Raw genomic sequence first — 66,485 nt, forward strand, 5'->3', positions numbered from 1 at the left:
ATGCAGGTTGGGGCGTCGGTGGCTTAGTGGTAGAGCAGGCGCCCCATGTACAAGGCTGTTGCTGCAGCGGCCCGGGTTTACTCCAGCCTGTGGTCCTTTGCTGCATGTCGCTCCTTCTCTCCCCCCTTCATGCTCATGTGTCCTATCAATTAAAGGCTTAAAAATGCCCCAAAAAATATCTTTAAAAGACATGCAGGTTAATTGGTGACTCTAAATTGTCCGTAGGTGTGAATGTGAGTGTGAATGGTTGTCTGTCTCTATGTGTCAGCCCGTGATAGTCTGGTGACCTGTCCAGGATGTACCCTGCCTCTCGCCCAGTGTCAACTGGGATAGGCTCCAGCCCCCCTGCGACCCCTAGCAGGGTAAGAGTTATGGAAAATGAATTTTTACCTCTTTGTGAACTGACGACTACACATTAAATGGTCAGTTTAGTACCTGGCAAAGGAAAACTAGTAAAACAAACTTCAACGTGTCATTATAAGTTAAACATGTACAGCAGGTTGTAATCAAGTTGCTCTCTCTCCCCTTGTCGGTCTCAGTGTCAGTCCAATATAGTCCGTCCATTCCTTTGGTGTAATGCATGATGGGATATACTGCTTGGTGAGTGACCATCTGTTGTACGCTACTTTTCATGGTGCATTGTCGGATACTTTGAGTTCACTATATGGGGTATATAGACGCAGCCAGTGTTTCTTGTCACACGTCAGATGTCTGAGTTGTCGGCAGTTCCACCAGAGAGACATTTCCCCTCTAAATGTCTCACACAGTTTCATTTATCTTACTGTGTGAGGCCTACAGATGTAAAGTTATCCATCATTCCACAAAATAAGATTAAAGAAAAGACTGAAAAATAAATACAGATTTGAATAGCAGAAAGAATGTCTTTGTTTTTTTCTTCTTCTTTCATAGACCATAAATCATCTCATCGCCCACTCCCCCCCAATTCATCTTGTGACACTATGAGTTATCCTGTGTTTTTATTTTCGTTATGTGCTGTTTTTATTGTCACTATATGTATTAATTATGTCTGTGGCGTACCACTGTACTGTCATGTCACGTTTGACAATGCAATGCTTCAAGTTAATTGCAGATGGGTGCAGCGCTACTGGCAAAGCAAAATTCCCGTCCAGGGACAATAAAGTATGTCTTATCTTTATCTTATCTTCAAGAGGAGCTTCTGAACTACACTAGAGTGTGTTATAGTGTTACCAATTTCTCTGCAGAATGAGTGCTTTTTCTTTTGATACTTTAAAGTATATTTTGTTGATAATCTCTCTGTACTTAGTTAGATTTTGAATACAGGACGTGTACTCGTTATGTAGCACTTTTATATGTGTTGCACTCGGGTCTTGTTTTGCTGTTGTGTCTCCAACACGACCTTTTAACACAAGGTTTCCAGACATCTTCATTTAACACTCAAATTTACAGTGGGTGTGTGCCAGTGGGAAGCACTTTGGTGGTGTCTGAGTTTCCACTGATCCCTGTGTTTGTGTTAGGTGGTGTGGTCTTATATCACAGTGATTTTGAACATTGCAGGTTTCTCGTGTTTATTCTTTGTGGTTCCGAGTCAGATAATGAAGGACTTAGCCTGTAATCTGCGAAACTGTATTCTAGACATTCTTGCCTCCAAGTTGCTGAGCTAATGAGTTTCACTACACACCAGATAAAAATCTCATCATTAGTTCTCAGAAACTTTTACTGTTGTTATTTGGCACTCAGCACAATTGCTCCTTTGTTTGCTACCTTGACAAACAGGGCAGTGAGAGGGGTAATGATAAACTGATTACTTTCTGTACCAACGGGAGTGCCTGACTTTTGCCAGCTTAAATAAATTTTGCTTTGCCTCAGCAAAGAATCCGCAGCACACAGTTAGGCTTTCAGATACAATTTTCCAGCTGTTTTTATTCCTAGGGTGTCATAAACCGGCACTTTGTCACACTCTTTGTGAGTGATATCAACGCCAATGGCACCCTTTAGCATATTTATGAGACCGCTTTCAACTAACTTCATTGTAAAGCCATCCATGGCAATACTTGAAGCAGAGAGCAACTGATGCAGCATAAAGAGCGAGAAAGTCTGCAACGGGCAGGAGGGAAGGGAGGTGGATGGGTGAAACAAAAGCTGACTTTATTATCCATGTATTAATAAAGGACTTTTAACTACAGTCAGGGGGCCTCAGATGCATTTTTGGATTACCTGCCTGCACTACGGACTTTTACACTGAGTGAGCAGGCCAGTTGTTTTTTATCTTTATGTAAATATTTGCCCCATCCTCAAGGAGCACTTGATTTTTTTTACAACTAACTACACAGAGCCTTAACCCGGTGCAGCACTCCCTGTTTTCTCCTCAAAACCAGGCTTTAAAACAGCAGACCACAGTGCGTGTAACATGTTAAACCAAAAGTCAGTGTTGTTCTGACGTTGTCAAATTCATGTACGGTTGTTTTGCACTAACATCACTCACATGACTTATTTATGTCACACCATATTATCCTTCTGAAACAAACTAATTTTAACCCAAAACACGATCCATTTTCTAAACCCTAACTGCGACAGTTTCACAACATTTTCCACATGCTACAGTGTGTCTCAGTTGTGCGCTGTGTGTCACTTTGAGACGCAGATGGGGGTGACAAAGCATCTGTATTTGTCAACCTGAGAATAACATCAGGTTGTAGCCATATTCATATAAGTCTTGCAATATTTTCATCTCATACTGTTACTAAATCACTAATTGGGTGAATAAAAATAAAGGTGTAATCATGCAAAGGCTGACTTGCCTAGACGTGGCAGGGACTTCACCAACAGTGCATTCTGGTGAGGCGAGACGCCAATGATCTACAGTTACAGAACAAGACTCATCTTGGCCTCAAAGAAACTTTGATCTTTAACCAACCTTGTCTTTAACTAGAATTTGATGTCAGACTGTTTCCATAATGATTTTACTTCTTTTATGGGTGTAGACCCAGATTATGGCTTCCTCAATGCCTATGTGCAGCTTCACATAGATTGGCCACGTCAGTGAGTAGAAAAACGTGGGACAGACAGAATGACACACTGACAGTTTCCATGATTATGTACAGCATACCATACCATGACGTAGTCATACCAAAAATTAGAAAAAATCCAACATTTGGCCACAGGGGGAGCCACAGCAATCGGTTGCATTTTAGCCATTTTTAAGCATTTTTCTGTTGTTATAGCGCCACCCAGTTGCCAATTAGAGTTAAATTTCTCCAGTCAACTTGAGGCGTCCTGTTCTACATATCTGCCAAGTTTAGTAAAAATCGATATGGCGGTTAGGCCTAGATAAGAAATTAGCTCTCTAGCGCCCCCATTTTGTTTGATGGGGTCAATAATGGAGGGGTCCCCTCAGATTATGTGTGGTCATATGCCTACAAAGTTGCGTGGTGATCGGTGAAACCCTTGAGATGTTATACACGTTTATGTGATGAGCCACGCCCTCCGCAATATTCATTGCCTTATAGAAGCTCAGTTTTAGTAAGTTTTCCAACTTTTGCCAAGAGGGAACTTTAGATATTGGTCCCTAGATTATGTTCACAGTGTTTCATGCAGATCGCTCAAACTTCCTAGGACGAGATTGATTTTAAGTGTTTTTCAAAAAATTAAAAATGGCGGAAAATCTATATAACCCAAAGTTATGGGTTCTTGAGACAAATTTGTTCCTCATGAGGAGAGGCATCTCTGTGCAGAGTTTCATGTCTCTACGACATATGGGACACGAGATATGCCCATTCAAAGTTTGCAATTTCAATGGGTTGCTATAGCGCCCCCCTTTGGCCAATTGATGTAATATTCCTTCATTCGCATCCTCCCATGACCCTCTGCCACTGTGCCAAATTTCACATGGATTGACCAAGTCAGTGAGGAGAAAAACGTGGAACAGACACACAGACAGAGTTTTCGTCATTATATAGTAAGATAAGATATACCAAACAGCTGGTTTGCATACTGGTGTTAGTAGTCCTACAGTACTCCATACCATATAAAAGTTGAATAATCCAGAGTTTTCCTCCAACACTGAGGCACAAAATACAATGCCAAGTGATACTTTCCCAATTTACAACAAGCTTTGTGTAATAATTACGTGGGTAGTATAAGTAAACTTCCCTCCATCTTAGAGGGTCGCCACTCTCTGTCTCTCCAACTCAAACTAAGCACATATCAAATGGTAAAACTAGGCATTGCTGATCAAATGTGAATCAAGATTCTGTGACTGTGACTGTGACTATTCCTTGTCGAAAATGTTTTCAGAAACAAATTTTATCTTACCATTTGACTGTAATTCAAGATTGTTAGTTGCCTCTTTGTTATCAGCTGGCTGCCATATTGTTACCTGTGTGGACACACTCAAGCTCGCATGATGTCACCCACCGGTGTTTAGTGGTCTCGTGCAGTGCATTCTGTTTACTTGTAGGTTTTTTACCTCTGAAGAAAAAGCATACGCCGAAGCCATTTTCTTCTGTTTCCTCTGGTCAAAGCACCAGTTTTAAAAATTATGTGGGGGCTAAATAAAACACTGTGAATTATTTGAGTTACGGTAGGCCTACAAATGTCAAATAGATTGACATTTTCCACATTAAATGACACTCCACTCTGCTAAATCAAATAGTAATGGCAGAATTTATGATTGTTTGTATGAGACAATATTTTCTAAAATGCAGTACATGTCAGTCAGGTGAGGTCAGATATTTTACTATAACATTAATCTTGAAAAGCTGAAATATATGGCTGCATCAGAGTAATGACTGTATGTGTCTTTCCAATTTTTATTTTGATGTCTGTCTGCGCCAGCATCTCCCTAGAATGTGTAGGTGTGTGTTTTATAGGTTACATAAAACAGGATTAAAACCACACAAGCTCTGTTGCCCCATCCACACTGCAAGATCTTTCTTTAACCAACCAGACCTGCAGATGATACAATCTCTTCCTCCATTATAACCTCTCTTATTTTGTGTTTGTGTATTTGTATGTATAACTTCACAGAAGACCTGTATAGCACAAAGGCCATCATACTGTAGTTGTGACAACTCAAATTAAGGCTATTAAACCTGCTGTCAACATCTCCTCTGCTGTGGGGGGTAGAAGTTGTGAATTTATATGATTCAGTATTCCAGGAAGGAGAGCTTGTGGGGAAGAGACATGCATGAGAGGATGGCGCCTGCATGTATTTTAAGTGTCTTTGAAGAGGTAAATGTAAAGTCATGTTGCGACAGGCTTTGATCCCCAGGGGAGTGAACATCAGGAGGATATTTCTCTCTTTGGGATTTATTTTTAACACAGTCACGTTTCACTGAGGGAAAATTTGCTCAACCACTGTGGTAAATTATGTTCACTGTATGTTGTAATTATGATGTACTGTAGTCTATGTAGTATGTAAGATACATATACAGATCTTGCACTGTACATGCTGGCTCCAGTGATTCCTTTAATCTTATTTCATAGTACAGGGGTGTTCATGGGCATGACATTTATATACTTAGATCTCTTACCATTCCAACACTAACAAAAGTTTCTATGTTATGTTGTTTTGATTGAGATAGCTGCCCTGTCCTTTGCCCTTAGGGGCTCAGCAGGTGTCAGTCATTGGGCCTTTACTGTTTTCAGTTTCCATGTTTGTATATTATTCATAAACATAATTAACAAACAAATTCATTTTTACTGTCATGCTAAAAATGCTCACTATTTTATAGTAAAATACTGATGACAACATTCTTGCACCTAGCCTATTTATATTAAGTGATATGGTCCTGATGAAGTTCATCGGTATTTCCAGGCCCATTATTAACAACCTCACAGATCCCTCATAAGGAAACAACTATTATTTTATACCGGATTTCTTCGCAGGCATCATGAACTAAAAAATATCACAAGATGTCAAAACTCCACAGGGAAGTAAATCAACAGCAATGAAACTAAAATTCATATGATCCTTTTTGATTAAGATAGCTGCCTTGCCCTTTGCCCCAAGAGATTCCAGAAGGCTCGATCATAGGACCTTTACTGATTTCAGTTTCAATGTTTGTACATTATTCATAAACATAATAAACAAACACTTTCATTTTTACTGCTATGCTAAAAATACTCACGATTTTACAGTGAAATCCAGCCGACAACATTCTAGTAATATAGTTGTGATAAAGGTTGTTGGTGTTTACAGGCTTATTATAAACTACTCATAGATACCGCACAAGGGAACAGCTTTTATTTCATACTGAACTTCCTCCCAGACATCATGACCTAAAAAATATGACTAGAGGTTAAAAACTCCACAAAGAAGTAAAACAACAACATCAAAACTAAATTCACATGAGCATTTTCTTTCATGATGCCGATGTTTGGGCAACATATCTTAAGAATATAATTCTGTTGGGCAGTCAGTGCCCATACTTCACATTCAAAAGCCTATTACCTGCACATTGACATGATATATTTACTTGGGATATGCTTAATGTAAAGGACGTATTATCTCTAGCAAGTTTTTGCAAGTTTAATTTTGTTTGATACAGTTAAATGAATGTAAATCAATAGTTGCCTTGAAGGTGTGAAAAGATTCACAGCACTTGACAATGCATAATGTTGGGGGGAAATGAAGGGTAACAAGTGGATGATTATCAGTGGACTACAACTGTGTACAGCTGACTGATTCAGAGACAGTAAGCTCAGTAAGCCAGTAGCTGACTGACTACTATTATTAAATTAATAAATAATTTTGTTTTGTTTTTAAAGAAAAATGCCAAAATAGGGCTGTGGGAAATTGTGATGGGTACTTTTTGCTTCCCCCCCCCTTTTTAAAGAAACTATAGACCAAATAATTAAATGATTACTTTGTAAAATAATCAGTACTGAAAAAAATAGTAAATTGCAGCCATACAGCTGTTTTATCACATCACCACATACATGTAACACCAATGAAATTCTGAAACTCTTTCAATAATCACAGACAAAAACTAAAGTTGCTTGAAAACTTAGACTTTAATTCTTAAGGAAAATGACAGTTCAGGAAAAGTTCAAATTAGTTACAAACACAAATGAAGCACGTTTGTTTTACACTGTGGAAATGCAGCATTACAAAGTACTCGATTAACTCAATAACAGTGAAAATCTATGAGGACTATAAAGTAAAGCAGAAAGATTCTTCAGAAACATGTTTCACTCTACGCAGATGATCTTGCTGTAATTTAGTTCACTATTGCAACAATATCCTTAATAAAAAGTGGTTATTTTATGGTCATACACATGTTGCAGAAACAGAGTCAGTCATTTAACGTCATTTGTTCCGTTGCAGATTTCTGAATATCAAGGAAGTTGGAATAGTTTTGCCTCCTTGTCGTGCTTCTCATTCACTTCACACCTTCGCCGGCATCTGCAAGGACAAACAAGAAATATAAGGCAAGTATTAATTTCACACACTCCACACCACAGATTACATTTGCTATATATTCATATTGATAGTCATTTTTAATATGTATGTAAATCTGCAGTATGAATCTTATTAAACCTCAATACATTTAAAGTATGCAAACTGACTGAAGTACCTGGCTTGTCTGTGCAGGCTGGTCCTGCAGAGGCTGCAGGGGATCCTGGGATGGGAGAGGACTGGCATCAAATGTGGGAATCTGAGAAAAGAAAAACAGATGGAAATGCTCAGAATTTATCACAATGTGAAATATTATTTTTTCTTATTGTTATTATCATTAGTAGTACTAGTAGCAGTAGTAGTAGTCTTCCTCTTACATTTGGCATTTGCTGGGGAATATTTTGAGGAGGATAATCAAATGGGAGCACCTGTGGAAAAAAAAGAGAAGTGGTGAGTATAATATGATTTATGAAACAGTAAGAACCAGTAAAATGCAATCAATCTTGTCTTACATTTGTCATATGAGGGGCGTTTGTCATGGGAGGAATGTTTGTTAAGATCTGGAACAAAAACACATACCCTTATTTAGTACTGCAACATGAAATATGATATACTGTAGAAATAATTCCCTATTTACATCATGCATCATGTATTATCTCAAAGTTTAAAATCTTTACCCTTTGCTGGGAGAAGTCATAGGGGTAGTACTGCAAATGTAAAAACAAAAGAGCACAAACATATCGATAAATCTTGTTCCAAGAAGTTGTTCATCCTATCAAACATGCTTCTGCAAGCAATAATTGAAGTGTTTTCAGTCTCAATGGTGCCTATTTATCTGAACTGGGGATAAAACAACAGCACTTACGACTTCCACACTGGATCTGCCTGGTGGCTGAGGAATGGAGATTTTCATGAAACCAAATGGCTGCAGAAAGAGAGAAAAGGGAAAAAAAATCAGTGGAAAGTAGCGAGCAGTGAGGTGGTGTTTTTAACACTTTTTTTTTTTTTTGAAGATGTTTCTTTAAAATGTGTGTGCTTACCTGTGCACCTGCACCACCAGCAAATCTGTGTGGATAAATCTTAGGGAGGAAAAAAGCAGAAGTAAACATAAGTGGACTGCAAGCATTTGTCTTCATTGCAACAGGGGCATAAAAAATGTCAGTGAAATGAAAGTGTGCAAATGTAAGTGTGCAAATGTGATAAGACAGAGTCAGACATACCAGTTCCACACTGTAAGCACCAGGATGTCCAGGTGGTGTTAGAGACTGGGCAGCTGGGAAGGGATTTCTCACCTGAATGGATGCAAAATTGTCAGTAGAGGGTAAACTCCACATAGAAATATTTCTGCTGTGCTTTATATCTGTATCAAAAGGAGCTTTTGCTCAGTAGGTAACTGCATATTATTCATTTTTGCACAGTAACAACCAAACAGATCACCTGTGAGGGTGGTACCTGTGGCCTGGAACCTGCGTAATGAGGCAGGTAATGGAAGATGGACTGAAAATAAAGAAACAGAAATAGTTAACCAAAATGAAACTGCATTGAGAAAATGAAGTAGGGTAACTTTATTTCGTAAAACTCACAGGTGCAGCTGAGGCTGTGCTAGCCAGACAGAGGCAGAGGATGGCAAACTTCATTTTTGCAAATTATCCGAGTCCTACAGACACAAATCATCATGACATTAACAAAAGTCAAAGTCACACTGAATGGTTGGCAGTCTGTTAGGGAAGCATGCATTAACTTATGTGGAAGTTCTTCCAAACTCACCTTCTGCAATAAAAACACCACTGTAGAGGATGATGTGTTTCAAAGCTGGAGATGATGCCAGTTGACCGTATCTTCCACTGAGTAACTTGGTCTTTTATAGGGAGCCAGCTCACCCGAGAGCCAATCACAGCCGACCGGAGTGACGTTACCCAATGAGTAGGTGCAGCACAGGTGTCTAGTCTTCAGCTTTACTAAATGACCAGTGGTCAAATCCACTTTCTGTTTAATAGCAGACTCTGCTTGTTTACACTGTCTAGAGCAGCACACACTGCACCTTCACTCTGCTGGCTCCTCATCCTGCCATCACAACAGTTTTATTACTGCAGCAACTGCAGCAATGTGGCAACAGCATCTGAAACTGCATTATTATTTCTGTTACTTATATAAATGTCATTTTGTATTTTTGTTGCCCGCATGTAAGTTATGTTTCCAAATCATGACAACAACTGAGACAAGTCCCAGACAATGAAATTAAAAAACATGTCTTTTGCTTTATTGAATTTCACATTCAAAGGCTCAGTGTGTAGGATTTAGGAGGATTTATTGGTGCTTGATCAGTGACTTCCGGCATCAGATACCAACATAAAAAGCTGTCCTTTCATGTTGGCATGATACACAGTCGGTCATCGTTTTAGTTAAATGGCACCTGGCAATGTAAGGGGGAAACATGGCGGGGCAAGAACTAAAGTTAAGGTGGCAAAAGTCGGAGTGTGGTGGGTGGCAAGGGTGGTAGATTGGTCCAACAACCACCAACTTTCACCTGCTGATGTTTGCTTTTTTCTGCGTAAACCCAACCACGTGTGTACGTGTGTGTGTTAGCTAAATGTAACCATGTGTGTTTGTTGTTGAAGGGAAAAAAACATTAATTAACAGAGTTGTTCCAACGTAGTGCAAATGTTTTGAAAGAGACTGTGCACATACTGCAAATTTCCTGTGGAAACATTAGTGTATTTTGAAAGAAGACAATGCATGTAACAGGCAGAACTTGACACAGCGTCCCAGAACTTCAACGATCAACGCACCCAGGGTACCTTGCGTGTTGTGTAGAAAGTCTACAACCAAATGTTGATATGTGACAAGGTCGGAATGAGAATCTGTTGTACTGGCAGAAATGGAAAATAATATAACAAAGTACATTTTCTTTAGTTAATAATCACCTGATAGGGAGTGGGTCCTTGTCCGCAGAGTACACCCTGTTGCACCACCACATTTCTATAGCAGCCCAGAACGGACAAATCAAACACTGGGTCCTGATTTGCATTTTTGTGTCAGCAACCATTGTTAGCGCCCATCTGCAATGAGCAGCGTAGGAGAAACACGAATTTGGAACATGAAACTGCTTTATTATGTGTTCCCACCGATTTAAATCACTGGGTCTATTTCTTTTGGAGGGGAAGAGACATCTGCGGATAATTTGGCTCCTGGTAAAACAACACATTCTCACTTTAACCTTGTCACATATCAGTGTTTGGTCATGGACTTTCCATGTCGACATATGACGTGTAAGGTACCCTGCGTGTGTTTGTTGACGTTCTGGGACACCATGTCAACTTCAGCCTGTTACATGCTTAGTGTGATTTTAAAATACACATCCATTTTCACAGGTACAGTTTGCACATCAGTTATTTCAAAATAAGTGCACTACTTCAGTACAGCACAGCAAATTACGTTTTTTTTTTCCCTTCAACAACAAACACACATGGTTATGTGAAGCCAACATACGCACATGGTTAGGTTTAGGCAACAAAAACATGGTGAGGGTGAGGATTAACACGGTTTGACTTTCTTTCACCGGCCCTTCTGGGTCAAAGTCGTTGTTGTTGAGCTGCGTTTCCCCCTGATGCTGCTGGGCACCATTACAGCCACATATTATGCTAAGGTGAAAGAACAGCTTTTTTCATTGGTGTCTGATACTGGCAGCCACTGCCCAAACACCAGTGTTCGACAACTTCGGAATGAGACAGGGTGGGGTAAATACTTCCTGAACGTCTGGATCTTAACTTAACCACGTGTCTCCCACATGCCAAACAGCATCAGAGATACACTGATTTGTAACATAAAACTGCTTTATTGGTTTAAATCCATTTGTTTTGGAGAGGAGGAGACCTCTGTGGATAATGCTGCTCCAGGTAAAAACGAATCAAGGAAACAGTGAATCAAGATGATAAAAAAACACTCATATTTCCTTGCATAGCACCGTATTTTATTACAAGACAGAGCACCTTTTCCACTTTTTATCCACAGAAAAACATCGCACCATCTGCAGAGCACTGTTTTCTTCCTTTGAAACACATAGCACCATTTTATTCTTTCAAAAGCATTGTACCATATTTTTTTCATACTCTGGGAAGTGTTGGCTGGTTTTCTTTCACCGGTGTAGGCTGCTGGTCTTTGTTGCACTGTTCACCTGAAGTGGGAAGGGAGGCAAATACATCTTAACTGCTTTTGTGATGAAGAAACTTTCATGTGTTCAGAGACACTCAGTCACCCAGGACGAGAATATATGATCGTACTTTGTTTCCAGCATTACTGTCTGAACTATGCAGTAGCACAGTAAATATGTGAATGTGTATTTTATGTACCTACCGTCTCACATCCTGCTGACTCTGAATGTTTAGTCATCGTCATCATCATCATCATCTCCTTTGGGTCTGGCAGCCTGAAATGACAGAGGCTTCTGTTGAGCCAATCAGGAGCAAGAATCGTGTGCTGACGAGTCGCTGTTTCTCAACACCTCAGCAGAAATAGCCTGTTAGAATGAAGCTGTTGCCCTCAGAACCACCTCAGTTCAATTCAGTTACCCAACAGTGGCAGAACATGAAGGGGATTGTTTATGCCAAATTCCCACCCTACCTATCTTACATAACTTCTGAAAAGAGAAGTAGCACCAGACAATTTCTGCCTCTTTTTGGGTGTCAGGAGTGAAAATTAAACATCCTCAACATTTGTTGTGTTATAGTTTCAGACAGATGAAGACAGCTGGAGAACAATTAGATACAAAATAGGATGCAGGCTCTACGGGATGATTGTTATGCTTGGCAACTATCATATTTTCACAAAATGAGGTACAGATTTTTAGGCATTATATTATCTTCAATGATGTGGAAAAAATAGTCCATACCCTACGGCTGCCAAAATCTTCAAGGGGGAGCATGCCCAACGGAGCCCCCTAAGTTTGGGCTGAGCCCCAAACGTTAACAACATCTACGCCCCTGTGCTGCAGTCATTCAAAGCTATTATTGTACATTGAAATTAATCAAACCATTTATATGGTTGACTGATGACATCTCCAAGTCTTACTGGTCTTTAATACATTTAAATGGCTCAAAATAAAAATCTGCAGTCATTCTTACAGGGGCAGCAGGAGCAGCAGGAGCAGCTGGAGCTGCAGCTGCAGGAGCAACGGGATCAGCAACAACAACAGGGGCAGCAGGAGCCGGCAGGTCGAAACCAAAGGGGTAAAACTGCCGCGGATCAGGAAGAGAAGAGATCACAAGTTCAATGAAATCTTTTAAAACCTCTGTCAGAGTGATGAAAATCTGCCGACACTTACCACATCCTTAGTGTCAATGCCGTTTGCCTGGAGGACCTCCTGCTTGATGAAGCCACGGACCTTTCAGTGACACATGCAGGCACACACATGCTCTTAAAAACTTGCATAATTCAGCTCCTCTTTGTGATATATATATTGTCTCTGAAACGGCATTCTGTTGGACTGTGTGTACTGTTAATTATCTTTCATTCAGATGGTAATATAAGCTTTCATTGCAGAGATTAAGCATCTGCAAAGTGCCGTATACTAACACACAAATAAAGCTATACTGTCACTCACTGGTCCTCCAACAGGCTGCCTCTGGGCATCAACAGGGAGCAGCTGAGAATAAAAAGAGTCAAGATTATCATACAAAAGAGAGATTATTAAATAAAATTCACTGAAAACTGGTGTAAACAGTATATATTATATCTTACAACTTCTAGAGTCCCAAGTGGGGCTCCGGCAGGAATTGCCTGAGCTGCCTGTGTAAAACAAGATCGTTTCAACTTTTAGATGAGTGTTAGAAAAAAAGTAAAGTAAAGTAAAAGTGCCTCTGGCAGGCTTGGCTAAAGAGACAGTATCATCAGTGGTAAACACATAATAGCAGACCTGTGTGCAAAGCTTCAATGATGTTTGAAAATGTGTCTTTTACTGTGGTTTTTGTGTGTAATTCATGATTTACGCCCGCTGGCCCGAGCTGCGATTTACTGTACCTGAGCCGGAGCATGACGGATGTCAAACTCCATGTACATCTGCGGCTGTGAAGGAGAGAATATCTTGCAGAATCAATGGAATCCAGGTTAGTGTAAAATCAATAATTCTGAAAAACTTTTATTGGTATATGCAGTATTATTCACTGGCAGCATTGTCAATAACCATCATGCACAACAAGTTATTTAACTGCTCAGAAAAAAAAGTTTGAAGATCTACAGCTCCAGGAAATTTAAACGAGTATGTGGAGCTCCAAAACAGCTGCATGGACCTTGGGTTAAGATTGTGTTGTCAAATATTTACAGTGTGCAGTACTGAAAAATATATGAGAGAGAACTAAGAAGGAGAAATATTTTAGGAATAGAGTTTGCTTACTGGAGCACAGACAGCCACCCCAAGGATGCAGGCAGCAAGCAGGAATTTCATGTTGAATGAAGCTGTCAAAGAGATTTTTTTGAATCATTAAATTGGATAATATTAATTTGAAAGAGCATTAAGATAGATTATCATTTTAAAAATCTATGGTATATGATATTAGTTGTCGGTATTACCTTTCCTTTCTGGCCACACACGAGTGCTGGAGGATTGTTGAGGAGGGGTGTGATCACCGCAGAGAGATTTACTCCTATTTATTTGCTGACAAAACAAAGGACGAGCAGACCTATGACAGGTATTGGTGACAAGCCAAGGATTTTCACTTTTATGATGACAAAGTTGGCAGCTTTACCTCTGTGTGAGATCTCGTAACACATCTTTGGCTCCAAATGCACATTAATCACATTTGATCCTTTCACTCAGGTGAACCATTGCAACATCAGCCCAAAAGTGCACCAGGGTCGCACGTGATTCTGAGTTCAATGCATCCACAGGTTGTGAAGTAAGACTTTTCAAACTAACACTTTATTATTATGCTGTAGCTGTAACAGATGTCTTTCATTTAGTTGGTCTTTCTACATTTTCACACATTATGACAGACCTCCATGTGCTAACTGAAAGTGATTTGATGATGAATATTATGATTATATTGCAGTTGTACCATTTCTGAACTCCTTCGTGATAATAACAACATGTTTGAGGCCTATTGAGACTTTTTTTTATTTTGACTCATCTTTTTATGTAAACTGATTTAGTAGTTTTGGTTAGCTTGAAAAATACTGTACTCAGGCAGTCACCTGTACGTCAGCCTTTGGGGACCATAGACTGTATAAATTAATGAACAAAGCCACTATGATGTCAGCCATTAGTTTGTGGACTCAAGTTTTGAAGCCTTGATTTTGGTGGTCGCCATCTTGGATTTTTGGAGACAGAAGTGACCATATTTGGATGAGAGGGTGGCAATAATCCAAAAGCTAGCTGCTAGCTCCATTAGTATGGTGCATTTACAGCTTCAGTTAATTTTTATGATGCAAAATTTTGACAGCAAAAACAAGAGAAATTTTAGCTGCTGCGCAGCGGCTCTGGCCATTTTTAGGCAATTCTGCCATTTTTAGGCAATTCTGAGCAACCTCTGGAACCTAAGACAGTCATCTACTGCTCTGAGCTAACTGCAAATGAGCAACTCAACAGTGGCTTCACAAACTGAGTTAAGGCATTCACTGTTGTGTAGGAAAGCAGCCACCCATGCATGGAAAGGCAGATTCGAAACCGCTGTAAAAAATTCAGTTATTAAGACAAAAATCTGAAAATACACATATTGCATCTAGACAGCATGGGGATGTTGGTAATTTGTTTGTAACAATGATTGATTTGCTCCATAAGTGAAAAACTGATGTTAAAAATTACCATTTTTACATTGACTCCAATTGTTCACATTAGAGCAAAATTCAAAATGCTGTCAAAAATTCAGTTTTTGAGATAAAATACTGAAATTTGCCGCATGAACATTGAAGATTTATTTAGCAAGAACTTGCAAGTATATGTTTACAGTCAAACATTTTGATGCATTTTGATAAATCAAAAATCTGAGAAACGTAGTTTGTGTAGGACAGTCTGAAGATGCTCTGTAGCAAGTTTGGTGTCAATTGAGCAAAAATTGTGGGAGGAGATAGGTTTAAGAAGTTTTACAGTTTTTGAAAAAAAAAACAGAGTGATGAACGTCATAATTTTTAATAGATTTAAATGTACAAAAGTTTCTTCAGTATTGGGGCTACAGTTTGATGAAAGTTGTGAAGTTGTAGCACATATGGTTGATTTGTTATGAATTTTCAAAGTTTTGAACTTTAGACACTTGCTGTAGCGCCACCATCAGGACTATTGGCTTGAGTTTACAGATGAGGATATCTGGCATGAGACTGGACCTTTGTGCAAAGTTTGGTGAGTTTTCACCCATGGGAAGTATGATTTCCTCAGAAGAAGAAAGAAGAAGAATACCTAGGATTACAATAGTGTCCTGGCAGCTTAGCTGCACGGATCCTAAAAACAACAGGCTTGAAACCACGAAAACAAAATGTACTTACCAGAAAAACCAACCCAGTCTCACTCCAAAGCCGTTGAAATCCAGCACTTGGGCAGTGACTTGCAGCATCAGACAGTGATGAATTTTGAAAGAGGACAATCTTAGAACAGGCTGAACTTAACATGGTGTCCCAGAACGACAATAACCAATGCACCCAGGGTACCTCTCACCTCGTCTCTGAATGTGGAGGGTCCATGACCAAACATTGATATGTGATGACGTCGGAGTGAGAATGTGATGGAAAAACTGTACTATTGACTCCTTAAAGGATCAAAAGTACAACCAAAGGCTGAACCAGACTTTTTTAGATGACCCAAATGTTCCTGACTTTCATGAACTGAAAACACACTGAAAAAGCAGCGCCTATACTCTGTGACATGGGGTTACGTCATGGTTATGTAAAATTTCAAACCCCATCCATTTGTCACGAACAGGGAAATTAGCTACAGAGACCAAAACAGTGTTTTGTACCAGGCTGTAAACATGTTTATTTCTGCTGTAACATTGCGCATTTTAACATGTGGTCTGCGGGGACTGGCCAACTCTCGGAGCCAGCCTCAAGTGGCCATTTGTGGAACTGCAGCTTTTGGCACTTGGGCATTGGCTTCTTTTTTCAGCCTTAGAGGTTACCACTTGGTCGGGACACATAAGTGCTGCATTGTGGCCAAAGCCTATGATGGGACAACCTCTTAGATTATGGTGTTACTGAGCACAAAATAAACTCAGTAAGTACCAGTCAAGGCATTTGAGTTCACTTAAACTGTAATTCTTAAACAGGAGACATTACAACAGGTTCAAACAGAGAGTATGTGTGGGATCTACCTCAACTTTACAAAACATGATTAAAATTTAAAGAACAATAAAGGACAATGTGTGTTTTTTTTGACACGTGCCTTGTGGTTATAGGACAGACTGCTGTAGGGCAGTTTTGACTGTGTGACACTGTACGGACATGATCACGGTGTCGCTGAGAAAATCACGTGTAAGAAAGTCACAGTGCCGGTCTGATGGCATGTGCATGGATGGAACTGAATATATTAAAGCTGCTACACTAAATTTTTTTACGTGTCGCTTGGAGCGATGAACCCACAGAAATTAATCCCCCAATTCAACTCTCACTTTCAACTCTAGTGGTGTTTTTGCTCAGTTTCACTGCTGTCATCAGCTTCATTTTCAGCCACAACAGGCAGATGTTTTCAACTTATAATCACGAGGAACTCAGTGCTCACTACCTGTGCAGCAGACAGACACAGTTTGCAACTAGCTGGTGAACGTAGTGGGGAAATTAGCAGCGAAGAGGGGATGTTTCCTCCTTCTTCTCTGCAGGAGACTAAAAACCTTGTAAAGTGAACACTGGGATTTTCATTGATCAGGGGACACAAAGACAACTTAAAATGAATGTTTCTCTGTGTGTGCTGGGTGTGTTCACCAACTTAAAGGGGGATATTATATCAATGTTATGTTTAAAGTTTGTCTTCAAAATCAGTTGGCCACAAAACCTGTTAATACAGGTTTAAGATGAGAATAAATTTACACTAAAATCATAAAAAAGAATTAGAGACAGTTTTTGAAAAGCAGAATCAGCTTTATTTGACAAGATCAAAAAATGGAAACAAAATGTTCACAGTTAGTAAATTGCTATAGTAAAAGAAAATGCATGGGAATCTTCATCTGTTAGTCACATTTCATCAGTAATGTGTTTTTGCTCAGTACGTTCTGAGTCATCTCTGCCGGTGGCTGCAGTCTCAGACATGGTTACCCACTGTGGGTTGGAGCTTGGCTTGAACAGGTGTTTGGGCAGTGACCACCCCCTGTGCTGCTTTCTCCAAACCTACAGGGCCGCTGTTAGTGTTCGCCTGTGGTCCAGAGCTGGCCGGCCCTGGTGTCTGTTGGATTCCAGCTGGGGTCCCCGCAGTTGGCCCGATGCCTTGCTGCTCCGAGTTTGCGAGGCCGGCAGCCTGGTTCACAGGCAGAATGCCTCCTGCCGGTGAGTTTGTGAGCACGTTGGTCAGGTACACTCCCAGCTGACCCATTTTGGCTGCCATCTGAAACAGAGAGGAGATGAGAAGTAGTCTGAGAGAATTGGATCATCAGTGGGATCACTGAGTTCGCTGAGCAGGTTGTTCAAACAAGCTGAGAGACAGATAAAAATCTTGGCTTTGTTACCTGGAGTTCCTCTGAGCTCAGGCTGCCAAGTGCAGAGCCCTGGTAGAGGATGACAGCAAATATCAAATAAAACATAATCAGAAAGAAGATTATGAAACAAGACTGGGATTAATCCCAAGTTTAATTTGTATTCACCTTGGCTTGCTGGAGCAGGTACACAATTTGGGGAGTCTGTGGATTAAAAACAAACAGTCTAACACAGCTTCAACTTTGACTTTTTTTTGTCACATTTTGAAACACAATAAAAACACAACCCCATCGCCAGAAAAATAAAAAATGGCATTGTAAGTTTCTGCAAACTATGGATACCTACATTTGCATGTTATTATGTAGCAGATACACTGAAACTTAATGTTTCAAATATGTTATGGTTAATGTGTGGTTAGGGTTAGGCACAAAAACACTTAGTTATGGCTAAGGGAAGATCTATATTCTATCTTAAATTATGCAGTTTGGAGGGCACAATCTCGATGGGAAAACAATGACTCAGTAAAAAACATCTGCTTTCCGGGACACTATACCAGCAGAAAATGCCGCAATGTCTCAGTGAAAAACAACCACTCATCGTGGCACTATGCCTGGTAGAAAAATAGTGCTGGGTTGCTAAAAAACACCCATGTTTGGCGCTTAAAAAGTTGCTTTTGAAACAGTCACTTGTTGGTCTCAGGTATCTTTCCTCAGTGTCACATCATCCACCATCCCCTCCACCTCCAGATGACAAAGTCAGCTCAAGTATTACATCACTTTAGAAACATAGATATGATATGAAAACATGTGAATGTAATGTGGTTTGCAAAATATACAATGCCAACATTTTCCTCTGGCAACTGGGCTGATGAGCATTACTGTTTGTCTCAAGTGTATACAGGTAGAGACACCTGCTGTTGCTGCACTGGCTGAGGTGCCTCTCCTGGACTGGCTCCAGGTGTTTGTACAGGTAACACGTCATAGTTCTGAGGCTGAGTTGCTGGAGTTTGAGGGAGCGGTGGTTTGGGAATCACTGGAAATCCATATGGGGAGTACTGGAGGAGAGAAAAATGAGATTTACCTTTTCATACTTGTCAAAATCTGCAATTCTAACCCTCTTTTACTCCAAACATCAGACAGTTAGACACAAAGTATTACAGCTATAATATCACTCATGGCAGGAAAACATGCGAAAGGCAAAACAGCATCCAAGTTTCCTTCTCAGGGTCATAAATCAAGTGACAGATTGCGGCAGAGTACAGATGTCATTATTTCCATAACACTGTCTATCATGGCAGTTTCAGGCTTCCCATACAGTGTATGCTGACAGCACAAAACATGTGCTGAAGAAATATGTTATCATCCCCCCAGGTGAAATCTTTCAAGCTGGGAAGTGCTTGGAAAATATTCTTGCATCTACATAGCACAGCACATTAAGTGGTGTTCGCATAGAAAAGATCAGTCTCAAACACAAAACCAAAATTATATCTTACCAGTTGATTGCTATAGGGTGATGAGAAATAGGGGAAGTATCTATAAGAAGGGTAGATCTAAAAAAGAACAAAGTTAAGATAAGTTGCATTCAAATTCAGTATCTTAAGTATTTGTGTTCTTGCTGTAAGTAAAGAAAACAGATAATAAATACATTGTTGAATTTATTGTTTTGTCTCCAGATGTTCTTTCTTTTTATGTCCTACCAGAGGCTGCTGTGGGAGTGCCGGCTGGTTTGCAGGCTGAGCTCCGTAGACGCCCGGTTGCAGAGGGATGATCACTGGACTGCCCCCTAGTGCAGACCAGATGTAGTGTTGTGCTGGAAGCATGAACTGGGGGCCAACCTGGGGACCTGGCTGTGGGGGAACCCAAGGCTGTAGTTGCCCCACATTAGGGGAAAGCGGGGCTGGAGTCTGAGCATCAGGCAGCTGGTTAGTGGCTTCAGCAAGTCCTTGAGCTTCAGCAGTTCCTCCCTGTGGAAGCGGGGTAGCATGGGCATAAGGACAGACCTGAGGAAAAACATCCCAAATTGATCATTGTCACAGCAGATTTCACATAAAATGAGCCAAATGTTTAAATTGAGAAAATAACATTTCAGTAAATGTTTTTAAGATATAATATAAATGACCCCACTCACCGGCACTGCGGACACCATTATGGTAAAACATGATAATAGGATTAAGATAATCATTTCCAAAAATAAAATGGTTCCCACAAGATCAATGTAAGATGTCAAGTAGTGTCCACTTAGAGCACTTAGAGTAAATTCAGTGAAACACTACAAGAGGGGGGCATTAACTTATGCACTGCTCACAGTGTGAAACAACCAATCACATGAGAGAGAAAAAACCAGACAAATTCAGCCTAATCATCTGTGAATGAAGCAATGAGGTGGAGGCCAAAGAAAATCCACTTAATGTCCTAAACTGCCTGTTTTCCTCGACTTATGATGCTGTAATGTCTACAGAAATGAATAAACATACACACAAGCACCCAGGTTTTGAGGTTTTCCTTTTACTCAGAGCACCTGTGGGTGCGGCTGATGTGTCAGTGTCTCACTGATGTAATTATGGTGACAACAAATATGTGTAATGTCCAACAAAACTGAGAGAAAAGATGAATAAGGGAATGGTACAAAGTGGGTTTCGGTTATGGACCATCAGGCGTCAAATTCACATTGTGGGGCAGCATCTTTATTCTAGAGCCACAAGCTGAAACAACCAATCAAAAGGAGCCACTGGCTGTATAAACTGTAAAGATGTTTTTTCATATTGTGAATCTGATGCCTGACAGGGAACCACGCCAGACACATGGTTTCTCTAGTAAACTCAGTGCTGAATGTGCTGGAAAATGTTCTTTTATATGGTTTCACCAGCACACCTGTCTACCAGGTGTGCATTAGACAACTTTCAGTGGGTTTATATAAAATAAATATAAAGTAAATAAATAATTACAGTTATTACAATACTAACGCATTGACTGCAAAAAATGTAAAACCGTGTAAACCCACTGGTTTGTGGACCCATTTTGAAGCCTCGAGTTTGGCATTTCGGCTGTCGCCATATTGTTTTTTTGGAGCAAGTAGTGACCATATTTGGATGAGAGGGTGGAGCTGCAGTGGGGCAAGGGGTGGATCTGACTCACAGACTATAGCGACGCCTGCAGATACCTGTCACTCAAAGCAGCCCGACCTTTAATATTCGTAACTTTAAGCCTTTATAAAATATAAACGGGTGAGTTACATAAAAATCCAGCCTCTGTACAATTTTCATGAGTGTGAACAAAACTGTCAAATATTTTTAATGCGTTGGCTTCACTTTTCAGCCCTTGAGGTTGCTGCTTGTACAAAAGTTGCTAAACCCACAAGTGGCCATTTGAAGAGCACTTAAGGTAGATATTTAGAATACATTACAGTTAAGGCATGAACCTTGATGACAGAATGCAAACACTAATAGACGAATGCAACAATCTGAGATTTTACAAGTTATCGTCAAAGAATTTTCAAATTTTGTCAAATTTTGTGTTGCATACTTATATTTGTATACACTAGTGTACCGACTGAAAAATGCCACTCCTGATATCCAGACAGGCTGCTTGCATGATCCTGGATCCATCCTTTTCATATATGTTCATATTCTACGCATCATTTGTCACATGAATTGTCTAAATTGTCATTTTATTATGCACTATCCTGTAAACACACAACATCTACTGCATGTCTGTCCATCCTGGGGTAGGGATCCCTCCTTAGTTTCTCTTCTTAAAGTTTCTTCCTTTTTTTCCCATTTAAAAGTATTTGGGAGGAGTTTTTCCCTAAGCAAGGGTCAAAAGCAGAGATTGCAGTGCCCCCTGAGGCAAATTTGTGGTTCTTGGCTACAGAGATAAAAGTGTCTTGACTTGACTCACTAAGTGGAGTGTTTAAACATTTACTGAATGTCTTCTCAGCTGGATGCAGTCAGGGACTGCAAGTACACACAAGCACACAAGGGGGCAGACTAAAGCTGGAGGCTTTTTACTGTCAGTAAAGGATCTAAATTTCATCCAAGAATAGCTGTGCATACTGTAACAGCTGGAGGTTCCAGTGTGGTGGGCAGAAACAACTAGAACACCTTAACATGCTTTATATCTAGTGACTACATATGTATCTGGAGTCCATCCCAGCATGCACTGTGAAACAAGGTGACACCCTGGACAGGTACCATTGCATTACATGGTTAATAATAACAGACAGATGCACACTCATTCTAATTCATAGCTATATGAGGCTTGACTCACTATAAAACACGCATTACTATAAGGTCTTCTGCAAGTGTCAGAATTCTGAATTACTGTTATTTGATCATGTACAGTATGTAGAATATCAGGAGTACACTTTACTTATATATTTGGACAGCTTTCCACACAATACTCAAGTCATGTCACATACATGGCCTGAGACATATTGGAATGTAGATCATGATTATAGCTTTTTGAGTGTCATTTACTTATTTTTAAGAGCTTTTTATTAGTTTCCTTTCTCTTTATAATGTCTCTTATACTGCTGTAACACATGAATTTCACCTCTGGGATCGCCAAAATATCAATATACAAAATTTATGCATTAAAATGCTTTAAAAATACCATGAATCTGGACATACTTCTGACAGATTTTGACTTTAACTTATAATAAATGTGTATAAAATATGTACTTTAGCTTCGACGTTGCAGTGTAAAGAAGTCTGGGTTGCAGTATTTATGGTCACCAAATTAACGAATAACTAACTGGTGCCACATTAAAAGTAACTCATGGTCAGCTACACATTTGCCAGATTTGGTAAAAACAAAATGCGACAAAATCCCCCTCTTGTGGATATATGAAACATTTCTATTGCTTTATCAATACCGCTAACTAAAACAGCCAAGGATTCTTTGTAGACGGATAGCAGAAGTAATTTATCGCTGAACATTATACGTGCTGAGTGATGAGATGAGTTGGTTTGGCATGAACACCACCAAACAGAACCGGGGTGGAATTACTCCAGATCATAATTCGTTCTTATGGTGTGTCTTTACAGAAAGTGCTCAACACATTACATTCTTCGTTCACCTTTATTCATTATCCATAAGTCCTGGTACAGAGTTGCAGGGGTGCTGGAGCCTATCCCAGCTGATGTTGGGCAAGAGGCGGGCAACACACTAGACAGGTCACCAGACTATCATAGGGATGACACATAGAGACAGACAACCATTCACGCTCACATTCACGCCAACAGGCAATTTAAGGTCACCAATTAACCTGCATGTCTTTGGACTGTGGGAGGAAGCTGGAGAAAACCCATGCTGACTGAGGAGAACACACAACCTCCACACAGACGGCCAACGACTGGCAGATTTGAACCTGGATGATAGTGCTAGCCACTGCATAAAAATATATTTAAATATCAACAGACCAGCTGACCGACTGACAGATTAAAAATGCCAACTCAAAATGTATCTTCAGATTCAATTTTATTTTTCCAAAGCCCCACCAAATACAAATTATACAACACGAAAAAGGAATTATTCAGTGCTTGATTTAAAAGTTCTGATTTACACCAACCGCTGCCTGTTGTTTGCTGGTTTACATTACTAAACAAAAATTGCAACACAGCATGAATTAACATTAACAAACAAAAACCTGGAATAAGATTACATTCATAACGAGTATCTGTGAAAAACCCACCATTTTGGCACCAAAAAGAACTGATTAAAATGTACATTAACAAACAGGTGCATATTTTGTGAGAATGTTAATGTAGTCGTAGAGTAAAGTGTCTGTGAATACATGAAGCAAAGAGCTAGCAGCGCAGTGTGATGAATGGGCTGAGTCATGATAAAAGTACAGTGTGACAGACTTCACTGATGAAGCAAAGAGTCGGGTATTAAAGGCTTAGCACTCATCCCTTTCTTAAGCTAAGTTGATCCGCGGATGGTGATGTGTGCGCCCACTGAGTGGATATTACAGCGGAGTGTCGTCAGCATCTTCCCACAGGTGTCTCCGCCACCGTCCGAGAAGGACCAAACTCCGACAGAAGTCATCATCACACCCTGACAAACTGCCACATCACAATATATCAAAACATTCTTTAGGTTTTTATGGACTGCAGCATAAAAAGAGCTGAGAAACACTTTATGTGGATTTGAATTATATGAAAGTGCAAAACATGAAAGAAATCAACAGGAAAATATATGAGAATGTGAAAAGGTTGTGAACCAATACTGAGATGTTAAAACATGCCAACAGAAAGAGGTCCAAACAAACTGCGTCAAACTTCAACAGGATAAAACACTACCAACATATATCAGTGCAAAACACACACACTGCAAACCAAATCAACTCCATTTTTCCTGTTCTCAGATCAGTACAGTTTAACTATTGTCTCCTCGTGGGCTCTTGGTGGTGGTAACGACTGTGGTCCCCGGGGCTGGAGTTGTGACTGGTTTTGGGGTTGTGGTCGGTTTTGGGGTTGTTGTCGGTTTTGGGGTTGTAGTCGGTTTTGGGGTTGTTGTCGGTTTTGGGGTTGTAGTCGGTTTTGGGGTTGTTGTCGGTTTTGGGGTTGTAGTCGGTTTTGGGGTTGTGGTCGGTTTTGGGGTTGTCGCTGGTTTTGGGGTTGTAGTCGGTTTTGGGGTTGTGGTTGGTTTTGGGGTTGTCGCTGGTTTTGGGGTTGTAGTTGGTTTTAGGGTTGTGGTCGGTTTTGGGGTTGTGGTTGGTTTTGGGGTTGTAGTTGGTTTTGGGGTTGTGGTCGGTTTTGGGGTTGTGGGCGGTTTTGGGGTTGTGGTCGGTTTTGGGGTTGTAGTTGTGGGTGGTTTTGTGGTTGGTTTCGGTGGTGGTGGTGGAGGTGGAGGTGGAGGTGGAGGTGGACGTGGACGTGGAGGTGGGCATGGACGTGGACGTGGCCACGGAGGTGGATGTGGACGTGGCCACGGAGGTGGACGTGGACGTGGCCACGGAGGTGGACGTGGGGCAGGATGTGGTGGTAGTAGTGGGGGCCGTGGCCACAGACCAGGAAACAGCCAAGACCAGGGACGATGCGGTTGATACCCCGGCCGCAGATTAACGCTGTGCTGCAAGACAAAATAAACACAATAAAACATTTAAAGAGTCAAAGCTGTTTTGCTATAATCTCACTATAGCTGATAAATGATAGCATTTAATTTAACTCTTACCTCATCACTGTCAGACTCGCTGCTAGAGCGATGAGAATACATTCTTACCTCATCACTGTCTGAATCACTGCTGTAATAGCAATTCTGCAAAAAAAAAAAAACCCCATCACATTAAATGCTTTTCTATTGGCTGAAAATCCAAAAGACTGAACAAGAAAAGATTTTCTGGTACTTACAGCTGGAGGAAAATTGATAAAGTAGAAAATTAGCAGAAGGAAAAACTTCATCTTGAACTCCAAACTGTAAATCAGATCCCTCGATGGTTAGAAATGGTTGCGTGCCACGTAACAGTGAAAATGTAAACAGCTACAATCAATAAAATACGAAGCCTTGTGTTCGCTACCGCTACCATACAAGCTGGTGCCTTCAGGAAACTCCTTTAGCTTTTAAACAGCCTTGGTGTGCCCACACTGTTGCTCTCGCACTTTAAAGGTGTGTTACTTCATGTCAGATGTGGTCGGTCTCACGGCAGCCTCCGGAGACAAAACCAAAAAAGGCGTGAACGCGATTTCATTACACGACTAGACACATCCTGTTTATAATCCTCGCAGACTTAAAGTATTTACTAACACATGTTCAGCTGAATCAACCACTAAGCCCAATTTGTACAGCTGATCACGTACACACACACACACACACACACACACACACACACACACACACACACACACTTCACTTCCTTTGGTCTAAAGACAAAAGAAAAGTCTTTGAGTCTGAATCAAACGCAGGATATCAACACGCTCTCGGTTATGTTTAGAAAAGAATTTCAAATAGTTGTCATCAAAGTCTTGTGAAGATCGAAATGTTGTTGAAAGGCTTTGCACTTGCGAAACTGTAATATTTGTTGCCGGGAGCCATTTTTCCACCTGCAAAACAATACTTGCTCAATCCTTATCCAAATACTGTAATCATCTTGTTTACTCATGGTGGACCTCTTTCATTTCCTCTGTAGCTGTCATTAGATTTTACGACCTGTTGCAAGTGTCATCCAGAGATTTTATCTCCAACGATCTAGAGATTTAAAAAACGTTTTATTTTCCCAATAATGGGAAAAAGTGTGAGGACCAACACTGCTATTAAAACTTAACAGACAACTAGCTCCATCATCATGCTTTTTTTTGTAAACTTTTAGTTTAATAATCTCTTCTATCTGCTCTGATGAGGCTACCAGGGGAAATTAGTTTTTCAGAGACCTACAGGCTACAAGCTCATTGTCAACAGTAGTTAGATAATTACACAGATTCAAAGAGGGCTTTGTAACAAATCTTGTAAATTAATTTGATGGCTGTCTCGTTGTTAGTTTGGTCTTTGATCATGATTTGTTTTGGCTGACTACTGCGTCGCCTCAGGTCGCCTGTGTCTCGGACAAAAGGTTGCACTTGAACGCACCACAAAGACTACAGCCAACGGCCAGCTAGCGCTTACATTCTGCTTATTTCCTTTCCTCACTTTAGTTTTTCTTCTCATGGACTGAGCTGAACTGCCAGTCAGAGAAGTATCTTTGACTGACAGCTCCGACATCAACACAACACACTGAATCTGGGAAAAAATTGAAGTGGGTATAGCTGGGGCTGGAATCACCATGTGACCTGCCCACCGGTTATATGACTCTCTCACCATAACTTTACAATTAGCCCCCCTCACTGTTTGGTCTGGAAGTGAAAGCCCTGAAGAAAATGCTAAGTTGGTGTTAAGCAAGCTATTAAATGTTAGGTTAAAAGACAGGCAGTTAAGGTTATGGTTAGGGTTACATCTCGTTACTCAAAAGGTGAGGTGTGTCCTAGTGTATAATCATGAAATAAATGAATAAAGTGGATTATTGCTAACTTTGGCTTCATATTTATTCACTATAATGTCGCATCATAGCGAGGTTCAAATAACTGTCGTGTTGGTGGGTTGGTCTTGCACTGGTGGTGGGTGCAGTTTGTAGGTGTCATGTAGGCTCCATACAGAATGTGGCTGCAGCTCTACATGTCTCAAAAAACAGGTGGCGAGGGCCGTCGAGTGCCAACAGTGTGGGATACACAGCAGGGGCTCTTTACAACAGACGCTCACCAACAGCCCGACATCGAATAACGGCCGCGTGACAGCTTGCTGTGTTAGGGCCCTTATTACGTTAAGGGTGCTTTCACACCTGCCCTGTTTGGTTCGTTTCAATCGAACTCAAGTTCATTTGCCCCCTAAGTGCAGTTCGTTTGTGCAGGGGTGAAAAAAAACAATCACACCTGGGTACCACCAGCAAAACAACCACACCAAGAGCTTCTTCAAGAGGTGGTCTGGCCCTGTTAAAAACAAACTCTGGTGCGGTTCGTTTGTGGTGAGAACGTGTTCCAACCTCGATCTGAACCAACTGCAGTCACATGACACATTGTTTGGGTTAAACATGAGCATGTTACAGTCCTGGAGGATTATTAATGTGCACCTCCTCCTGTACTGCCTTAATATGCACATTCAGCACATCCAATGCATCAAAACATTGTTTTCTAGTTGGAGCCGCGCCTCGTTTTCAAACTGTATGGTTTGACTAAAATGAACAATGACAGCAATATAGTCCATGATGAGCAGCGCTAAAATCAACCTGCATAGTTGTCCCTCCATTGTGACATTAGAAAGTGTCACATTAATCTTGCAAGTGTACTCTTCTTCAGTGTTTTGTTTACTTCCTGGTCTGAAAGCATCTTTAAATAAGCACAAGCTTTGAATGAAAGCACAACCAGTTTTTAACTCACCGCTGTGCAAAAGTTGTTTTTCCATGATGATGTGACGATGGCATTACAACATATCAAAGGCATATGCTTGATAACAGGAGCAAAGACAGTGGTGGCAACATTTCAAATTCACAATAGATTTTTGTTTTTTGATTTTCCACTGGAAACAAAATCGAATTAAAAAAACGACACTTTGGAGTACATCATAAAACAGTTTTCCCTCAGGACGAAAGCAAAATAAAAGGAAAAACAATATGATCTACACATCATTGGCAAGCAGCTCCTGATGTGTCCTGACATGCTACATGTTTACTCATGCAGGAGTCACACAATGTTTATCATCAATGTTGTTGTTTTTGTCGACAATGATGATAAATCAAGGAATTCCACTGCCTACACAATCATGACCCATGAGCTTAGCACAAGCTAACTGAGCTAGAATTTAAATGTTTGTGCAAAGCCCAAAGATTACAAAGATATGTTTAAAATGTAGGCGGCAATTATTCAAAAGACATTTACAATTTTCCATTTGGTGTGATTAAATAACACTGGGTGTTTAAATTTAATTCAGTTAATTTTATAAATCTGGTTAAAGGGATTTTAATCTGTGTTCAGAAGATTTTAATTGCTGATATGTTTTGAGAAATCATGTACAACTCAAACAATGTGCATATTTTCCTATTTGTTTCTCATTTTTGTTCATAAAATGTAACTTTCCCTAAGTTTCTCTTTTCTGTTCGTCTACTCTGAACATGTCTGTTGGAACCACTACCCAGGTCTGCCTCTATTATTCCAGAGGAAGCACTCTATCAAATATCAAATGCGTTTCTCAGCGAGGAAATGACTTTGTTAACTTACATGACAAACAATGTGCAGCTTCACGTCACCTATCAGAGGAAACTCATCTCTTGTCATTAGGAAACCGACTCAATTGTGCTCCTTTGATAAAACAAACAATAAAAATTCAAATGATGTTGTTGCCATCCCTGCTGAGAAAGCGAGGCGATGAATTCTAAAAACCCAGTTCTACAAGGAACTAATTTCAGTGCAACCTCAGGAACAGCTGCTGACACAGTTTGGAAGAGCGTCGTGAAGCAGGGGACAGATTCAGTTAATACCTTAACAGAGAGTATCAAAGATTTTATTTTTCATAGATTTTCACTGTGAAAAATTAAGTGTATATGTGCAAAAGCAGTGCACATGTAGACCTGAATTCAAATAGAACCAAACCAGTCTGGAGGTTAACACATCCGACATCACCTGCTGATTCTCAGGGCGTTTTCACATTTTTGTGCTCAGTGAATTTCCAGTTAGAATCTCACAGGGTCAGACAACACGCCTGAGTCATTATTGTGACATTGCACATTTGTGAAATATATTTATTTCCTGCAGTCGGGTTGCTGTGACTGCTTGTCTGTGCCTGAACCCTGGTGTGGTAGCAGCCGACTTTAACACCTGCATAGAGGCGATATTGTTTCCTCCATGCAGCTGTATGGTGATCAGAACAATGTACAGTTACAGAACACCAAAACACTACATCCATGGTTTGTCTTTTTTTATCTGGTGTTTTAACTGTTGTTACAAAAATGTTTTGTCAGACTAAAGCTGCACCACAGTATGTTAATGTTTCTCCCACTTTTTGTCCAACTTAATATTCAGACTATCTTCCGAAATAAAGACCAAGAGGAAATGAAGTGCATTGTAAAGGAAGTAATTTATTCAGCACATCATCACATCATGGTTTTGTAGTTGTGGTAGACTGATAAATCAAGTCCTTGAGGAACTTTAGGATCTCGAGTACCTCAGTAACCTGGGCCAAGGATGGGTGGTCGTTGCTGGTCTACAGGTGGGGGGATCAAGAAGGTGTACAAGAACTTGTCTTTTATGTCCATATTTATTTGTTTCAATCTCTATTTATCCCGTCTAAGGTTGGTTAAAATGGCAGTTAAAAATTGATAAAGTACAAGTGATTCAGGTCTGACTCATTGCAACCAAACTAAATACTGAGCTCCTCATTTGGGAACTTCTCCATCATGTGGGTAGCTTTGGCATTTAAAATTGAGCAAAGCATTTTAAAACATACTGTAAAACTTCCAGAGTTTGTCCTTGTCATAAACTCTTGTAGAGTACAGACTGACCTACCAAAGAGCCAGAGACGAATATCATGGGTTCTGCCCATTATTCCGACAGCCCATTGTTCCGACCATATTAAACCCATTGTTCCAAAGTCCCGTTGTTCCGAAATCATCATGATGCCCTGTGGTTAAGGTGTGGTTAGGTTTTGGCACAAAAACCACTTGGTTAGGGTCAGGAAAAGATCATGGTGTGGGTTAAAATGAAAAAGAAAGTGGCAAACACATAAGCCCTGAGCCTGCTCCGCCTCAAGCCTTTCCCAGCTGACCCAGAGCTGGTCGCGGCGCACCATCAAGGCAGAAATACGGCCGCCAGGAGCCGTTCAGCACCGCGGAGAGCTCCCCACACAACCCGGACCCCAGAGTTAACAACAGGAAGTTATGGTGTTTCACTCTCTTCTCTCTATGGCACTTGTATCTCGACCAGTAGCCTACTTTTGTTGCGTTTGCTGATCCTCTATGGCAGTGATTCTCAAAGTGTGGTACCACTAGAGAGAGCCCGCGTACCGCTCTCTCTAGTGGTACGCAAAAGAATTATTTGATTAAATATAAATAAAATAAAATAAATTTAAAACGTGAAATACTATCCAACATATTAGAATAGATGAAAATATCTTATAACCGATGACAAGAAAACGAAAGGAGATACAAATTAAGTTAATACTTTTAAAAAGTTTGCAAGTGCTTCTGGGTAGCCGTACGTAGCGTTCCCGCTGATATCGACAGTTACCCGCCATTGGTAGCCTACAGGCTGCGATGAGAAGAGGTGGAAGTGGTTAATAATGAAGAGTACGACGAAACTACTGTCCTGGCTTAAATCTGCGAAAGGAAGTGTAGATCAAGAGAGAGCGAGAACTGAAGAGGGCGTGTGTGAACCGAGTGCAGGCGCAGGTGCTAACAGTGGCTACTTTAGCGCCGGTGAAGCCAGCCCCAGAACATCTGCTAGCAACAGCAAGCGGCAGAAACCAGTGAGGAGATATGATGAAAACTACATTAAACATGGATTCATTTGGAGCGGGAGAGAGGAAGAGCCCAGGCTGCAGTGTGTGGTATGTGGCGACGTTCTGAGCAATGAATCCATGAAACCATCGCATCTCAAATGGCATCTTACAACCAAATACAAGGCACTTAAGGACAAACCAGTGGAATTTCTTTTATGAAAACGTGATGAACTGAAGCAGTCAAAGTCCGCCATTCAGTCCTATGGTACACCCATAGCCAAAGCACAGATAGCATCATATTGTGCCAGCCTCCGGATCGCCAGAGCCGGTAAGCCGAACACAATCGGGGAACAGCTGTGTTTACCTTTAGCCAAAGAGATGACACGGATCATGTGTGGAGAGAAAGCTGCCAGAGAGTTGAACTTGGTGCCACTTTCAAATGACACCGTGTCAAGGAGAATAAAAGACATGGCTGATGATGTTAAAAAGACACTGATTGAGTGCATTAAGAACAGTCGATATTTTGCCATACAGCTTGGCCAATTTATTGGTTTATGTGAGATATGAGTATGATGGTGCAGCTCAGGAGGATTTTATGTTCTGTCAGTCACTTGAGACCAGAACTACAGCAGTGCACATATTCCAGGTACTGAACGCGTTTATCCAAGAGAACGGACTGGACTGGAAAAAGTGTGTGGGAGTGTGACGGCGCGAGGGCTATGACAGGTCATAACAGTGGGGTAGCAGCTCACATCCGAGAGGTGGCATCTGAAATGCACTGGACTCACTGCAGCATCCATCGTGAGGCACTGGCAGTGAAGAAGATGCCTGATGACCTGAAGTCTGTGCTGGACTCTGCTGTAAAAACTGTGAACTTCATCAAGGCCAGACTGATGAATGCTCACTTATTTCATGTGCTCTGCGAGGAGCTGGGCAGTGAGCATGTCCAACTCTTGCTTCATGCTGAAGTAAGGTGGCTTTCAAGGCTTTTCAAATTGCACAGGGAGGTCCAGATGTTCTTGCAGGACACAAATTTCCCCTTGTCAGACATTTTTGACGATGCTGTGTGGCTCAGTCAGTTGGCATATTTGTCTGACATTTTTTCACGAACTGAATTTGGGACTACAGGGACTCTCCATCAATGTTTTTGATGTGCAGGACAAAATCAGTGCACTGCTGAAAAAGTTGGAATTATTTGAAATCAAAGTCAAGATAGGTGATGTTTCAGCTTTCCCTACTTTGGAGAGTTTTCTGTCTGACAGTGACCTGATGCTTGATGATGGAGTCAGGGAGAACATCACTGCACACCTCGCATCACTCAGACAACGGTTCTGCAATTATTTCCCAGTGATGCCTAAAGATGAAGCTAGCAGCTGGATGAGAAACCCTTTCAACATCGACACCTCTCACGTGGCCTCAGTGGACTTAACTGTTGTTGAGCAGGAGAGTTTAATAGAGCTGTCTTGTGATGAAACACTGAAGGCATCTTTCAGAAAGCACACTTTATTGGACTTTTGGATAAAGCTGTACAGTGAATACCCTGTGCTTTCTGACAAGGCCGTACGCTTTCTCCTTCCTTTTGCGACCACCTACCTGTGCGAGAAAGGCTTCTCTTCACTTGTTGTCAGGCATGCACACCCATCACATTAAGCTCATGTAAGTTGTCATCAATGTGTATGTTTAATTACAGCTGTTATTCTTAATGCTTTTCCTCACTTTTGTTTTATTCTTAATCTTATTGTTCTTTCTCTGTTTGTGTGTGTGTTTCTGTTTCAGAAAGCAGTCACTGAGGTTGAGAAACTGCAAGAACTGTAGCTATGCATAGCCTGTTTTGATTTTTTTTTTTTTATCAACAGTACATTTTAATACAGTTTTCTTTCACTTTTAAGTACATTTTCATTTAATCTTTCAGAACTGTTTTTTTAAACATTTATTTTAGTACAATATTTATTTAACTTTTATGTGCAATACATTTTATTTGATTCATTATTTAAACACAGTTTTTTTATTTTCCTATATTTAAGCACAGTGTTACTGTTCAAACTGTGTGTAATGTTACAGTGGCCGACAACATTAAATATGCTTGTTAAAAAAAACCTCTGCCTTCTGTTTAATGAATACTTAGGCCTACTACGCTACTGTATTTTAATGTTGGTCATTATGGTGGTACTTGGAGAGCCAAGTATTTTCTGAGGTGGTACTTGGTGTAAAAAGTTTGAGAACCACTGCTCTATGGTACACAAATACAGTATAGCCTAGTATAATCACATATCGGAACAACGGGACGTTGGACTAATGGGAGGTTGGAACAATGAGAGGTCGTAACAATACTACGACACCGAATATCATGACCACGACTAGAGCAACAATCTTTACTCCAAAGTACTTGCATCTTAAGAGAAACAGTGGACATTACTGCAAATTACTGCTGCAGATAAATGCAAAGATCTCATCTTGACATGTGTGTATTACTACTACATTTTAAGTCTGTCCTTACCTTTCTGAATGTTCGGCTCTATTAGTTATTGTACACAAACAACATGTAGATTTTTGTATGTGGACACAGGGGACGAGTTTCTCTTAATATTTTGAAGATGTGCATGTGGACTTTTATTTTGACAAATTTAAGGACATTTACATGCCACAAAATGATACAGAAAAGGCAAAAACTGGTGCATAACAATTCAGCAAAATGCAGAAGAGTGTGGGAAAAGTGCAGGAGTGTTTCAGACACCCAACTCCCTATTTCTGAATGATTTTCTTAAACTAATATTGTCATATTGTTGACATAAAACTATTATTTAAAAAAAAATTACAAATATATTAATTACCTGTTTTTATCTGCAAGTGTCTTGATAACAGACATCCTTTAATAACAATAATAATAGATATGATATTAAACTGTCATGATTCATATGATCATGATTATAATTATACATGTAATAATGACTGATGACTAACTGTAATTATAATTGTACAATAGATGGTTAGGGATTAAAGGATTATTGTACTTGACATTTATGTATTGATGAATTGTGTTGTTCCTGTTTCTGTGTGTGAGTCATCTGAGTAGCATTCAGCTCCAACGTCAGAGGGTGGTTTTTATTTCTGCCAGCTCACCGTTGCACATTTAGGGATTTGGTGGGGACACAAAAAAATCAGGGAGTGTATGCCCTCCGTCTCTATTGCTATTTCTATTTCAGTTTATATTCATGAATCATACTGTACCAAACAAGTATTGTTTCACCAGGTTAAGTACACCAGATACTGCTCAGGGCCTAGTCTGGAGGTCTTGCAGACTTCCCTTTTGTGTTACATTTGGCTTTTATTCCCTTGTGTGGCCCCCCTATTGTTACTGCTACCAGCTATCATATATCACTGAAATTCAATGTGACACGTTAGCTACAGTCATCAACTTGTGGTATACTGTTATATCCGTAAAAAGTTATTATGTTATTTTTCTCTAAGTTAAATTACTTTTAATGCTAAAAATGTTTACAATGTAAAGAGGCTGTGATGACTTCATGCCAGCAGGTTTTCTGTCCAGGAGCTGCGAGTCAGGTCTTACTCCAAAGTTGTTGAAATCCGACGCCTGGGCAGTGACCTGTGGCGTCAGAAACCAACAAAAAAAGGCATCCTTTAACGTTGGCATGATATGTAGCCACTTGCCTTTGTAGTTTAACAGCGCCCGGCGGCGTCAGGGGGAAACGCGGCAAAACAAGGACGAACGTTAAGGTGCGGAATGTCTGGGGCAGGAAGCAGGGGTGGTGGATGGGTCCAACAAACATTGACTTTCACCCGAGAGAGCCATTTTCGAGTCCCGTAACATTATAAAGCCAAGCCCTGTTTTTTTTTTTCCCCTAAACCTAACCGTGTGTTTGTTGTTGAAGGAAAAAAACGTCAGTTTGTGTTGTTGTATTGACATTGTGTGTTTATTTGAAAGAGACTGTAAGTAAATGATAAATTTCCTGTGAAAACAGAAGTGTATTTTGAAAGAAGACAATGCATGTAACAGGCAGAACTTGACACAGTGTCCCAGAACATCAACAACCAACGCACCCAGGGTACCTTTCACGTCATATGTGGACGTGGAAAGTCCATGACCAAACATTGATATGTGACGAGGTCGGAGTGAGTCAGTTTTTAAATGGTAAACTTGTCTAGACACTGTGAGCTGAGTGGTGGACAGCTTAGTTGGGTAAGCAGCTGTTGTTGATTCTCCTATTGTGAGTCTTATACGCAACAGTACGAGCTACATCCTGCTTATTGTAAAAACTACACACAGTGAAAATATGATGATCAATAACTTGCAAGCACAAACAGAGAGAGATCCTTCTATTGTGTTATAATTTCTGCATGCCTGTCAAAGTAGAGTTAGAGTTATGCCTCAGAAAAATAAACAAGAGCAAAAGACAGATATCGTAATTTGATCATTCCTTTATTTATTTTCAATGATTTGTTTATTCTATTTCAGTCACTCAAGAAAAAAAGCCAAACATGAGAAAACTACCAATAGCATTATCTTAAATCCAGCTTTTGTCTGTCTTCCAGTTTGTTGCCTTACTTTCCTGCTATCGGAGGGAGAGGAATTAAACTGGCAAGACTTGACAACAGAAACTGCAGGAATGCAGAAATGGGATTGCTGGGTTGATAGCCGGGGTAAACTGCTGGATACTGAGACTGATACTGAGACAAATACTGAAGCATGAAATGGCCCATCTGGGGGAAAAACACAAACACATACAAATATTAAGCATTTTGTGAAAAGTAATAAGTTTATATGAATGAATTAATTTATGGGTCAGAAAATCTTTTGCACCTCATTACTCCCTGAGCGTTTGACTCGATCGTTCTCTTCTTCAGAGACCTTCAAGAGAGAAGAATCTCATGTCACCAGCTGTTGCATGAATTCAAGTTACTTGCTTTTTCTTGTCTGAATTGAAAGGATGATAAAAACCTTAAACTAAATGTGTCACAGCTGAGCACTTACAGGAAAGGCGTAACTTAAGGCAGTGAGGCACAGAGCGAGGACCAGCAGTTTCATAGCTGAAAAACACAAGAGTCCTTCCTAGAGCAGAAACAGAAAGGTAGAAAACTAAATTGTAAATTCAGTCATAGGAGCTCCGAATAGTCTCCAGAGAGGAAGATCTTACCTTCAAATCTGAAAGTGATGTTGACAACAAAGGCCAAACACGGAGTCCAGTGGTGAGTTTTGGTTTGAGGTCTTGTCATCTCCAAGTGCACTTTTTAAAGAAAAGACCCTGCCACCAGTCGTCCAATCAGCTGTCAAAGCTGTTTTGATTTTATGTTTGTCCCAAAGGTACAAAACGTGATGAAATGATGTATGCGGAAGGATAATCCTAAAAACTTGCTGTCCACTGTCCATGCAGGATTTAACACTAATCCCACAGCTGTTGGGAAACAATGAAGTGGTTTTCACTGGACGTGATTCATGTACACAGCTTTATGTTGTTTGTCCACACTTCCTAAAAGCAATTGACTGCACACCGGCAAAAAACATATAGTCAGTTTACACCAGAGTTATCCTCTGGACAATCCCCTTCAGTGGACCAAGGTGAGGGTGTGATAAAAACCTGCAAAAGCTTACACCTTCAGAGGCATGTAGGGAGTTTAAGCCCCTTGGTTTTGATATGCAGTTTAAACAATGGGCACATTAAGATGTACCATCTTATAATTAGAACTATAATATAAGTATATATTGCACTATGATTAATGGTAATGACTTAGAGTCTTTTAAACATATTTTAAATACATATTATTGTTGAAGAATTTTCAGGGCGGATGATTTAACAGCTAAAGTAGACCTCAGGAGACTTTGATGGATCACACACAGTTTTTAATGAAGACTCGATTGAGGACAATGGCAGATACTGAGATACTGAGGGTGTCCTTGCCCAGTTCTTGCATTTAACCCAGACAGTATTCCCTTGTGAGTTACTCCACGTTCCCACATAAGGTTATTCTGTTCCGATATATGGCTCTGTGAAGTTTCTATCTTACTATATAATGACAAAAACTGTCTGTGGGTGTGTGTCTGTGTGTCTGTTCCACGTTTTTCTCCTCACTGACTTGGTCAATCCATGTGAAATTTGGCACAGTGGTAGAGGGTCATGGGAGGATGCGAATGAAGCAATATTACGTCAATTGGCCAAAGGGGGGCGCTATAGTAACTGATTGGAATTGCAAACTTTGAATGGGCATATCTCATGCCCTGTATGTCGTAGAGACATGAAACTCTGCACAGAGATGCCTCTCCTCATGAGGAACAAATTTGCCTCAAGAACCCATAACTTTGGGTTAAATAGATTTTCCGCCATTTTGAATCTTTTGAAAAACACTTGAAATTGATCTCTTCCTAGGAAGTTTGACCGATCTGCATGAAACTCGGTGAACATAATCTAGGGACCAATATCTAAAGTTCCCTCTTGGCAAAAGTTGGAAAACTTATTAAAACTGAGCTTCTATAAGGCAATGAATATTGCGGAGGGCGTGGCTCATCACATAAAGGTGTATAACATCTCAAGGGTTTCACCGATCACCACGCAACTTTGTAGACATATGACCACACATAATGTGAGGGGACCCCTCCATTATTGACCCCATCAAACAAAATGGGGGCGCTAGAGAGCTAATTTCTTATCTAGGCCTAACCGCCATATGGATTTTTACTAAACATGGTAGATATGTAGAACAGGACGCCTCAAGGTGACTGGAGAAATTTAACTCTAATTGGCAACTGGGTGGCGCTATAACAACAGAAAAATGCTTCAAAATGGCTCAAATGTGACCGATCGCTGTGGCTCCCCCTGTGGCCCAATGTTGGGGGTTTTTTTTCTAATTTTTGGTATGACTAAGTCATGGTATGGTATGCTGTACATAATCATGGAAACTGTCAGTGTGTCATTCTGTCAGTCAGTCAGTCTTCTACCAGTGCGCCCCACTTTTAAGTCAATACAACATATAAACACTTTAACTATCTGCCTTTCAACGTGCTACCTCAACTACTAATGTACAATTTTAGCCCACTAACTATCCCACTATTGGCAATGGTACTACTGTACTTTCAATAAAGCAGTTGTACTATCAAATTCACAAAAACTCTGTCTGAATACATTGCTCTTCTTAATGGGTTCAGTTGACTATTTAATCTGCAATTTCCTATGACCTGTATCCCAAACACACACCTGTGAAACTATACATGGGCAACTGTGCACTCAATGGATATGGACTAGTTGGTTACTAACTTTAAACAACAAGCACGCTCAAACTGGCTCTCTAAACCGAAACAACCGTTTCTTACAAAATGCACATATCTAAAAAGAGACTCTTGTCTGTTGAGCCTGGAGCACGGGGCAGTCTCCCTTCCCCTTAACCTTGGGAGCTATGGCAACGGAGCCAACTAGTTATCCTTATGCCAGGTACACACTACACGATATCAGCCCAATTATAGCCCAACGCAGCGTCGTAAGGTGTTGGCTTGGAAATTAAATGATGGATTATCATGCACAACAACCCATTGTTTCACCTAGTGTAGTGTGTCATAGATGACGACAAACAACGCCATGTCTGGTACACCTCACGACATCCCGACAGAAAGTCTGGCATGTTTGATTTTCTTTTTGTCATTCAGGACTTCTCCCGTCGAGCGATCTGCTGCCATAGACAACTGCACGGTAACAACAACCCAGGGTTTTTGGTATTTCCTCTAGGAATGGTACCACACAAAGTAAAGAAGGAAAAATGCTGGTGTGAAACAGCAGACATTCATAAGCAACCCGGTGAGTACTGCCATTAGCATCAAGCTAGCAAAGAATGTTACTTCTACATAAGGGACAATATAAAGTAATAAAATTTTAAAAACAGAGGCGGGGCTTTTACTCACCACAACTGTAGGCTACCAGCTTCATTTGAAACAGACTACATTAGAAACAGGCCGTTATTTATTTTTACTTACATATCTTATATCTCATATCACTTTTCATCCCATCTCCACTTTGCCTTGATAAAGTTAATGCATCACGCCGTCATTTCAAACTCAACACTTCCTGTATCTGTTTCAAATTAAAAGCTCCTGATAACTTCGGTTGAAAGAATGTCTCCATTTTCTAAACAGGCTTTTATTGTGAAACATTTGTAGGAACTTGTTGTGGAGGATCAGTGTATGTCATAGTATGCATGTGGCACTTCAAATGTAGCTCCTGCCATCTAGTGGCACTTTTTATGTTACTACAAGAACATTTCAGCTGGCACATGAACACAGAGTGACTGAAATAATAGTAATAGTCATAAAAATAGGACAAGAATAACCCGATGACATCACACACGTCATGAAAGATGAGACGATGGGAGTAATTGGTGTGCACCATCGTGTGTGTCATATCTGTCGGCCAAGTCATGGCACGATTTTATGACTCCACAATCGCCTAATCTAGACAGAAATGTTGGTACTCCGTCTTCCACAGCTGGAAGATAACTGAAGGTCAAGTGGCCTGACCTCAAGGCCTCTTTCAGGCATTCTGCTGACCTTAAGCATAACTATCACCCATTTCTTTTACTGACCATGACCAAAGGCTGTAACACAACAAAATCCTTCACAATTATAGACACTTTTACTGTTAGTAATCAGTATGATGTTTTTTGGTGGGCTGGACTTAGCTGCAGGCAAATCAGTTCTCCATAGACATTAGCTAGTACGAGCTAGCAAGTTCTGTTGGTTTGTTTTAGACAATGGAAGAAGATGATGCGAGTGGTGCATTCAGAAATACTTCTCATACACATGTATTTAAAGAAAAACAAACTCATCTGGCCCACGTTTTCTGTTTATGAAGTTTATTGTGCAGATAGTACAGAGAATGAAGTGATTTGGATCCGCATGTTTGAGTGAACTACAATGATGAGTGCAACAACATCATGGTGAAGATAACATCATTACAATTTGAAAAGAAGAAAAAAACAGTTGACTTGACAAACTGACACAAAACAAAGCTAATGTCAAACATCTGTCTCATTTAATACTGTTTTTTCTGTACTCATCAATCTCTGCTCAGATTTTACTTTTTAGAAGGAATAAGCGGAGCTAATAGATTGGTGATGTAATCAAAGATGTTCTGGACAACCGCAGGCACTGGCACTGGCACTGGTGCAGGCACTGGTAGTGGCAGTGGCAGTGGAATTGGAAATGGCGCAGGCACTGGTGCAGGCACTGGCACTGGGAATGGCCTAGGCCGTGGTCTATAGACCTTGGAGAAAATCAGAAACATTTGTTGTCAAACACACAAAAGAGGATGTTAAATGGTTTTTACAGTCACTAACATTCAGGTGTGTTGAATGTTGAGGGAGAGAGAAAGCACTCACCTCATTGGACCTCGAGTCAGAGTTGGAGCTAGACCGAGCAACTCGTTTGCGCTCCATCTGTGGAAAATGCACAAGTTTGATATTACCAACATTATACTATCACAGTTAAAGTGGTGTCAGAACACTGGTATCGAGTATGACAGTGTTACACTTACAGGATGAGCCAGAGCGAGGCTCAGGAGGCATCCAAGCACAAGTGCTACCTTCAGCATGGTTACAGTGATCACACCTGTTGAAATGGAAATAATAAAGACTTCATTAACAACAGCAAAATCACCACCATTCTCACACAGAAAATACAGAAACCATATATATAATCACCTTTTAGTCTTGAGCAGAGTGTCTCGCAGATGGTCGAGGAGGTTGTTGTAGTGCTGCTCTGAATGTTGGGCTTTTCTTATATACAGTTACAGGAGCACATGTCACCTCATTAGCATATAGAATTGTTGGGAAATCCTCTTTCTCCACATTTCAAGGTGTGGCTACTGATCAGAGATGGAAACCACACCTGGATCAAATGATATGATTCATTTCAGAGCTATTTTAACAATGGCTCATAACAGAAATCGTATAGTCCATTGGATTGGATTGTTTACACCAATCTTATTATCAGTTTTAGTTTTGTCAGATAACATTTTATATCACTGCTGTTGTGTAGGTTCAGTCTCTATCTCCACCCTTCAGTAACGGCAAATCAGAAAACAGATGGAACTTGAAAAGTGCACTCAGTTGAGTGCAGATCTCTGCCAGGTCATTGCGGCCACTCAGGATAATTCCTGTAATTCCAGCAGATGTGCTGCAGCGTGTTTCAGAGGTGTCCCATAAGCTAAGAGAAATACATGCCTTGCCTAATTTTGATGGACGCTTGTTCATAACTGGACTTGTATGGTATTAACTTTGTCTGCAGGTTACAGGAAAACAAAGTGGAAACTAACAACAAAATTGGGCAAGCAAGGCCCTCCTTTTCTAAAACACTCCTGTCGTGGTTTGATGCTGTGCAGCAGACAGAACAAAACCTTGTCACAGCTGCACCCAGCAAAAATGTCCTTCCTGATAACAAAAGGCTGCGAATGTGTATTTTCCTTCAGCTTTTCAAATTTAGGAAAATATAAAGTTGCGACAACATAAATTTATAATACGCAATGACCATCATTTGTCATTTGTAATGTAGCACCAATAATATTAACAACAAGTAAAAATGATCAGCTGCTATCCAGCAACTAATTAAACACTTCCCATTACATTTAACTAATGTTATTATTTAAAACAAGCAGCAGTTAATAAATATATATTGATTCACAAACTAAGTGGCAACCTGAGATACAGTGTGTGCTGTACAAATACAATATGATGAAACAGTGGTGGCTCATTCTGACCACAGTCCTCACAAGGCTCAGACAGACACTCAGAGGTGTTTGGAAACACTGAAGGTGTTGAAATGATCTATCTATCTATCTATCTATCTATCTATCTATCTATCTATCTATCTATCTATCTATCTATCTACCTACCTAAGAATACAGATACACACTTTTCTACACATCTCCATTAATGTTTCTTACATATGCATTTTAAGAAAACCCAACATCTTTGCTCTGTGTTTTCCAATTTTGAAGTTTATTCAGAATAAAGTGTCTTTGATCCAAATGTTAGATTCAATTAGAATGAAACAAAAGAAACAATTGTTGGTTCTTCGTAATACACTGACACAAAACAAAAGCTGTGTCACGCAAAACTGGTTTTCAATCACTTATTAATTGATTACATTTAGATTTTATTGTGTAGCAGAAGCTGCACCAGTAGTTGTAGCAGGTCATTTTTCAACATGGTAAGAAAGTCCTTGAGACATTGTAGGAAATCCACTGCAGCCGTGGTAGGAGTCACCATGGTTGGCTTGGTTGTGGGACTCTTAAAGAAAAACAAAGGCATCCAATGTCAGCTGTACAGCAGAGGAGTCTCTAAGGAATTTAACAGTGACTGACTTTCAGGCGTGCTGAATGCTGAATTGTAGAGGAGAGAGAAAGCACTCACCTCATTGGACTTTGAATCAGATCTCTGATTACATTTCAGATTTTACTTTTTAGTAGTAGCAGGAGGTGGAGTTATTAGTTTACTGAGGATGCCAAGAAGATCTTGCCAAAATGTTGGCACCGTCACCGTCTGTGGCCCAGCAGCCTTCAAGAAAATCAGAAACATTCATTGTCAAATACGCATAAGAGGATGTTAAATGGTTTTTACAGTTATTAACATTCAGGAGTGCTGAATGCTGAATTGTAGAGGAGAGAGAAAGCACTCACCTCATTGGACCCCGAGTTAGAGTTGGAGTTAGACCGAGCAAGCCATGTGTGCTCCATCTGTGGAAAATGCACAAGTTTGATATTACCAACATTATACTATCACAGTTAAAGTGGTGTCAGAACACTGGTATCGAGTATGACAGTGTTACACTTACAGGATGAGCCAGAGCGAGGCTCAGGAGGCATCCAAGCACAAGTGCTACCTTCAGCATGGTTACAGTGATCACACCTGTTGAAAAGGAAATAATAAAGACTTCATTAACAACAGCAAAATCACCACCATCCTCACACAGAAAATACAGAAACCATATAATCACCTTTGAGTCTTGAGCTGACTGTCTCACAGATGGTCGAGGAGGTTGTTGTGCTCTGAATGTTGAGCCTTTCTTATATATACTTACAGGAGCGGCTGTCACCTCATTGACATATAGCATTGTTGGGAAACTGTAAATATTATGAAATCTTCTACTTCCACATGTCAAGGTTTGATTAATGATCAGGGATTAAAAACCAAACCTGGATTATATGGTATGTGGCATTCAATTACAGTTTCTTCAGTACGTTTAATCATCAAGATGGCCGCAGCGTGAGTGAGCCGGTCTGAGTTATGGTCTGCTTGCTTTTTTTTTTTCATCTTAAACCTGTGGCTATAAATTGCTTGATATTAAGTTACATTTAACAAATTAGTAGGACTAATCTAACAAGGCGCGTGACTGGCTTGACTGAGTGACAGATTTACTCCTCATATCTTTAAGGAAATCAAATTACCAACAACTGATCAAACAATGGATCCAATCCAAATGAAGTCTCTGTACAATACCATCCATCAAGTTAAACAGGATTTAATGACTTACTTTGACACTAAAGTTGATCCGATCTTTGGCACCTTGAGTGGTATGGAGAGATCCCTATCCACATTAGGGGGTCATGTGTCGCTACTGGAACAATGTGTCGGAGTAAATGAAGACAATCTGACGGATCTCTGTACTCGGCTCAAACAACTCGAAAATGATAATAAATACCTGGTTGATAAGGTCGAGGATCTTGACAATCGGAGCAGATCTGCAAATCTCCGCTTTCTCTGGATACCAGAGGCCGCAGAGGGCCGCAACATTCTTGGATTTATGGCTGGTCTGATCCCTCAATTCCTGGGCAAAGACAACTTTCCCACACCGCCGGCTATCGAGAGGGCACACCACACTCCTGTCCACAAAGTCCACTCAAACGAGAGACCCAGTCCTAGGCCTATCCTGATCAAGTTGCTCCACTTTCAAGATAAATTAAAGATCCTTCACCTAGCTGGTGGAAAAATAGATCTGACTTTTATCGGCAGCCGCATCTTCATCTACCCGGACTATAGTGCTAACTTGACGAGGAAACGTCTCTACTTGACTGGATACTAGTCTCTCATCCACACAGATTCCTAAAATCAGGAATTATGTCTGATTGTTTTAGTGACCACGCAACTGTGTACTGTATATGGAAAATCAAACTGCCTAAATTACCTCCCAAGCTACACTGAACAATAATATAAATGCAACACTTTTGTTTTTGCTCCCATTTTTCATGAGCTGAACTCAAAGATCTAAAATATTTTCTATACACACAAAAGTCCATTTCTCACAAATATTGTTCACAAATCTGTCTAAATCTGTGTTAGTGAGCACTTCTCCTTTGCCGAGATAATCCATCCCACCTCACAGGTGTGGCATATCAAGATGCTGATTAGACAGCATGAGTATTGCACAGGTGTGCCTTAGGCTGGCCACAATAAAAGGCCACTCTGAAATGTGCAGTTTTGCTTTATTGGGGGGGTCTGGGGGGTCAGAAAACCAGTCAGTATCTGATGTGACCACCATTTGCCTCACAAAGTGCAAAACATCTCCTTCGCATAGAAGTTGATCAGGTTGTTGATTGTGGCCTGTGGAATGTTGGCCCACTCCTCTTCAATGGCTGTGCGAAGTTTCTGGATATTGGCAGGAACTGGAACATGCTGTCGTATAAGCCGATCCAGAGCATCCCAAACATGCTCAATGGGTGACATGTCCGGTGAGTATGCTGGCTATGCAAGAACTGGGATGTTTTCAGCTTCCAGGAATTGTGTACAGATCCTTGCAACATGGTGCCGTGCATCATCATGCTGCAACATAAGGTGATGGTCGTGGATGAATGGCACAACAATGGGCCTCAGGATCTCGTCACAGTATCTCTGTGCATTCAAAATGCCATCAATAAAATGCACCTGTGTTCGTTGTCCATAACATACGCCTGCCCATACCATAACCCCACCGCCACCATGGGCCACTCGATCCACAACGTTGACATCAGCAAACTGCTTACCCACACGACGCAACACACGCTGTCTGCCATCTGCCCTGAACAGTGAAAACCGGGATTCATCCGTGAAGAGAACACCTCTCCAACGTGCCAGACGCCATCAAATGTGAGCATTTGCCCACTCAAGTCGGTTACGACAACAAACTGCAGTCAGGTCGAGACCCCGATGAGGACGACAAGCATGCAGAAGAGTTTTCCTGAGACGGTTTCTGACAGTTTGTGCAGAAATTCTTTGGTTATGCAAACCGATTGTTGCAGCAGCTGTCCGGGTGGCTGGTCTCAGACGATCTTGGAGGTGAACATGCTGGATGTTTAGGTCCTGGGCTGGTGTGGTTGCACATGGTCTGCAGTTGTGAGGCCGGTTGGATGTACTGCCAAATTGTCTGAAACGCCTTTGGAGACGGCTTACGGTAGAGAAATGAACATTCAATTCACGGGCAACAGCTCTGGTGGACATTCCTGCAGTCAGCGTGCCAATTGCACGCTCCCTCAAAACTTGTGACATCTGTGGCATTGTGCTGTGTGATAAAACTGCACATTTCAGAGTGGCCTTTTATTGTGGCCAGCCTAAGGCACATCTGTGCAATAATCATGCTGTCCAATCAGCATCTTGATATGCCACACCTGTGAGGTGGGATGGATTATCTCGGCAAAGGAGAAGTGCTCACTAACACAGATTTAGACAGATTTGTGAACAATATTTGAGGGAAATGGTCTTTTGTGTATTTAGAAAATGTTTTAGATCTTTGAGTTCAGCTCATGAAAAATGGGAGCAAAAACAAAAGTGTTTAGCTTTTATATTTTTGTTCAGTGTAATTACAATTCGACAATATAAAAGACTAAATGTAGATCAATTTATTAATGATATAATTGCAATTAACTGGGATAGGTATCAGTTAATACCAGATGTCCAGGATGTGTGGGATTTTTTACATTCTGAACTGAATACAGTTATTGACAAACACTCTCCTCTAAAAACTACCAAAGTAAAAGGCAGGCACCTTCCCTAGATAAGCGCTGACTTAATTAGTCTTTTCAGGCAGAGAGATGCTGCACAGGCCACATTTCATAAGTCTAAGAATCATGCTGATTTGGATGAAAACAGGAGGCTACAAAATCTAAGTAAAACTATGGCGAGAAATGCCAAATCTAACTATTACAAAGAATCTCTACTGAAAACTTCAAAAATCCTAAACAATTCTGTTCTAAGATCAAAACAATATCTAATGCATCTAACAAATCTGTACCTAAGCAAATTAAAGTTAATAATAAAATCTTACAAGAACCACTTTTAATGCCTTTAATAAGCACTTCTCATCAGTTTCTTCTATAGTTTCTTCTCTATATCATCTTTTTGTGGTCTACTAACAGCATATTTTCTTTTAGGACTATTACACCTGTTGAGGTACAGAATGTTATAAATGATCTCAAAATGAGTAGTGGTCCTGGGTTGGATGGCATTGAAGCCAGATTTCTAAAACTATCAGCTCATGTACGTATGTATCCTCCATGTGATCTCTTCAATATGTCTCTGTCCACCTTTGAATTACCCAGTATTTGAAATGTTCCCACGTCACTCCCTTACATAAAGGTGTCGATGTACTAGATCTGAACAACTATAGACCAATTTCTGTCATCTGCTCTGTTGCTAAAGTGTTTGAAAAATTAATTTATAATCAACTGTCATGCTATCTTAATCAAAACAATATCCTGTCACCTTTTCAGTCTGGCTTTCGTTCCAATCACTCTACAATTGCTGCACTGCTAAAACTAACTAACGATATTCTCACTGCTTCGAACACTTCTGAACTAACTGGTGCAATTTTCATTGATTTGACAAAGGCTTTTGACTTGGTTAATCATTACATTCTTCTGGATAAACTTCACGCTATTGGCCTTTCACGCACTGCATTACTCTGGTTCAACTCATACCTTCACAATAGAAAACAATGTGTTGTTATTAATGGAAACAAATCTGACACTTTAACTCAACAGCATGGTGTGCCTCAAGGATCAATGCTCGGCCCATTTCTTTTCTCCATATTTATTAATGATCTTCCCTCTATTTGTAAGTGTTCTGTTCAGCTTTATGCTGATGATATGGTTATACATACACATCACATACAAATATAGTACAGATTTAATAACTTACAACACTGGCTTGCAGTTAATAAGTTACTCCTCAATAAAACTAAATCACATACTATGATTTTTGGCAGTCAACAGAATATCAAATCCAAGTGCAAAACACATTGATGTCGTATTTCCTGTCTGGATAGCACTACATTGCAGAAAGCTGACCACACCAAATACCTGAGCCTATACCTTGATTCTGACCTTTTCCGTTCCAGAAACTGTTTCCCACTTATGGTCAGAAAAAAGATTGCTCTTCAACTTATATTGCCAATAATGGATTATGCTGATTCTGTGTATTGCATTGCAATTCTTGCTCCTCTTACTGTAGTTTATAATAGATTGTGTAGATTTATTCTTAAATGCTCATTCACAACTGATCACTGCACAATGTATGAACTTCTTGACTTGCCCGCACCTGATATAAGAAGACAGATTCACTGGTTGCAATTTATCTCCAAATGTGTTAATTTCAACTATCCTTTTTATTTAAAACAGCATTTGGTTCCTTTTTCCTCCACTCATCACTTAAGTGATGAGTATCTTTTTCCTCCACTCATCACTGCAAACTCCACACAGAAGGGCTCCCACACCCGGGATCAAACCGGCAACCCTCTTGCTGTGAGGCGACAGTGCTAACCACCACACCACCGTGCCGCCCGGAATAATTAACTCTGAGACTAAATTAGAAGACACATATGTGGATACACCACTTCCTCTTGCACTTCTATCAACCCTATATAAGACAAAATCAGCAAGTTCAAGTGCAATTTCATTGTTAGATATTTTGTTAGTGAGCCAAGTTTCAGATAAAGTAACAACAGCAGTTTTATACTGTTCAGCCCATGCTCAAAGCATGTCAATCTTAGGTAGAAGACTTCTGATGTTTAGATGAATTATTTTCAGACCTTTATCACCGTCCAATTTGATATTTAAAGTTTAAGAGAGTAACACCACTGAACAGACAAAGTAAAACTGAAAAAGTCAAGGGGAGTAATTTGTAGGACTCAAAATTACTAAATAAATAGTCATTACAATTAGACACATAAAACACAACAAAATACATAACAGATTCACACACACACAGGAAACAAACACAAGACTAGCCTATTAACCCAAGTCCAAAGAAAATAAACCAAAGAAATGAAAGAGATCACTTCTGAGCTTGGCCTGCTTCAGAGCGAAGACATTAGAGTGGCTCAAAACAAAACCTGCACTGATATATTAAGTCAGGTGCCTTTAGCAGGTCATTTTGAAATTATTAAGGGTACTACTTATGACCACACAGATGGGAAAAATAAATGCAAACAAATAGAAAATGCATATTTTTATGTAACGCTTGTAAGTTTAATCAAGAAAAGACAAACAAAAAGAAAATCCTTAATAGGAGCAAACAAGATCTGCCTCCCAGGCGTGGGGGCCCGCACCACATACACTCCACACCACATACACTCACTCTTCGAGGTGCAGACCACTGATGGATTGGGGGGCTTCATGATGGGTCAGGCTATGGGACAGTGGTGTCCGGTAGCCCTCCATGCTGCCCCCCGGTCCATCCTTATCTGTTCTCCAATTTTAAAGCACCACATACACCTACATCTTGTGGGACAGATGGGAACAGGTTCCAGGTGCCTATGGCTGCACGGGCTGCAGGACAGCAGTGTGCTGTAGTCATCAGCCTTGCCCCCACCTGTCTCCTATGTCCCTCAATTTTAATGCACCACATCACACTTATGGGCACTCACATTCACATTCACGGTGTAGGGTTAATGTTTGCCGCCCCGGGTCCTTGGGCCTGCGTGGTGTCCTGCGGCCTCTGCGGCTCCCTGGTCTTGGGGTCTGGGCACTCCTGCGGTCTTGGGGTGCCATACCGCCCCCCTTCCCCCGCAGGGCTGGCCCTGGACCCTGGTGATGGTTTTCATAAACACACTGGGAGGGTTCAAATACACGCATGCATGTTCGATACTTCAGCTCCGTGACGCATCGCAAAGAACCGATGGGATCACTCCAAAGGGGCCCACTTGCTTCTCAAACCTACCACACTGCGCTGGAAACTCTTCTCTACAATCGGGCTTTCCCCCTCCACCAAGACTCTCACATTTTTGGTGTTCAGCATAGACTTCTCTTTTGTTTTTGTTTTTCAGTACAGTATAGTAGACATGTATATGTTTATTTTTGATAATCTGCATGGAGCACAACCACCTCAAGGCCACAATACATCAGCTACACTGCCTGTTTCTCATGTTTTTTTTTGTTTGTTTGTTTATTTGTTTGTTTGTTTTTCCTCCTTCTTCTCTGCATGCACTGTCACTATATAACTCAGGACTTAAGCACCTGCCCCCTCCCCCTTGCTTGTTTCCTTACTTTCCCCTTGACACACTTTGGTGTATCACGGCCCTCTCTGGCTCATATCAGGAAGTTTTTCCAATAAAGGCTGTTAGGCTAGTCTCAAGGGAGGGTGGGTGACGGCCACAACCACGCATTATGGGTATAAAATACTTGACTGCAAGATTAACAGTGCATCAATCTTCACAAGAAGCTTACACCCTTTTGTGGCGCTAAGCTATGAAGACCAATGCAGACAAGTAAAACAACAACAACAAAAAAAAAAGTACAGTCAATACGACTTTTTACGACACTACAATTCCTTTTTATGGTGGCGAGACAGCTTACAGCAAACACTACCAGTAAGCATCAACTTCATACATTAACTTAGATTAGCAGCCAAAATAACAGAGAAGACGTTTTAGATATGCTTTAATTAAGAAGTCAGTAACCATAATTAGTTGATAGTAGAATGGCTGCGGAAGCGATGTGGCAGAATAAGAAAAGAGGGAAGAGAAAGGCAATCAACAAAAAAGGTTACCGATCAGTAGGCTATACAGGAGAGTTCATGGAGGAGTTCATGGATGTTATGAAGGCAGCTTCAGCAGCTTTGTGGTCGCTGAAAAGTCATTTTTCTCCATCAACTACAACACTCAGAGTGCAAGGATAACAAAGGGAATATTCGAGACCCATTTCCCGGAGCCTCTCGTCAAGTTAGCGCTATAGTCCGAGTAGATGAAGATGCGGCTGCCGATAAAAGTCAGATCTATTTATCCACGAGCTAGGTGAAGGATCTTTAATTTATCTTGAAAGTGGAGCAACTTGATCAGGATAGGCCTAGGACTGGGTCTCTCGTTTGAGTGGACTTTGTGGACAGGAGTGCGGTGTGCCCTCTCGATAGCCGGCGGTGTGGGAAAGTTGTCTTTACCCAGGAGTTGAGGGATCAGACCAGCCATAAATCCAAGAATGTTGCGGCCCTCTGCGGCCTCTGGTATCCAGAGAAAGCGGAGATTTGCAGATCTGCTCCGATTGTCGAGATCCTCGACCTTATCAACCAGGTATTTATTACATTTTCGAGTTGTTTGACCCAGGTAGAGAGATCCGTCAGATTGTCTTCATTTACTCCGACACATTGTTCCAGTAGCGACACATGACCCCCTAATGTGGATAGGGATCTCTCCATACCACTCAAGGTGCCAAAGATCGGATCAACTTTAGTGTCAAAGTAAGTCATTAAATCCTGTTTAACTTGATGGATGGTATCGTACAGAGACTTCATTTGGATTGGATCCATTGTTTGATCAGTTGTTGGTAATTTGATTTCCTTAAAGATATGAGGAGTAAATCTGTCACTCAGTCAAGACAGTCACGCACCTTGTTAGGTTAGTCCTACTAATTTGTTAAATGTAATTTAATATCAAGCAATTCATAGCCACAGGTTTAAGATGAAAAAATAACAAGAAGACCATGACTCAGACCGGCTCACTCACGCTGCGGCCATCTTGATGATCAAATGAACTGAAGAAACTGTAATTGAATGCCACATACCATATAATCCAGGTTTGGTTTTTAATCCCTGATCATTAATCAAATCTTGACATGTGGAAGTGGAAGATTTCCTTATGTTTACAGTTTCCCAACATTGCTGTATATCAATGAGGTGACAGCCGCTCCTGTAAGTATATAAGAAAGGCTCAACATTCATAGCACAACAACCTCCTCGACCATCTGTGAGACAGTCAGCTCAAGACTCAAAGGTGATTATATGGTTTCTGTATTTTCTGTGTGAGGATGGTGGTGATTTTGCTGTTGTTAATGAAGTCTTTATTATTTCCTTTTCAACAGGTGTGATCACTGTAACCATGCTGAAGGTAGCACTTGTGCTTGGATGCCTCCTGAGCCTCGCTCTGGCTCATCCTGTAAGTGTAACACTGTCATACTCGATACCAGTGTTCTGACACCACTTTAACTGTGATAGTATAATGTTGGTAATATCAAACTTGTGCATTTTCCACAGATGGAGCACAACGGAGTTCCTTGGTCTATGTCTCACTCCAGTGAGGTGAGTGCTCTCACTATCCCTCAACATACAACACACCTGAATGTCAGTGACTGTAAAAACCATTTAACATCCTCTTTTGTATATTTGACAATGAATGTTTCTGATTTTCTTGAAGGCTGCCGGGCTACACCCTGCGTCTGTGTCAGCCCCAGGCCCGTCTCTCCGGGACCTTCTTGATATGCTCACCAAACTAACTCGAACTGCTCCTCCTAAAAAGTAAAATCTGAAATGTAAGCAGAGATTGATGAGTACAGAAAAAAAAAACAGTATTTAATGAGACAGATGTTTGACATCAGCTTTGTTTTGTGTCAGTTTGTCAAGTCAACTATTTTTTCTTCTTTTCAAATTGTAATGATGTTATCTTAACCATGATGTTGCGGTGCTGGTTCTCTCCCCGGGGGCGGTGCCGGGCCCCCGTGCCTGGCTCCTTGGGTTGGGGGCGGTCCATGTCGGGCGGTGGGTGGGCGGGCCCTCCTGCCTCGCCTGTCTGGGGTGTGTCTCTGGCTCTCCGGGGGTGCCGGCCATTGCCGCCCCGGGTCCTTGGGCCTGCGTGGTGTCCTGCGGCCTCTGCGGCTCCCTGGTCTTGGGGTCTGGGCGCTCCTGCGGTCTTGGGGTGCCATACCGCCCCCTTCCCCCGCAGGGCTGGCCCTGGACCCTGGTGATGGTTTTCATAAACACACTGGGAGGGTTCAAATACACGCATGCACGTTCGATACTTCAGCTCCGTGACGCATCGCAAAGAACCGATGGGATCACTCCAAAGGGGCCCACTTGCTTCTCAAACCTACCACACGGAGATTTGCAGATCTGCTCCGACTGTCGAGATCCTCGACCTTATCAACCAGGTATTTATTACATTTTCGAGTTGTTTGACCCAGGTAGAGAGATCCGTCAGATTGTCTTCATTTACTCTGACACGTTGTTCCAGTAGCGACACATGACCCCCTAATGTGGATAGGGATCTCTCCATACCACTCAAGGTGCCAAAGATCGGATCAACTTTAGTGTCAAAGTAAGTCATTAAATCCTGTTTAACTTGATGGATGGTATCGTACAGAGACTTCATTTGGATTGGATCCATTGTTTGATCAGTTGTTGGTAATTTGATTTCCTTAAAGATATGAGGAGTAAATCTGTCACTCAGTCAAGACAGTCACGCACCTTGTTAGGTTAGTCCTACTAATTTGTTAAATGTAATTTAATATCAAGCAATTCATAGCCACAGGTTTAAGATGAAAAAAATAGCAAGAAGACCATGACTCAGACTGGCTCACTCACGCTGCGGCCATCTTGATGATCAAATGAACTGAAGAAACTGTAATTGAATGCCACATACCATATAATCCAGGTGTGGTTTTTAATCCCTGATCATTAATCAAATCTTGACATGTGGAAGTGGAAGATTTCCTAATGTTTACAGTTTCCCAACATTGCTGTATATCAATGAGGTGACAGCCGCTCCTGTAAGTATATATAAGAAAGGCTCAACATTCATAGCACAACAACCTCCTCGACCATCTGTGAGACAGTCAGCTCAAGACTCAAAGGTGATTATATGGTTTCTGTATTTTCTGTGTGAGGATGGTGGTGATTTTGCTGTTGTTAATGAAGTCTTTATTATTTCCTTTTCAACAGGTGTGATCACTGTAACCATGCTGAAGGTAGCACTTGTGCTTGGATGCCTCCTGAGCCTCGCTCTGGCTCATCCTGTAAGTGTAACACTGTCATACTCGATACCAGTGTTCTGACACCACTTTAACTGTGATAGTATAATGTTGGTAATATCAAACTTGTGGATTTTCCACAGATGGTGCACAAAGCAGTTCCTCAGTCTAGCTCCAACTCCCATGAGGTGAGTGCTCTCACTATCCCTCAACATACAACACACCTGAATGTCAGTGACTGTAAAAACCATTTGACATCCTCTTTTGTGTGTTTGACAACAAATGTTTCTGATTTTCTTGAAGGCTGCCGGGCAACGGCCTGCGTCTGTGTGGGCCCCAGACCTGTCTTTCCAGGACTTTCTTAATATGCTCACCAAACTCACAGCTCCTCCTGCTCTTCCTAAAAAGTAAAATCTGAAATGTAAGCAGAGATTGATGAGTACAGAAAAAAAAACAGTATTTAATGAGACAGATGTTTGACATCAGCTTTGTTTTGTGTCAGTTTGTCAAGTCAACTGTTTTTTCTTCTTTTCAAATTGTAATGATGTTATCTTAACCATGATGTTGTTACACTCATCATTGTAGTTCACTCAAACATGCGGATCCAAATCACTTCATTCTCTGTACTATCTGCACAATAAACTTCACAAATAGAAAACATGGACCAGATGTGTTTGTGTTTGTTTCTCAAACATTAATGAAGCTATATAGGAAGGTGTGTATCATACAAATGATTAGATATGTACATCATAATAAAGCAGCATAAAACAGAGCTCAGGAATCACATCCAGTTTCAGCACCTTCACTGTTTCCCAACACCTGTGAGTGTCTGACTCTTTGAAGGACTGTGGTCAGAAGGAGCCACCACATGAACAGGTTTCATCAGATTATATTTGTACAGCACATGTTAGGTTGTTGTTTACTCTCCATTGAACAGAATAAAATCAAGTGTGGGAGGTAAAGCTGACTTTTTTCAGTTATTAGTCCATATAAAGGTCTGTCAATTAATGTCTTTTTATGAGCTGCAACTTGCTTTGAATGATAAAATCAAAAAAAGTTTGAATCAGTAATTGGGATGGAAGATTATTCACTGATGTTTTATCACATGTCCCATGTAATGTTCAGTGTTTGCCACAAAACGTACAGTTAATCACAGTAAGTGAGAGTACACTGCTGTCCCGTTTCCCTCCCTTGTAGATCTGCCCAGGTGTGCTGCATTACTTAATGAGGTGCAGTGCACCTGGCATGGAGGAGGTGCTTAAGAGCTCCTGCGCCAGCAGCAGAGGAGAGAGGCCTCTGATGTGGAGACTGCTGGTCCTGCTGCCTCACAGCCTGGGATTTTTATTGTCTTGTTTGCTTGTTTCACTTGTAGCAAGTGTTTGAGTGTAGATGTTATCTGTTTGGTTACATTATTCATGGTTTTAGTGAGGTTAGTTAGCTGTCTTGATACGCTGGTCAGGGTTGGGGTACCTCAGCGAGTTGTTTTTTCTAGTTTTTGCGCTGTGCTCAGCAACTTGGTTGTGATTTCTTTTTGTTTGAGATGACAAGGTTTTGTTTGGTCACGGTTTTGTGTAGGTGTGATAAATACATTAAATCACACTTACATCATTAAAGCCTGAGGCCGATCGCCCGCTGAGGGTGTAGCAGGAAGGAGGAGAAACATGGCATGTCCCTTTCTGAATCACTACGTTTACATGCACAGTTTAATTCCACTTTTAATCAGAATGAAAGGACATTCCGATTGAAAATTAAATCCGATTAAAGGGGGTGGTTTAATCCGTTTGTCAATCCGAATGAAAGAATGTTGTGTGCATGTATACACTCATTCCTCTTTAAGTTCATTCCGATCTTTCTGTGCATGCTTGCTATCTTTCTCTTCCGGTGTGATGACCCATGACACTACACGATACAAGATGGCTACAAAGGCGAAAAGCAAACGCTGGTCCCGAACAGAAATTTCAACGCTAGAAGAGTTAAATATAATGAGTCGAATGGATGGACGTAAATACAAAAACAACGAAATATATCAAGACGTGGTTGACAAAATGAGAGAAAGTGGTATTGTGGGCAGAGACGCAAAACAAGTCCAGAACCGGTGGAAAACTTTAAAGCAAGAATACAACCGAGCAAAGGCAAAAAACAACAAGAGTGGTTCGGATCCCTCTAACTTCCAATTTTTCGAGGAGGTGGACAGGGTGCTGGGAGGGCAACCTCTGGCCACCGTCGACGAATATGGTGTAGATGCTGGTTTTGATAACAACAGCATCATATCAGGTAAGGTAACCCTAGTCTTCTGTTGAAATCTACTAACGTTACTGATACTACCACACCTACCTCTACCACTACTACAACTAGCCTACTATTACTACTCCACTGCTACAACTACTAGCCTACTGGTAATACTATCAGAGACGGTTAACTAGTAGTAAACACTACTACTGCTGCTACTACCACTACTCCCACAGTTATTACTAGAGAGAGCGAGAGTGCATGTATGTATGTATGTGTGTGTGTGTGTGTGTGTGTGTGTGTGTGTGTGTGTGTTTGCATACTGCAATCTTTTACTGTGCTGTTATTCGCAACAGCTACTTATCTAGTACATTTTAATAGTCTTATTTCAAGGGAAATTACTCTTGAAATAAGCCTGTTAACTGTTAAGTATACTAGATAAGTAAAAAAGAAGCAAAAATGCACTGGCAGCCGTGCTCATTTAAAGACATTTTACCTTTAAAACAAGGTCAGAACAGCTTGAATCTACTGTAAAAATAATTAGACGAGCGCAAACTTATCATGTGGGTGGTTGTTTGTGGCCTAGGAATATGGGTGCTGGTGGCTGTATATTGGCTGTGTGGTAAATTGTTGGGGTTGAGGGTGGTGTTGCTGATATTGCCGGTGTGGGTTATTTGGAGAAATTTATCTTACCAAGATTTCATTTTTTGAAGTGTATTATTCTACATATACAACAGCAGTATAATACCAACTGAGTAAAATAATGTTTTCACAGGAAAGAGGACATCCAAATCGGGTCATGACAAGACTATACGATCCTGGTCAGAAGAACAGAGGGCCATCATTATGAGCATGCAAGAAAGAGAACACCAATGGGCAGAGCAGCAAGAACAGACCAGAATCCAAAGACAACAAATGCTGCAAGAGCAGCGATACCAACATGACGAAAACATGGTTGCCAGAATAATTGAACAGAGCTCAAGGTCTACCGAACGATTAGTCGGAATTTTTTTTTTTCTTTTTTTTTTTTAATACTTGTCTGCATTGGTCTTCATAGCTTAGCGCCACTAAAGGGTGTAAGCTTCTTGTGAAGATTGATGCACTGTTAATCTTGCAGTCAAGTATTTTATACCCATAATGCGTGGTTGTGACCGTCACCCACCCTCCCTGGAGACTAGCCTAACAGCCTTTATTGGAAAAACTTCCTAATATGAGCCAGAGAGGGCCGTGATACACCAAAGTGTGTCAGGGGGAAAGTAAGGAAACAAGCAAGGGGGAGGGGGTAGGTGCTTAAGTCCTGAGTTATATAGTGACAGTGCATGTGGAGAAGAAGGAGGAAAAACAAACAAATAAACAAACAAACAAAAAAAAAACAGGGGAGAAACAGGCAGTGTAGCTGATGTATTGTGGCCTTGAGGTGGTTGTGCTCCATGCAGATTATCAAAAATAAACATATACATGTCTACTGTACTGTACTGAAAAACAAAAACAAAAGAGAAGTCTATGCTGAACACCAAAAATGTGAGAGTCTTGGTGGAGGGGGAAAGCCCGATTGCAGAGAAGAGTTGCCAGCGCGGTGTGGTAGGTCTGAGACGCAAGTGGGCCCCTTTGGAGTGATCCCATCGGTTCTTTGCGATGCGTCACGGAGCTGAAGTATTGAACATGCATGCGTGTATTTGAACCCTCCCAGTGTGTTTATGAAAACCATCACCAGGGTCCAGGGCCAGCCCTGCGGGGGAAGGGGGGCGGTATGGCACCCCAAGAACGCAGGAGCACCCAGACCCCAAGACCGGGGAGCCGCAGAGGCTGCAGGACACCACGCAGGCCCAAGGACCCGGGGCGGCGAAGGCCGGCACCCCCAGAGAGCCAGAGACACACCCCAGACAGGCGGGGCAGGAGGGCCCGCCCACCCACCGCCCGACGCGGACCGCCCCCACCACACCCAACCACCACCCGCCCCCGGGACCCCCCGGACACCGGGAACCCAGCCAAACCACCATGATGTAAATGGGCTCCCTGGCTTCAACCCTCAGCCCAGGAGGGCCGGGCCCCACTAGCCATGCCATGGGTATCTACAGTGTGTGTAAACCCACCACCCCCCCTCTTACTATGATTCTCCGATCCCTGACGGAGAAACATTAACCCTACACCGTGAATGTGAATGTGAGTGCCAGGTGGGGGCAAGGCTGATGGCTACAGCCCACTGCTGTCCTGCAGCCCGTGCAGCCATAAGGCACCTGGAACCTGTTCCCATCTGTCCCCCAAGATGTAGGTGTATGTGGTGCTTTAAAATTGGAGAGCAGATAAGGATGGGCCGGGGGGCGGCATGGAGGGCTACCGGACACCACTAGGAGCGGAGCGAAGGGGGGGAGCCCACCCACCCACTGACCCACCCCGCACCACCAGGGGCGGAAACAGCCCCCCAGGGGGGACCGGCCACGCCGCCCCAGGCCCAGGGAGCACGAGGAGACCCCGCCCCCCCCAGGCACACAGGGCGAGCAGTCCAGATGCATCCGCTCCCAGGGGAAACCGCCCGGCCCCGCAATCCCCCACAGAGCTAGGGAGCAGGCCCGGATTCAAAGGGAAGAAGGTGCACCTAACACATGCTTAAGACCTTGAGTTCTGATGAACCGCTGTGGTATATTGTGGTGAGAGAGATAGAGGGATTAGGGGTTACATCATTAACAGAAACACATTACATACTACACAACAGTCTTTCTTGAGTTGTAATATTTATATGTACAGGTGGCATATGCTCACAGGCTGAGTGGCACTATACAGACACGTTTAGTGAGTGAATAAATGGTGACCATTTTTCTGTAAAGTATGTTAATTGGTTTCTGTGGCCAGCAGATATTTTCTCCAGCGAAATATGTTCTGCAAGGAGATTCAGCCAGTGGTTGATGTTGAGGGTCTGTTTATCTTTCCAGTTGACTAGGATTGTTTTCTTGGCGATGGCGAGAGCTACAAGAAGAGAGTTGCAGTGGCTGTTTGGGAGGTAGATTGTCATTAGGTCACCAATTAAGCACAGGTTGGGAGATAATGGGATCCTGCAGTCCAAAATGGAGGAGAGTGACTGTTGACCAGAAGTGCTGGACGGGTGAACATAACCAGAGTGCATGAAAGTAGGTGTCTGCAGTGTTCTGAGTACACTGAGTGCATGTGTCAGATTGACTAAAGCCCATTCTATTCATCTTTTGTTGGGTGATGTGTGTTCTGTGGAGTACTTTAAATTGGATAAGTTGTATATTAGTGTGTCTTGTCATCTTAAATGTATTTTTGCATATCTGAGTCCAGAAGTCAGGGTCCGGTGATACACCCAGCTCCTTTTCCCATTTTAAAATTGGTAAATGTATAGAACTGGTCTTTGACAGTAATTTATAAATCTTAGAAAGGTTCTTCTTATTGCTCGGAGAAAGCTTTGTAATATGTTTGGCAAATTCTGGTGGCTGCAAAGTGTCCTGAGGTGCTGGAATTCTCCTCTTGATTGTTTTTATCAATTGTAAATATTGTAGAAAATTGCCATTTCTTATTTCAAAAGTTTGAAATAAGTTTGTGTATGTCATAAGTATATTGTCTTGGAAAAGGTGATGGAGATGAGTTACTCCCTTCATCTCCCATGTGCTAAAATGGAGAGGTCTTTTGTTAATTTCAAAATCCGGGTTGTGCCAAATTGGAGAGAGCAAGCAAGGTTCTATCGGAGAGTTTGTGATTTCTAGTGTTTTCCACCAGGCTGATAGGGTGGAAGCAATCATTGGGTTCTTAAAACAGTTATGACGTCTGAGTGTAGTGGTGATAAACGGGAGGTCAGAGAGTTTTATATTGTTGCAGTCCGCCTGTTCTAGTTCGAGCCAGGAGTTGTAGTCTTCGTTAGGATATAACCATTTCAATAGGTATTGTAGCTGGTTAGCTAAATAGTAATGTTTAAAGTTAGGAGCGTCTAATCCCCCTTCCAATTTGTTTTTCTGAAGGGTGCTTAGGCTAATTTTTGCTGTCTTGTTCTTTGAGTAGAATTTTATAATTGCAGAATCTAATGACAGGAACCATTTTGATGTGGGTGTGAATGGAATCATGGGAAAAAAATAGTTAATTTGGGGTAGAATTTTCATTTTAACTGTGGCTATTCGTCCCAGGATGGAGATGGGAAGATTATTCCAGCGCTTCAGGTCACCACAGATCTTATCTAGCAGCGGGCTAAAGTTCAGGTGGACCAGGTCTGATAGTTTGGGTGAAATATTTATGCCTAGATATCTTATGTTGCCCACAGGGAGAGAAAATTTTTGGTCTGCAGGATTCCAAGAGTTCTCCGTTATTGGCATTATTGTCGATTTGGACCAGTTGATGGAGTAGTCCGAAAGTTTCGAGAAATGTGTTATGAGATTAAATACTTCATGTAAAGACGATTTCGGTTCTTGTAGATAAAGTAAAATGTCGTCGCATATAGATTAATTTTATGTTCTGAATTGGCGGAATGGATACCTATGATCTTGCTGTTCTGACGGACTGCTATAGCCAATGGTTCGATGAATATTGCAAACAGTAGAGGCGAGTGGGCACCCTTGTCTGGTTCCTCTCTGCAAAATGAAGCTTTTAGATGTGATCCCGTTGGTGGTGACTGTGGCCTTAGGGGAATTGTATAAGGCTGAAACCCACTGGATAAATGACTCTCCAAAGCCAAATCCACTCAGGGTGGCAAATAGGAAGGACCAGTTGACCTTGTCGGCTTTTTCTGCATCAAGTGACAAAATAATTGCTTTTGTATTAACGCGTTGTGCTTTACTTATCAGATTAAGAACTCTTCTGACATTATTGCTTGAGTGTCTGCCATTAATGAAGCCCGTTTGATCATTATGAATTATTGATGCGATTATTTTCTCCAGTCTAGAAGCGAGTGCCTTTGAGATAATTTTGATATCACTGTTAATTAGTGATAGAGGACGGTAGCTAGAAGGAAGTGTGGGGTCTTTGTCTGGCTTTAGTAATAGTTTGATTGCTGCTGTATTCATGTGAGGTCTTATACCTCCGTTCTTTTTGATCTCTGTCACTGTCCTGATGAAAAGCGGTGCTAATATTGTCCAGAAATGTTTTATAAATTCGGCAGGAAAGCCGTCTGGACCTGGAGCCTTACCTGTTGGCATTTTGTCTAATGCACTCTGCAGGTCATTAATAGTCAGGGGGGCGTCTAACATATTTCTGTGTTCCGTGGATAACTGAGGTAAATTTAGGTTATCGAGAAAAGCCTGAATATCTTCTGGGTTTGGATTGTTTACTGTTGAATATAAGTTATGGTAGAAAGAATAGAAAATCTGATTGATCTCCTGAGGAGATTGTGTATAATTTCCGGACGGCCCCTGGATTGTTGGTATCAGAGATTTTTCTTTATTGCGTTGGAGCTGATTAGCCAAAAATTTTCCTGATTTGTTACTGTGTTCAAAATTATTATATCTTAGTTGCTGTATGATAAATTCAGTTTTCTTTGATAGAATATTGTCCAGTTGCGATTTTGTACACTGTAATTGGGTCCATACTTGATCACTTGGATTGTTTACATATTCCTGTGTTAGTTGTTTAATTTTTTCCTCAATGTTTTTTTCTGCTTGCAATTCCTTTTTCTTCTTGTAGGAGGAGTATGATATAATTTTTCCTCTGATTACTGCCTTCCCAGTTTCCCATATTAAAGATGGAGATAAAGTTGGAGAGTCATTGTCTTCAAGAAAGTTTGCCCACTCACGTCTCACCATTTTGTCAAAGTCTGGGTCTTTGAGTAAAGAGATATTAAAGCGCCATGTTGGGGGCCGTTTATGGCTGGTTTCTATTTGCAGATTGAGTGATATTGGTGCATGGTCGCTGATAATGATCAGGTGTATTTTTGTGGTAATTTTTTGTGAGATGGAGTTGTTTAAGAGAAAAAAGTCAATTCTTGAAAATGAGCGATGCACAGGAGAGAAGAAAGTATATTCCCTCTTCGATGGGTATTTGAGTCTCCAGCCATCGCCAAGCCCAAAATCATCCATATATTCCTGTATTACCTTAGCCGATTGTGATTGCTTTGTGTGTGTTGAGTTGCTAGATCGGTCTAATGAAGCATTTAGGACTGTGTTAAAGTCTCCTCCTATTATAGTTGTCGAGTTGTCTGATAGGTTAGATAGTAAAGAGAAGACTGTGTGAAAGAAGGCTGGATCATCATTATTAGGGGCATACAGATTAACGATTGTATATAATTTGTTAAAGATTGTTGCCTGAATAATGATGTAGCGGCCTTCTGGGTCTGTTACTGTGCTGTTTAAAGTAAATGGTAGTCTCTTGTGGACCATGATAGAGACACCTCTTTGTCTGTTGTTATAGCAGGATGAAAAAATTTGATTAAAATTTGGATCTTTAAGAGATTTTTCTTCTGACTTTAGCAAGTGGGTTTCTTGTAGGAGAAAAATATCTGTTTTCAATCTTGTGACAAAGCCCATCACTTTAATTTTTTCGCCTGTGAGCGGATGCCATGTACATTCCAGGAAACCAAGTTTAGGTGTGACATTGACAAAGTGGGGGTTTTATCATACTGTGTGTGGGTATGGAGAATGATCTGTGTGTGTTTCTAAGTGAGTTTCTATCTGTGTGGATTTTGCATGAGTATGTGTAATTGTTAAGTGTATGTATTACAGTCAACCGATGTGTCATGGTGAAGCACCGTGGAGTTATGGAGCAGAGCATTAGAATATATACAAGCATGTTCAACAACCAGAAGTGCCTGTGCCTTGAGGTATTTACAAACCTGAAAAGACAAAGGGGTTACATGGAGTGTATTTGTGTGTGAGGTTAGGGAGGGGGAGTGAGTGAGAGGGATGGGGGGGGGGGGGGGACATGACAGAGGGAAAAAAATAGAGAAGGAAAGGGAGAATGCTGGGTGGAGTATGTGAAGTGTACATTCACACCCTGTGAGATTTTTTTTTTTTCTTCTTCTTTTCAATAAGTCAGTGTTGTGTTCATTATATATATATATATATATATATATATATATACATATATATATACATATATACACACACACACATACACACATTTCCACATAACCACATGTACATACATATACATCTACATATATACATATATACATACATATATACCAGGGCCGCATGATTAATTGCATTGCAATCGCAGGAATGCTTAATTATCTGTTGCAGGAGAAATGTGTCAGAGTACTATTTTGAATGAAATATACATACATATATTTATTTATTTATTTCAAGAATAGTGCAGCCCCAATATATATATATATATATATATATATACATACATGTATACACACATCTTTTGTTTTTTTTGTTTTTTTGTTTTTATTCCTTTTATGATACAATTAAGCTATGGTTCTACTTTGTTTTGTGGTTTTAGGGGTACTTATCTCATTTAGAAGAGCCATGGGGTGGTGGTAGAGTGGCGGAACAGCTGCCCATCTATGTATAATTTGTCGACCACAAGAGAGGTCCTATTTCCCTTCTGCCTGTGCTCTTTTAAAATGGGATATAACACTTTACGCCTCTCGTTGATTTCCCTGGGGAACTGATCGTTCATACCAAACGAAGTGCCTTTTAGCTCTCGTCCTTTACTCTTAACGAGCATTTTCTGCTGATAATGTTAATTTGGCGATGATCGGACGAGGGCGCTGGCCTCCTCGGGGTCCGAGCCTGTGGGCCGCGGTGAAAGGTGATGTTGTTTACAGTCTCCGTCGGGATCTTGAGGGCCGTCACCATGAACTTTTACCTGGACTTCTGGGTTGTCTGGTGTGCTCTCCGGGATGCCAGAAATGATTAAATTGTCTCTCATGCTTCTGGACTGCACGAGGACAGTTTCCTTAAGGAGTTTATTTTCCTTTTGAGAAGATCTACATCTGAAGCGACCGCCGCTAAGGTGGAGCGGAGTTCAGCGTTGTTTTGCTGCAGGTCGCTAATCTGCTGGTAAGTGAACTCCAAGCTTACCTTCAGGTCTTTTATCTCCTGGTGAAGCATACCGAGCACTTCTAGCTTCTTGTTGATGGATTCCAAGACGCTAAATTCGGAGGATAACAAGTCTTGTGTGTCGGTGGCTGAGTCGGTCTTCTTCCTCTTATTGGGGTTGTCGGCAGGACCCTCCATGACACACTCATAGTAGTATTGATCGATAAACTCTTCTAGGTCCTCCACTCTGGCTGATGGTGCAGGCTGGAGTTGTCACCCGTTAGGTAATTATATTTATTTGGCTAGTTTGTTGATATCTAATCTAGCAGCTAAGCGCCGCCATGTTGAATCTCAAAATCCCACAGTGGTCTCGCGGTCTCATGCTGCCATCCGGTCTCTCACACCGACAACCACTTGATTTGACGAACTCCAAAAACGATTAGTCGGAATGATGTTCGACGGCCTTAGGTCTCTTTTACCACAGCCAGGTCCACCTCCCCAGTATCCCTCCTATCCCTTTAATTATCCACACCAGCAACACCAACCTCAACCCCAACATTTACCCACACAGCCAACATACAATCGCCAGGACCCATACTCCCAGGCCACAAACAACCACCCACATGATGAATCTGAGCCCACTTTTCATACATTGTAGTTTCAGACCACTACAAAAAAAGGAAATCTTGTTAAAGGACAAGTCCGGTGTTTTTCCACCCATTTCTCTGTTGTTTGAGTTTACTGCATATACAGTAATGTTATAGATAGGCAGTGCAGTTGTTGTTGGTTTACATTCCAAAGCCAGGCACTTTATATTTTTGTACTTGAAGTTTGTACTGCTGCCTGTATTACTTCATTTTTTTTGTTTCAATATGTGAAGTTTACGTAACAGCCAAAAAGAATGCACTGAACTGTTACAGAGTGTACGTCTACCCAAATTGCTACTGGCATTGAAGTGTATAATGGGTATTCAATAAATACAGACTTGTGTTTCAAGTGCAACTGTTGTGGGTTTATTGAAACCAGCACTCAGGAACATGGAGGGGGCAATAAAATCAACACGTTTCCCCCATATGAAAAGCAAAGCAACATTGCAGAAACGGTATAGAAAAGGTATCCATACATTACAAGAAAGCAAGACAAAATTTCAACTTGGTGTTGTAGACCTAGTGATGGTGAGATGAAGCTTTGTCAAAGCACTGAGGCCTCAAGGCAAATGCGTTGAAAAAGGGTTAATTTCTCAAGGCTTCACTGGACACTAGGGACATGTAGTGGTCAATAAATGAAACAGAAATGAAATGGAAACCTTTCTAACCTTATGAATAATTTGAACTAAATTCTGAGAAAATCATGGGACCTAAAGCAGTACCAATGCGTGCACACACAAGCATAATGACTGAATACACAGATATACAGTAGCTCACATAAGTGAGTACACCCCACCGTGAACATGTCCAAATTGTGCCTAAAGTGTCAATATTCCTCTCCCACTCCTCCATGATGACATCATGGAGGAGTGGGAGAGGATTCCTGAAGCAACCTGTGAGCTCTGGTGAACTCCATGCCCAAAAGGGTTAAGGCAGTGCTAGATAATAATGGTTGGCACACAAAATATTGACACTTTAGGCACAATTTGGACATGTTCACTGTGGGGTGTACTCACTTATGTTGCCAGCTGTTTAGATGTTGATGGCTGTGGTTTGAGTAATTTTCAGAGGAAGGTAAATCTATACTACTATACAAGCTGTACACTGACTACTTTAAGTTATATCAAAGTGTCATTTCTATAGTGTTGTCCCATGAAAAGATATAATAAAATATTTGCAAAAATGGGAGGGGTGTACTCATTTATGTGAGATACTGTAAAGGCACTCAATACACCACAGACACACCAACGGAACTGGCATGACTGCATGTCTTACCCTATTGGCGCATGAATTTGCACACAAACTCAGAGAGGTTTGCTCCCTAGTGAGGATGTCCAGTTCAAAGGAGGAAGTGGCGTGCCATGTACCTGGTCAGAGCCTGCCTTGCCCTGGTGTTGTGCAGCAGGTAATTCCTGTAAGCTGCCTGGGTAGGCTGAGGATAGTGTTGGGTGTCCAGCCAATTGGTGTTGCCGTAGTCTCTCTCCTGTTGGCAAAAATTGTGCAGTACACAGCAGGTCGCTATCATCTTAGGGGCAAATGTGTAGTGGAATTCGCTCCTCTTTTGAAGTGCGCAAAATCGTGACTTCAGGAGGCCGTGAGTCTGTTCAATGCCAACTCGAACAGAGCTAAGGTACACGTTGAAGGACTCTTCTTCTTGAGTAAGGTTGGGGGAGGTCTGATAACCTTTGAGGAGCCAATCCAGGAGGGGGTAGGCCAGGTCCCCAACTATTTGGAGGGGAATCTCTTCTCCCTCGACGTTCCTGAAACCCTGACAAGAGAGAAATTTATACTTTCAATTTCAGAGATGGTTATTTGCAGGTTGAACATATATTAATTTCTGCAGTTTAGTCCAATGGTTGACACTTCACCCTTATACTTAAAATGGCCAGTTGGGCACTTCAATCTGACTACGATGTGCTACTGTGTGACAGTGAAAGTCTGTCCTGAGTTTGTGAGACATAACTTGAACTTTTTGGGCTCATACACATTACATGTCTGTGGTGAAGAAATGGAGAGTTACTGTATTAGGCCCTTTAAGAGTGCGGAATGCCTTCCTCCTATTGAAGAGCTATGGCAGGAAGTCAAAACTCATACCCACAACTGATCACCCCACTATTTGAATGAGCTGGAACGGCATTTTGATGGATGAATGGGCTATGATCTCTGATGGGACATCAACAATTGATGTGGGAACAAGCAAACACAAACACAAAAGGTTGTTTTCCATTTAAACATAGAAAATAATCACTAAATAAAGAATACTGCTGAGGACTAATAATTTTGGCCACATCAGTTTTTAAACTTGTTTCTTTTGAGCTTAACAATAAAATGTCATGATCAAACCTATTGTAGATTTGGTCATATAAAAATTGGTCAAAACATATGACTATGAATAGTGTGATTTTGTAAAAGGGGCAATTGATTCAGACCTTAACTGTATATGAATGTTTAGTTTAATCAGTTGAATGATATTAAAAAGGGTGGGCTGTATACTACCCACGCTATCGTGTGTCTGAATGCTTACCTGTGGCAGCAAATGTGCTCTTCTGAAG

At 41.1% G+C, this 66,485-nt stretch overlaps 5 protein-coding genes and 2 long non-coding RNA genes across 10 annotated transcripts; 1 reads left to right on the top strand and 6 right to left on the bottom strand.

Moving 5' to 3' along the window:
• Positions 1-6,977: 6,977 nt before the first annotated feature.
• Positions 6,978-9,209, bottom strand: scpp5 (secretory calcium-binding phosphoprotein 5). Its single transcript, XM_049571577.1, has 11 exons — positions 9,149-9,209; positions 8,965-9,038; positions 8,819-8,878; positions 8,602-8,673; positions 8,422-8,460; positions 8,247-8,306; positions 8,059-8,088; positions 7,894-7,941; positions 7,759-7,809; positions 7,560-7,640; positions 6,978-7,387 (listed from the first exon to the last, which is right to left on the bottom strand). Exons 2-11 carry the CDS (start codon positions 9,016-9,018, stop codon positions 7,370-7,372), a joined length of 513 nt encoding a protein of 170 aa, XP_049427534.1. The 5' UTR covers positions 9,019-9,038; positions 9,149-9,209; the 3' UTR covers positions 6,978-7,369.
• A 2,120-nt stretch (positions 9,210-11,329) lies between these two features.
• On the bottom strand, positions 11,330-13,979 carry scpp7 (secretory calcium-binding phosphoprotein 7). The gene is made up of 9 exons (XM_049571636.1): positions 13,946-13,979; positions 13,770-13,831; positions 13,397-13,441; positions 13,118-13,165; positions 12,981-13,022; positions 12,702-12,761; positions 12,502-12,612; positions 11,735-11,807; positions 11,330-11,555 (listed from the first exon to the last, which is right to left on the bottom strand). The coding sequence occupies exons 2-8, from the start codon at positions 13,818-13,820 to the stop codon at positions 11,763-11,765; spliced, it is 402 nt and encodes a 133-aa protein (XP_049427593.1). The 5' UTR covers positions 13,821-13,831; positions 13,946-13,979; the 3' UTR covers positions 11,330-11,555; positions 11,735-11,762.
• Positions 13,980-17,510: 3,531 nt separating this feature from the next.
• On the bottom strand, positions 17,511-20,228 carry LOC125885861 (cell division protein ZipA-like). Its single transcript, XM_049571663.1, has 7 exons — positions 20,111-20,228; positions 19,680-19,982; positions 19,476-19,532; positions 18,894-19,037; positions 18,151-18,186; positions 18,016-18,054; positions 17,511-17,894 (listed from the first exon to the last, which is right to left on the bottom strand). The coding sequence occupies exons 1-7, from the start codon at positions 20,162-20,164 to the stop codon at positions 17,595-17,597; spliced, it is 933 nt and encodes a 310-aa protein (XP_049427620.1). The 5' UTR covers positions 20,165-20,228; the 3' UTR covers positions 17,511-17,594.
• A 3,251-nt stretch (positions 20,229-23,479) lies between these two features.
• On the bottom strand, positions 23,480-25,495 carry LOC125885815 (translation initiation factor IF-2-like). 2 transcript variants are annotated; one of them, XM_049571609.1, is made up of 3 exons: positions 25,335-25,495; positions 25,207-25,242; positions 23,480-25,056 (listed from the first exon to the last, which is right to left on the bottom strand). In XM_049571609.1, the coding sequence occupies exon 3, from the start codon at positions 24,872-24,874 to the stop codon at positions 24,365-24,367; it is 510 nt and encodes a 169-aa protein (XP_049427566.1). In that variant the 5' UTR covers positions 24,875-25,056; positions 25,207-25,242; positions 25,335-25,495; the 3' UTR covers positions 23,480-24,364. The 2 variants fall into 2 exon arrangements, with proteins under 2 accessions (XP_049427566.1, XP_049427565.1); XM_049571608.1 differs by having other exon boundaries at positions 25,159-25,242.
• A 10,023-nt stretch (positions 25,496-35,518) lies between these two features.
• On the bottom strand, positions 35,519-38,945 carry LOC125885494 (uncharacterized). Its single transcript, XR_007448911.1, has 5 exons — positions 38,843-38,945; positions 36,093-36,350; positions 35,930-36,007; positions 35,759-35,806; positions 35,519-35,658 (listed from the first exon to the last, which is right to left on the bottom strand). It is a non-coding gene; the product is annotated as an uncharacterized LOC125885494 (long non-coding RNA).
• Positions 38,946-39,772: 827 nt separating this feature from the next.
• LOC125885486 (uncharacterized) lies at positions 39,773-42,977 on the bottom strand. The gene is made up of 4 exons (XM_049571041.1): positions 42,929-42,977; positions 42,767-42,840; positions 40,315-40,371; positions 39,773-40,199 (listed from the first exon to the last, which is right to left on the bottom strand). The coding sequence occupies exons 2-4, from the start codon at positions 42,821-42,823 to the stop codon at positions 40,011-40,013; spliced, it is 303 nt and encodes a 100-aa protein (XP_049426998.1). The 5' UTR covers positions 42,824-42,840; positions 42,929-42,977; the 3' UTR covers positions 39,773-40,010.
• An 8,094-nt stretch (positions 42,978-51,071) lies between these two features.
• On the top strand, positions 51,072-53,796 carry LOC125885491 (uncharacterized). 3 transcript variants are annotated; one of them, XR_007448909.1, is made up of 4 exons: positions 51,072-51,163; positions 51,252-51,325; positions 53,276-53,320; positions 53,436-53,796. It is a non-coding gene; the product is annotated as an uncharacterized LOC125885491 (long non-coding RNA). The 3 variants fall into 3 exon arrangements; XR_007448908.1 differs by lacking the exon at positions 51,252-51,325 and adding an exon at positions 53,104-53,177 and having other exon boundaries at positions 51,081-51,163; XR_007448907.1 differs by lacking the exons at positions 51,072-51,163; positions 51,252-51,325 and adding exons at positions 52,823-53,015; positions 53,104-53,177.
• The last annotated feature ends 12,689 nt before the right edge of the window (positions 53,797-66,485 follow it).

This window comes from Epinephelus fuscoguttatus, linkage group LG3 (assembly GCF_011397635.1).
Source record: "Epinephelus fuscoguttatus linkage group LG3, E.fuscoguttatus.final_Chr_v1".
Classification (NCBI taxonomy): Eukaryota; Metazoa; Chordata; class Actinopteri; order Perciformes; family Serranidae; genus Epinephelus; species Epinephelus fuscoguttatus.

What these genes read in the sequence shown, in the direction of transcription:
- scpp5 (XM_049571577.1), bottom strand. Translation starts at nt 9,018, where the DNA reads ATGAAGTTTGCCATCCTCTGCCTCTGTCTGGCTAGCACAGCCTCAGCT. An exon ending in CTGGTGGTGCAGGTGCACAG is followed by an intron (nt 8,307 to 8,421) that starts GTAAGCACACAC and finishes CTCTTTCTGCAG; the next exon opens with CCATTTGGTTTCATGAAAAT. An exon ending in ACGCCCCTCATATGACAAAT is followed by an intron (nt 7,810 to 7,893) that starts GTAAGACAAGAT and finishes TTTTTTCCACAG; the next exon opens with GTGCTCCCATTTGATTATCC.
- scpp7 (XM_049571636.1), bottom strand. Translation starts at nt 13,820, where the DNA reads ATGAAATTCCTGCTTGCTGCCTGCATCCTTGGGGTGGCTGTCTGTGCT. An exon ending in TCCGTCATGCTCCGGCTCAG is followed by an intron (nt 13,166 to 13,396) that starts GTACAGTAAATC and finishes TGTTTTACACAG; the next exon opens with GCAGCTCAGGCAATTCCTGC. An exon ending in CACTTGGGACTCTAGAAGTT is followed by an intron (nt 13,023 to 13,117) that starts GTAAGATATAAT and finishes TTTTATTCTCAG; the next exon opens with CTGCTCCCTGTTGATGCCCA.
- LOC125885861 (XM_049571663.1), bottom strand. Translation starts at nt 20,164, where the DNA reads ATGATTATCTTAATCCTATTATCATGTTTTACCATAATGGTGTCCGCA. An exon ending in CACTCCCACAGCAGCCTCTG is followed by an intron (nt 19,533 to 19,679) that starts GTAGGACATAAA and finishes GTTCTTTTTTAG; the next exon opens with ATCTACCCTTCTTATAGATA. An exon ending in ACCTGCTCCAGCAAGCCAAG is followed by an intron (nt 18,055 to 18,150) that starts GTGAATACAAAT and finishes ATCCTCTACCAG; the next exon opens with GGCTCTGCACTTGGCAGCCT.
- LOC125885815 (XM_049571609.1), bottom strand. Translation starts at nt 24,874, where the DNA reads ATGCCCACCTCCACGTCCACGTCCACCTCCACCTCCACCTCCACCTCC.
- LOC125885486 (XM_049571041.1), bottom strand. Translation starts at nt 42,823, where the DNA reads ATGCTGAAGGTAGCACTTGTGCTTGGATGCCTCCTGAGCCTCGCTCTG. An exon ending in GCCTCGCTCTGGCTCATCCT is followed by an intron (nt 40,372 to 42,766) that starts GTAAGTGTAACA and finishes CATTTTCCACAG; the next exon opens with ATGGAGCGCAAACGAGTTGC. An exon ending in CTGACTCGAGGTCCAATGAG is followed by an intron (nt 40,200 to 40,314) that starts GTGAGTGCTTTC and finishes ATTTTCTCCAAG; the next exon opens with GTCTATAGACCACGGCCTAG.